The sequence below is a fragment of the Python bivittatus genome, unplaced genomic scaffold (genome assembly GCF_059951505.1).
Source record: "Python bivittatus isolate LINGU-HERP-01145 unplaced genomic scaffold, Pbiv_v1 ctg000610_np1212, whole genome shotgun sequence".
In the NCBI taxonomy this organism is placed as follows: domain Eukaryota; kingdom Metazoa; phylum Chordata; class Lepidosauria; order Squamata; family Pythonidae; genus Python; species Python bivittatus.
In genome coordinates, this window is record NW_028277088.1 from 24,654,331 (window position 1) to 24,726,419 (window position 72,089).

Here is a 72,089-nt window from a genome sequence, read left to right on the forward strand (position 1 = left end):
TTGCATCACATACTAAGCTACGCAAAACCCAGCATGAACCTAAGTTTAACATGAACTAAGCTTAGTATATGGTGCAAGTGCATCTGCTAAATCCATATCTGATCTGGTTAAACATTTAATATGAACACAGCTGGTATAAGGGTTGGTTCCTACATTTTATGGATATGTCATCTCAGAAATTCAGATGGATTTTCTTCTTCCAGTGGCAGCTGGTTATAACACTGAGCCTGGAAACACAGAGAGGCAGGATGAACACAGATCTTCCCTGGGCCCACGTTTCCATAAGTTCTCCACAAGGAAGAGGGACAAACCATATATTGCAAAGATATGTGACTACTCTTCCACTATGTGTTGTCATCCATGAAACAAAGCAGCATGGGGGAAACTCTTTCAGCAAATAATATCATGTATTTTATTCAATGTACCATAGCAATGTACTTTTAGCCGTCCAGGGCTAATTATTACAGAGCGGATGGGGAATGTAGGGATTATGTTCCCTTTCTGCTATGAAGCTTACTGGGTGGTCTTGGGAAAATCATTTTTCTCTGCCTGACCTACTATAAAGTGAGAGGTGGGGCAAAATCTGAGCTGCAATGTCATTTTAGACCAGCCGACCTCAACATTCTCCAGATGTGCTGGAGAACAGTTCCCAACATTCCTAGGCAGCATGGGCCAATTAACTTCTGCCAAGGGATGGGAGCTGGGGTCCCCCATGTCTGGGGGACACCAGTCTGAGGGAGGTGGCACAGTTGATTGAAAAGTACAGGAGAAATACTCCAGAATCAAAATTGTCCTAAGATGTTTGTACTTCTCTTTTGCCATAAAGTCATGATGCCATAATGATGCATCTTCACCTTCTAATTTAGAGAAGCACGATGGGCAGGATTTGATTTCCTGGGACAAATGCTCAAAGCACTCATATTTTTGTTACCCAGGTGCCAAAAGCATGGCTAGACCTTCCAGCCTGAAGCCAAGGAAGGAAGAAGTTCTTGGCCTTTAGGAAACGTGTTCCTAAAGATCTGGATTCAGAAGCTTAGCCTGAACATCCTCTTCTTCAGTGGTGATGTTCAAGCTATTTTTGTACTTTTCAGCATGGTTTTACTTTGACTCTCCTGAGGTTATATGGGCGGTTACAATACTGGCAGAGTTACACAAATACTGTGTTCACAGCTCAGCAATCTTTGGATCCACATTTGGAGTTCAAGGTGGGTGGCATGTCAGTAAATGCCAATAGAGAGGCTACAGCAAGGTTGCTGCAGAGACTTGGTGACTCACTACAGACCCTATGCAAACTCTCAATTAAAGGGCCAGAAGTCTTTTCTAATTACTAAAAAGTGATGGGCAAATCTTAGTTCAAAGCAATTACACTAAATGACTATTTTTATCTACTACTCATCATCCACAATATTCAGAAATAAAGGGTAACCAAAGATGCCCTGTGCAGAAAGGATTTTCTTTAAAGTATTTTATTTCTTGTAAAACTGCAGAACTGCAGCTGCACATAATATAAAGATTTATATGATCTGAAGAAAAGCCAGAGTATAAATGGAAGAAGGGAATCCATGAGCAGAACAGAACAGATGGAATGAACTGTCACTTGTTAACAAATATCCTTTCTAGCCTTAAGAACTAGAAAAGGGGGACAAATCCGTAAGCCATACGTGGCTCCCCAGTAACTCAAAATTTTACTGTGGAAAATTGGTGGCAAAGTGGCTGTTTTCAGACTGGAGTTTCCCCATCTTTTCCCTCAAATAAGGGTGAGAATAGAGATTCTGGAAGGCAAGCCATTCCCATTTCCTTCCTTGAATGCTCCCCCCACCCCAGGTCCCAAATTGCACTGCTAAAACTCAGCCCAGTCTGCTGAGAAATTCTGAAGGCATGATTTCAGGATGTTTTTCAGGATTTTAGGAGGTCTGAATGGTGGAAATGGGAGCAGTTTTCATTTCAGAGGTCTCTGACTCCCATTCTGTTCCCATCCTTTAAACACCCACAAAATAGAGGTAGTAGCAGTGGGATAACGAAACACAGACAGCTGCCTTTTATTGAGTTGATTGCTTTATCTGGCTCAGTGTTATCTATACACATTGGCAGCAATTTTGGGGGGTTTCAGACAGGAACTTTTCCCAGACTTATTTGTTTCAGGGAGTGAAACTGGGAACTTTCACACACAGAATATATCATCTACCACTAAGTTTTTTTCTAACTTGGGAGATGGCGACTGGCTGGTATATGCAGAGCTTGGTTTGCTTTTGTTTTTAACCCGCCTTGATCCCATCTCTGCCCATTGTTGGTCCTCACATCTGTTTGCTGCCAGTGGATAACTCTAGCAAGTTACTCAAAGGGAATAAAATCTATAATATAAAAAAGGGGTCCCACTGTCAGTCTCCATTTAAGGTTCTTCCAGATGTGTAGGACTTCAATTCTCACATCCCCCAACCTATCTGATCTGCAGTCATGCTGGTTTATAGATTATGGGAGTTGTATTCCGACGCATCTGAAGGGTCCCAGGTTGGCAGCTATTATATAACTTATGGCACAGGTAGAGCAGAGACAAAGGTTTTTAGACATTGTCAAACAATGCAGAGGAGCATTTAGGAAGTTTCCAAGCAGAAGGCTGAAATAAGATTGGGGAGACTCAGCTTCAAACCCCAGCCTCAGCCATGAAAGTTTAATGGACAACTTTGGGCCAGTGACTATCTCCCCATCTAAACATCTCATAGGGTTGTTATTGAGGTAGAACTGGAATGCTGCGTACACAGCCAGGAGTGTCCACAGAAGGGTTAAAAACGGCAAGATGATGGCCACAACCATGCAGTTGAAGCCCTGCTCTTTTTTTTAGTGCATTGCAATGGATGCAAAAAAGGAATCAGGCTTTGATGTGTGGTTGTGGCCATTTTTTGAGCCCCCCCGCCCCCCTTATCTATCTATCTATCTATCTATCTATCTATCTATCTATCTATCTATCTATCTATCTATCTATCTATCTATCTATCTAGAATTAGCAACCTGAATTTTGACCTTCATTCAATGATATTATTCCCATATATGTATATTTTCTGATTGTTACATTAAAAGAAAGACATAAAAGATTATGACTTGTTAGACAACTTTTTGAAAGCAAAAAACTGAACTTTTCCGACTCCTTTTTGCCATAAATCTGGTTGCCAAAACTGAAGCAGCCACACAGAGAGGTAAGGAAAACATAAAAAATTTAGAAATGGGGGGAAAAGTAAACAAAATAATAGTACAGTGTCTTTACTGAGAGCAGCAATCCTGCCAAAGCAGCCCCATAACTTGCAGTTAACCATCTCTCACGGAATGTGCGTTTAATTAAAATAAGAAACTGGGCAATGAGCTTTCTTTTAATTTTGTTAAATGTATGTTACTGTTGAGTTTAATTTCCTATTGAAGTTAACATAAAGTCAGCCTTCTAGCCTAAAACGATGGCGGTAACTTTAAGTAATCAAAACTTCCACTGTATGAGTACTTCACCTGGGAGTTAATCCTGATGTATACAGAGGGGCTTCGTTTCTGAATAAAAATGAATAAGGCAGCCTTTCCTAACCTAGTGGATCCCCATATGTCCTACAACTGCTTTCAATGATAATACTACCTAGGAATAATGGGAGCTGTAGTCCAACTCCTCTGGCCTGGTGCCAGGTTGAGAAAGACTGGCAGAGATTTCCCCATCCAAAGCAAGCAGAGATGGATTAAATGAAGTGAGAGGGCTTGGATTTTGCTGTTGAGATACTGTCACTTTAAGGAGGATAAAAGAAAATAGATGGGCATTGAAGAGAAAGACACACTTGAGGGCAAGCATAATTTCTTCAGATTATATTGCTTATTGCGTTTTGCTGCAAAGAGAAAGGAAAATGCAACATTAAAAATGAGTGGGAACAGCAAAAGAATGTTGCACTGTGTCTTTCCTTTTTAGAATTCAACTCTCCCATTTCATTCCTACTCCACAACTGTCAGTCAAGATTCTATGCTTGTTGAAGATGCTTAATCCTAACTAAGCTATTGGGGAAATGTTCTCTCCAAAGAGTTATTCATTATCCTGAATGATTATTTAAGCTTACAGTAAATAAGCCATCAACTTCACATTTCCTGGTTTTGATGAACGAAACTGTTTTCAGTACATTTCCCAAACTGAGTTCAGTACTAACATATAACAGAGGACATCCAAGAAATTTGTTGCCAGAGATCGAATAGCAAATGTGTACCCACCTAAAAATGCACAGCGTTCCTAAATATGAACAGCATTAGCTTTAAAGAAACTTCTACTTTTAGATTAGTAGACAGAGCAACCCAGTCTACCAAACCATGCTAGCCCTCCAGTCTTCTCTATTCATAGGATGGAAGAGACAACATTCCAAAAACAACAACAACAAAAACTGATTGAAGAGCAGAAATAAATAGTTGCTAAGATAAAATATATCACAGGTATATACTTTAAAATATATCACAGGTGAACAAGGCTCTCAAGATATTACAGGACAACTCCCAGAAATCCTGAACATTGGCCATGCTTTTGGGCTAGTGTGAATGGTAGTACAGCAACATTTAGCGGGCTACATCCCTTCATTATAGGTTTCTGCATAGTTTGTCCATTATGAGATTCTTCTGTCTGTCCATCCATCCATCCATCTGCATTTACAGTGGAACCTCGGTTTACGAACTTAATTCGTTCCGTGACTCTGGCCGCAACCCGAATTGGTCGCAACCCGAAGGAAATTTCCCCATAAGGTTCAATGTAATTACCGTTAATCCGTTCTGGCCTGGAGGACAGGGAGGCGGCTATTGCTTGGAGGGAGAGTCCCCCTCCCTACGACCACGTGTCAGGGGCGGAAAAATGGCCGCGGTCCACGCGTCAGGGGCGGAAAATGGCCGCGGACCACGTGTCAGGGGCGGAAAATGGCCGCGGACCATGTGTCAGGGGTGGAAAAATGGCCGCGGACCACGTCAGGGGTGGAAAATGGCCGCGGACCACGTGTCAGGGGTGGAAAAATGGCCGTGGACCACGTGTCAGGGGCGGAAAATGGCCGCGGACCACGTGTCAGGGGTGGAAAAATGGCCACGGACGTGTCAGGGGTGGAAAATGGCCGCGGACCACGTGTCAGGGGTGGAAAATGGCCACGGACCACGTGTCAGGGGCAGAAAAATGGCCACGGACCGTGTCACGGGAGGGAAAATGGCCGCATATCCTGCTCGTACCCTGAGGCGGAGTTCGCAAATCGAGGTAAATTTTTGCGGCCGGAGCTGGTCGTAACCCGAAAAGTTCGTTAGCAGAGGCGTTCATAACCCAAGGTACCACTGTACTTGGAAAAAAGAAACAAAAAACCTTATGGGTCCTTAAAGACTAAATAACAACACCTTATAGACTATGATTGACAAAGCTTATGTAATAATGAACTGATTACCCATCAAGGTTTCTTGTTGTTTTTGCTGTTAAAGACTACCATGCTACCTCTCTGAAAACAGTACTGTAAGGAGCTGTTTCTTGTACAGCTTAATCCTATCTAGTAGGAAGAATTTGAGGAATAATTGAAGACACTTCACTTTGCCTGGTGGCTCTTACTTCAATATTTCCCAAGGAATATTGGGGACTTGTATCCCAAGAGTGTGCCAGAACATTGCATGTATCTTCTAGATGTGGGATAGGCCCACAGTGAGTTGATTTGCAAAATAGTTTCTGGATTAGCTTGCACTGAATAGCATGATTGTGCTTGGGATAAAACTGGGGTTTGGTTATACTTCTGGCACATTGACCAAAATGACCCAAACTGTCCAGTACTATCTCTACCATTAGCAGGGAATACTGAATGTGGCACGGGTACAACTAAGATTGGTAATCTAATTTACATTGCCTCTTTCTCACAAAAAAGGCTTACATGAATTCCTTGATTGACCAGTCATGATTGATAGTGGAACTGTGGGACCATCTGGTGAGAGCCATGATAAATGGAAGATTGCACCTTGGAATATAAGAGGAATAAATAAAAATATAATAATATGTAATAAATCTGAATTAAGGTGGTGAGTGTGAAGTGAGTAAATATATACAGGGATGTAAAAGTGTATGAATAAAAGTGCTGAAACATATATCAGAAAGTATGAATTGGGGTCATATAGGTTGTTGTGGGTGTGCCTGAAATAAGGAATCTATAGGTAAGTAAGGTATGTTACACAGTGCTCTGGTGAATGGTGATAATGGAAAAAACAGAGATGAGTTTTGGAGAAAACTGCAACATTCTGAATGAATGGAAACCAGAGAAAAATTAGTTAGGTGTCCAGTATGGTTAGCGAAAGATAGTAAAGGATAGAAATGTGATAAGACAGACCATTATTTGGTAGTATCAAGAGTGGATCTTAGGGAAAAAATGGTATTGGAAGAAAAGGGAAAGATATGAAAAAAACTAGAATGAAAGTAGAATGACTACAGAAAAAGTATTAGTAGATAGATAAATTGCCCAATAGAATAACTGGTAAGTGGACATAAGGAAAAACAATATGAAAACAGCTTAGAATTAAGTGAAGAAAATGTTACAGGGTGCCCGTGTGTGGAGTTACACTAATAGAAAATGTGAAAAAGGATAATTAATGGAATGATGAAGTGAAAGAGGCTGTGGATGAAAAAAACTACACGTAAGATCAACATTTGGTGATCCAAAAAGCAGAACCTGCACGAGGGAGAAACATTAGAAAGGGAAGAAAAGGGGCATTTTGGTAGCAATAAATATTATTTTGAAAGTGGGTGAAAAAGGCTAAACAAGAAGCCTCCATTAATGGGGAATTCTGGGAGTTGAAGTCCACACATCTTAAAATTCCCAAGGTTGAGAAACACTGCTCTAGAGCACCAGCAATGCTAGCCAAGTCTAGAAATCCTGGGGCCATACCCAAGGCAGGGTGCCTTCCTACCACCAGGATAGCCAAATGGGAAGGCAGAGAATCTCTCTGCTGTGGGAAGCCAACTCTGAGTGTAGGTCTCACTAGCCCCTCCTTCTACTGTTCAACTTGATTTGCTTCTTACCTGCTCAGGAACCAATTGTTGCTTAATTTAGATAGCACCTCTGCACGAAGGCAATATTGATATTGCCAATTCTGCTGGATGAATGGCCAGTGATGGCTTTATTGCTTTCCATTTCAAAACATGGCTTGTCTCCTATATGGGAATTTCAGAATCTAACTTATCTTTGACTCGTTTTCTTTGCAGGTTTGATCAGCATGGCCAATCAAGCTATTAGCTGGATGGATTGCTGACAAGGGGAGAAATACTTTATGGTTTTCATGTTAAGAACTGGTTTCTGAATCCAACCAGCCACGGACAGTGAAATGTCTCTTCAGGCTCACTACAAGGCATTTAGATAAGCAATGGTCTTCTCCTCATTGCTGAAGTTCAAGAGATGCTCTGTAGATTCTTGCAATGCCATGGACAAAATATGAAGAACGGCCCTGTGTAACATTTTCTTCAAAACATGGGGAGGGGTATAGCCTAGCTCAGTGATGCATTGTATGCTTTGGATGCAGAAGATTTCTGGTTCAATTCCAGGCATTGGCAAATAAAGCTGGGGAAATTCCTGCTTGAAACGTTGAGAAGCCTCTGCTAGTCATGGCACAATATTCTGCTAGATGGTCTGATTTGGAAGAAGGCAGCTTCTTATGTTCCAATATTGCTTGTTTATGTATACATAAGCACCATCTGTTTGTGAATAACTTGAATTATCTGCCAGTAAGGGAGAAATGTACTGTATCTGATTCAAACAAAAACCTTCAGGAAAACAAACCAGTTACTTGCACTTTGAACTTTGCTTGACATTATGTGTCTTTGGCAGTAACAGGATTCAGATTCACAACTGTAAACGTCTTTCAGAGGAAAAGGTAAATTTCCAACAGCCTCTGGAAATGAAGTGCTTCTTTTTCCTTTCAAATATATCTATGTAATTGACCAAATACAGAAACTTAAAACACTTTTTCAATCATCCTAAAACTGTATTGAAGAGAAATAGGCAGTACAGTAATACCTCGGTTCACGAATGCTTCTGTTCATGAAAAATTTGGTTTGTGAACAGCAGCATTCGCAAATTTTTGCTTCCGTTCACGAACTCTGCATCGGGTGACGAACATAACCTGCGGCCATCTTCCCTGCTCTGACACGTGGTCGTTGCTTCCTCTAGGTGAGATTGCGGTCACAGACAGACACTTGCTGTGAAGCTTTTTGGTGTCGCCTCAAGCAAGGTTAGTGTTCTCTCTCTTCATACTGTACTGTACTGTACTTTGTTTCATATTTTTGTGGTTAAAAAAAAAAAATGGTTCAGAACGGATTAACCTTATTTACATTGAACCTTATGGGAAAATTTGATTCAGTTGGTGATCAATTCGGTCGGCGACCACATTCGTAGGGGTCAGAACAGATTAACCTTATTTACATTGAACCTTATGGAGAAATTGATTCAGTTTGCAACCAATTCGGTTCACGACCAGAATCGTGGAACAAATTGAGTTCGTGAACCGAGGTACCACTGTACTTGGTTGGCATCATGCAGAGGTGCGCTCTGTGCTGCAACTTTGTATGACACATCCCACTTGAGATAGTGTTCCATACTGACAGAAACAAATATTGCATTGCCCCTTAAGAATGTTAATGTCAAGTTCTCCCTACATTCATCCACCATTACTTTATTACTTGCAAAGAGACATGAAACGCTCTTTTGTGTCAAAGTAATAGTGTGTCCACTAAAGTGCATAATGGAATGCATAGCAAAAGCCTTCTTTTCTTGAAAATAGTCTCTAAATGTTTGCTTATTTTTGTTTTGTCTTTGAGATTCATCCTTACCCCATCTATATTATCCCATGATAGGACATTGCTCAGTTGGCTTTGGATGGATCTCACGGCTGATCTTGCAAGATAAACAGACAACCTGTACATCAGTGATTCCCAAACTGTCATCCATGGACCACCAGTGTCTGCAGAAGTCCATTAGGTGATTAACCATAGCCCCCTGCATAAAGATTTCTACTGAAGAACATTCTTGACCAGCAAGTTTGTGCTAAAAGTTTTTCTTATGATGGCACGGGTTATACAAAATTATTTGAATGGTAAATCAATACAATTTTGGATTATTTTTTGATGCAAAATTTAGTTTAAAATACCTTTAAAATAGAGGGGATGGGAAGTGTCACATAAAATGCAAAAATAACCTCCAGAATAACTTTGCAGCTGTCCCAAGGCTATACCGATTCCATAATAAAACAAGGAAACTGCAACCTGCACAATACTTATACAAGTTATCCTATTCCAAATATCACTGGATCTTCTCTTCAATGCCCTTCCCTCTGCAATCATGGATGATAGATAAAATAAGACACCCTTTTCACACAGAAGACGCCCCTGCACCTCCAATGAAATTGAAACCTTAGCAGATGTCCTCCTGAGGTGCAGATTTTACAAGGAATTGCACTCCCAACCAATTCAATTCTTAATAGTCTTCCTGGCCATTCAGACCAAAGTTACTTGGAATTTTTACTAAAAGATAAGCATCTTGCAGTTACTTACACAATAGCTAAATTTTGTGCTCAAGCCATAAGGTTTTGCTGTGTTCAGACCAGACTACTGAAATAGGCGATTTACTTAATTAATGATATTTTATTGTACAATATTCTCAAATTGTGTTTTATGATTTGGTCTTGGACAGTAATAAAATGTTCATTTGTGCAACTATAACCATTATTTTATTCACCAAAAAATGTGAACTTGCATGCTACTAAAAATAAAAAATGTAGAAAGACTCCATTTGTTTAATTGAGTGGTCTCCACATTTTCCGAACATTTATTTAGTGGTCCACAATTGCAGAACATTTGAAAAACTTTCTTACATACTAAGTTTATAATGGCTAAACTTTTGTGGAGTATATTTCATCACATGCATGAAAGCCAAAGCCAGAACAAATTCCTTAAGCTTTTAACAAACTGAATTTCAGCACTGGCCCAACCTAACAGTATGCTAGTATCACTCATTGAGTTATACTAAGAGGCAGGTAGTTGCTCTAACCTGAATTAATGCAAGAAGAGAGAAAGTGCCCATCCAAAATACTTGGCCATTTGTGGAGGAACATGGTCTTCCAACTGTTACCTTATTCTTTCTGATATGTTGGTCTTTTTTTTTTTAATACAAAACCAAGGTACACCCAAGGGAGTCTTTTTTTTTTTTTTGGTTCACGCAGGTCCTTGCACAATAAAGAAAACTAAAACTAAAACTAAAAAATAAAGAAAAAAGCGGAACCTCAACACTCTTGCTAAATAGTGTGGCTGAACATGAAAAGGGGAAACCCAGCTTTCTCTTGTAATCTACTATGTCTTAGCTCAATCATTATTTTTTTTTTTTACTGAACTATTGTATGGGCAAAGTAGGAAAGGACCCACATCCACCACCCCAAACACTTGAAATGTTGTGGCTGTGAGCAGCTCATTAAAACATAGACACAGCAGAGCAGATAACACCGCTTTAACTTGTCTCCTTTGGTGGCAATCCCATCTGCATGTATTGACTTGGGCTCATCAGAAAAATCCTGCTCTGTGTGTATGACACTGGGCTGAGACAGCTATCAGGGAGATCATATTACAATGATTCCTCACAAAGATGTAGGATCCTACAAGGTTTCTGAAAGATGTGCCCTGATCCTGAATGGAGATGAAGGCCAGCCCAAGGCATTTGGTGCTTGAGCCCAAAGACAAGATAAATTCCATTTACAGAAGCCAACTGAACTGTCCATTGAATCTTGCTTCACCATTACACTGGAATGAGGGCTCCTCTAATTAGTAAATTAGGATTGCAAGAGAATCCATGTGACACAATTCTGTCCGAGAGAGGAACTGCTAATTGGTGTTACCTTCCAGCACTTGCCATTTGAAGTGTTGCCTTAGTCTCCAGTAACAATCAATTCTGGCATTACTCAAAAATCTGCTAATAAAGTGCCCACCTCAAAACCCATGGTTCCTCCACATACGGCAGTTTTGCTGATCGGGGATTGGTACTGAGCTTGAGTATTCTCACAGCATTAGTGTTCGCCTACAGCCAAGCAGCTTAAATTCAAGCATTAGGTTATAGTTTTGCAATATTAATGCTAGAGCTGCAATATGGCTGTTTCTCATCAGTGAGAAATCTAATTTCATCCCCCCTCCCTGCTGTGAAGTCAGGCACTTCAATATTTCACCATGCTTTTTAAAAATTAAGTGGCTCTCCTAATCTTGCTTTTTAAATTAAATGGCCCCTTTGTTTCTCCTTCCTTCCAAAAACAAAAACAAAGCCAAAACAGCACCACAAAGGTTTGATAAATATGGAACTGGGACTCTGCTACACGCTGATTTTGGCACTCTTTTGTTGGTCAACTGGAAGGACTGCTGGTTGGTTCATGGGAAGGAATGAGCATTGCAAAGAACGCATTAATGAAGACAGATGTTTCAGAGAGTTGGACTTCAGAGAGTCTGGATGCCTCTGTGGAAGCACCCCATATCCAACATGGCTTAGAAACAATTTTTGGCACAGGATAACAAATTATGTAAACCTAGGATTCATTTCTGGGAAAGTGTGTTATCTATGCCTTCTTGAGCTCCTGGAGGAAAGGTGGAATGTAAGCCTACAAAACAAACACACAAATAAATAAATCAACTACCGTAAATAACAAAGTATGCACTGAGGAAAACTGAACGTTAAGCATGCTGACTTCTCAAAATATGAGTGAGGTGCACTGTTAAAGCAATGACTCAAAATGTATTTAAAGCCACAGAGGTCAAGTCAGGGCTATATATGGGAGGTGAGCAGAAACCCAGAGCTCTATAGCAGCAATGTGGTGATCAAAAATAGGCCAAGTCCAGCTTTCCACCTATCCCAAAAAGTAAATAAACAAAACGTAAATACAGAGGTGTCAGCTGTATGGAAATGCAGTGCCAGCATTCTATAATGTTCCCCAGCATCATAACAGAAGCACTGTTCTTAATCCTGGGAGTACAGAAATTTCCCTAACAGTGACTTCTGAAATTTTCTACAATGTACAGTATAGATTTTTTTTGTAGCAGCTGCACAAGAGGAAACAGAGAGTGAGTGAGATAATTGTTTCATAAAATCAAGTATTGTTAAAAACAGTAGAATGGCTCTTAAAATGTTCTTTGTTTAGCTTTGGCAAGGCTGGGAGAAGGCATTCTCCTGCCCCCAAGTGGCTGCACTATACAATCCACTGTTGCCACAAGCTCTCATGTGTTTCATGCTTAATTCTGGGACTCAAATAGATAGATAGATAGTATTTATTTTAGTCAGTGAAACAGAACGAATATAAACTAGCTGCAGCAAAGAAAAAAATAAACAAGCCAACTATCCACATAACCATAAAACGTGGAAAGGGGGAATATTTGTATGAATATACTCTGAATGTGCTCTGAGTTCTAGTAGTCCAAAGTATTAAAGTAATTATTAAATAAGGTATTAGAATAATGGGAGTCAGCATTTCATTCCTAAGACTCAAATGGATATTTGCTTCAAGAGAGGAACCTAACCCATTGAAAAGGCGATGCCAGGTTACAACCTTTAATGTTTACCCTTTGGTTGCACATAAATTACTGTATTTGTACTAAACACACCAACCTTGTATGTTAGTGCCAAACATTATCTCAATAGCCAGCCTGTAATTAAAAAATTCATGTTAAGAGTCAATGGTGTAAAGCAAACCATTTATATATTGGGCACATCATGTATTTCCAGTGTTTTACTCCATTACTATTAAGCCTATACAGTGCACCCAACTTATTCGCCTGCTTCCATTTTCCCAAACAGATCACCATCTCTTATTTGATTTAGCTTTTATCCAACTCAATTTGTGCAGTCAATCAATCAGAAGTGAAACAGGTAAAAGTCCTTTTTCTCCTTCTCCTCCGGCCCTCCCCAGCTTCAATTCAGAGAAGAATACTGCTGTGCTGGAGTGACAGGAAACACAAAGAATTCAAAGAATGTAAAAAATCACACTTTTTTAAAGGAGGAAGGAAAGGCAGACAGCTACGATTTATGAAATGATGGGGTCAGGTAATTTTAGATCGTGGACAGGAGGGCTCTTATCTTCTCCTAGCCATACCTTGACAGGTGAATAAGCACAATTTGCTGCAGACAAGAATAATACAAAGTCAAAACTAAAACATGAGCATTATATGACCCCAGATTATAAAATGCTTTTAAAACAAATAGTATTGTGACAAGCATTTGGAGCCTGTCTTGATCAGCCTCTTATTGACATCAGACCTGTTTGCCCCCAGAGGTTAGTTTCTAGGTGAGTATTTGCCCCCCTCCTTCTCTGTGGGGCCTGGATCTTTGGCCACAGGTCCTGCCCCACTCAGTGGGGGTTGGGATGCAGGCAGAGGGATGTTCCTACGGACAATCAACATGGGGCTGGGGGGGCTGTCCACTGTCTTTAACATGGAGTTTAACTTTTTCACGGAGTTACCATCTCTCTCTTTTGGGAGCTTAACAGAGCCTGCAAGCCCGAGCTACCAACCCCGCGTGTAGGAGCGCGTGACGCCCTGGCACGCGTTGGATTTCGCAAGGCCTTGCGAGGGCAGCTGCCGGAAGACGCGGACCCCGGCCAAGAGAGGGCGGGCCGGCCCTTGGCCTCCTGTGACGCCCGGGCGCACAAGGGAACGCGCGCCTCCCCCCCTGCAGCTCCTTCAAAGGGACGAACCGCCAAGTCCGAGCAACGGCTGCGCCCATCCCTTTCGGTTTTCCCAGGCTCCGAGCTCCAAAGGGAGGGGGGAGCGGAGTCCGCTCGGACCAGCCTGGGGCGGGGCGCGGCGAGGTCCGGCCTTCCGGTGCTCCCGGCTGAACCCGCCGACGCCCGGCGCTCCGCGGTTTGTCGCCCGGCGGCGGCCGTCCCCGCCGCCCCCGCTCCGCTCTCCTCCGTTCTGGGCAGCCCCTTTCAGCCGGCGGACACTAGGGAGCGCTCTGGGGCTCGCTCGGCGTCTTCCTGGTCTCACCGTCAGGTAGCCGAGCAGCGCGGCTCTCGTTCTGTAGCGTCCCCTCGCTCCTTTCCGCCTGGGCAGCGAAGGGTGAACCTCGCCGGGCAGACTTCCGTGGGGCCCACGACGCCTTGGACGTGCGTTCTGGATTGGCGGGGTTTGGAGCAGATCGTTGGAAAAACTGACACGGGTCAGATTGCCCTTGCCCCTGCATCTCTTGCCCAAGATAGATATGTATGCATGTATGTCTGTGTGTGTGTGTGTGTATGTATGAACATATATGTGTGTATATGTGTGTGTATGCGTGTGTGTGTATAATTGATTATGTGCCATCAAGTCGTTTTCAACTCCTAGTGACCACATAGATTTTCTCTATAGTGATGTGTCCCTAACCTGTTCTTTCAGCTCTTCCAACAGTACACTCACTGCCACTGTAACTGAGTCCATCCACCTTGCTGCTGGTCATTCTCTTCTCTTTCCTTCCACCTTTCCCAGCATTAGAGCCTTTTCCAGAGAGCTGGATCTTCACGTTATATGTCCAAAGTAGGATAATTTGAGTTTGATCATTTGTGCATTGCGTGAGAACTCTGGATTGATTTGTTTGATGATCCATTTAGTTGTTTTCCTGGCTGTCCAGAGTATTCTCAGGACTCTTCTCCAACAACATTTATGTATATGTGTATATAGATAGATGGATGGATGGTTTGGGTGTGTAGTCACGACCCCAAGTGCTCCTACCACCACTGGGACCACTTTGGCCTTTACTTTCCACATCCTCTCTATTTCTTCCTTCAGGCCCTGGTACTTCTCCAGCTTCTCATGCTCCTTCTTCCTGATGTAGCTGTCACTTGGCACTGCTACATCTATCACTACCTCTGTCTTCTGGTATTTGTCTACTACCACGATGTTTGGTTGATTGGCCAGTACCCGCCTGTCTGTCTGGATCTGGAAGTCCCACAGGATCTTAGCCCTGTTATTCTCCACAACCTTCTGTGGAATCTCCCATTCTGACTTGGGGGGGGGTCTAGCCCATACACTGTGCAGATGTTCCTGTACACAATGCCAGCTACTTGGTTGTGCCGTTCAGTATATGCTGTTCCTGCCTGCATCTTATACCTTGCCACTATGTGTTGGACTGTCTCTGAGGCCTCTTTGCACAATCTGCACCTTGGGTCCTGTCTAGTGTGGTAGACCCCTGCTTCTATGGATCTGGTGCATAGTGCCTGTTCTTGTGCTGCTATGATCAGTGCCTCAGTGCTGTCTTTTAGTCCAGCCCTTTCCAGCCACGGGTAGGATTTCCCAATGTCAGCCACCTCAGCTATCTGTCGATGGTACATCCCATGCAGGGGCTTGTCTTGCCATGGTATTTCCCCCACTTGAACTTCCTCCCATGTCTGCTGCTGCCTGCGGCATTCTCTCAGCAGCTCATCTTTGGGTGCCATCTTACTGATGTACTCCTAGATGCTCCGGGTTTTGTCCAGGGCAGTGGCTTTGACAGTGGCTTCCTCTTTGTGGTTGGTGTACAGTCCCTGGATGTTGGATTTGGGGTGGAAACCTCCGTACATTTTGAGGAGCTTCCAGGTCTTCACATTGGCAGCCTCCATGTCTTCCTTTGGCCAGCTCATTATACCGGCAGGGTATCTGATGACTGGCAGGGCGTACATGTTGATGGCATGGATCTTGTTCTTCCCATTGAGCTGGCTCTTCAGGACCTGTCTTATCCTTTGGTGGTACTTGGATGTTGCTGTCTTCCTTGCCTCCTCATCATGGTTCCCATGTGACTGTGGGACACCAAGGTATTTATAGCTGGTCTCTGTGTCTGCTATGTGGCCCACTGGTAGTTCCGCTCCATTGGTCTTAACTACCTTCCCTCTCTTTACTATCATCCTGCCACACTTCTCCAGTCCAAATGACATCCCAATGTCCTAGCTGTAGATCCGTGTCAGGTGGATCAGTGAGTCGATGTCTCGTTCACTCTTAGCATACAGCTTGATGTCAGGAAGTGATTCCACACCAGGAAGTGATTCCACTTTTGAACTTGTACACATATCCAGTCCTTGTGATTATCTGGCTGAGGGGGCTTAAGCCTATGCAGAACAGCAGTGGGGATAGTGCATCACCTTGGTATATGCCGCACTTGATGGCCACTTGTGTGAGCTGTCTTGAGTTGACTTCCAGTGTTGTCATCCACAGTCCCATTGAGTTGTTGAGGAAGGTCCTTAGTGTCCTGTTGACTTTGTATAGCGCCAGGCATTCACAGATCCATGCATGTGGCATTGAGTCATAGGCTTTCCTGTAGTCAATCCAGGCTGTGCTCAGATTGGTCTGCCTAAAACTTGAGTCTTGGGCGACTGCTCTATCAATGAGCAACTGGTGTTTTGAGCATCTGGTGTTGTTCCCAATGCCCTTCTGAGCTGTGCTCATGTACTGGCCCATATGGTCTTGTAGCTTGGCAGCTAGGATGCCTGATAGGACTTTCCACATTGTGGGGAGGCAGGTTATTGGCCGGTAGTTGGATGGTGCTGTTCCCTTGTGAGGGTCTTTCATGAACAGCACTGTCCTTCCTTGTGTTAGCCAGTCTGGGTGGGACCCAGCTGTTACCTTTGTTGTAAAGGTTGTAAAAGTTTGTCTTTAAAACATTTATAGTTGGAGACTGGCAACCCATTTGGAGCAGATATCTTTCCTGTTTTAGTCTTTTTGATAGCTTCACACAGCTCCCTTATTGTTATAGGTTCATTCAAAATTTGTTTCTGATCTGTAATCTTTGGTAAATTCTGTTTATGCAAGTATTCATTCACTTTTTCCGAGGAAATTTCTTGACCTTTGTATAAAGTAGTATAATACTGATAAAACACTTTTCGCATATTCACATTATCTGTTATTACATTATTTCCTTCTTGTAACTTTATTATCACTTTCTTTTCTTTTTCTTTTTGCAACTTGTATGCCAACCATCTCCCTGGTTTATTTGCTTATTCAAACTTTCTTTGTTTTGCATAGTTCATTTTTATTTCCATCTCTCTCACTGGTAACATAGATAGTTGCCTCTGTAAAAGCTTGATTTGGTGAGTTATAGTTATCATCCCTGGAGATTTTTAAAATTCTTCTTCCTTTTTTTTAATCTCATCCAAGATCATTTGCATTTTCTCTTGCCTTTTCTTTTTAAATTCATTATTGGGTTGTATAAAATATCCTCTTACAAAAGTTTTACTTGCATCACAAACCATCCTTACTTCTGTAACTTTATTAAGATTATTCTAAAAAAAAATCCTTTAACTTCTTTGTATAGTCCTCCGCCACCATTTCTTTTTGTAATAACATCTCATTCAATCTCCATTTAAAAGATCCATTTTTCCTTTTAAAAGTTAAAGTCACTGGATTATGATCTGAAAATGTCTTTGGTAATATCTCCATTTTATAGATAGTATTAGCCAAAGTCTTAGAAATCCAAATCATATCTATTCGTGAAAAAGATCTATGTCTTTCAGAAAAATAAGTATATTCTTTTGGATCTCCATTTTTGTGTCTCTATGCATCAACAAGCTCCAAGTTATTCATTAAATCAAAAAAAGTCTTTGGTAATTTACCCTGTGTTACTTTAATATTTTTCTCAGAAGTTCTATCTTTGTGGGGAAACCACTCCATTCCAATCCCCCAGGAGACACCAATTTTCATATGTAAAATCCAAAAGTTTGTCCGTAAGTCCTTTGTAAAATGTGGTTTTATCTTCATTTGGGACATACATTCGCAATATCAAAGTCTTAGCCCCCTGTAGAGTGATTTCCACCCCAACATATCTGCCATAATCATTAATCAATATAAGTTTTGGATATAGTTGGGGCTTTATATACAAAACAACTCCATTTTTTTTAATCCTGGTGAAATAAATTCCTCTCCCAAATTTTTGTGACTTAAATATTTTATATCTTTTTTCCTAATATGTGTTTCTTGTAGACAAATCACATCTTGCTTTAAATACTGAATTTTTTTTGCCCTTTTGAGGGGCATTTTCCCCATTTATATTCCATGTTAAGCATTTATTATTCATAATTAATCCAAGATTTTGGAAAAGTCAATACCTGTAGAGCCCAACATGGGATCTTCTTCAGTGTCTTGAATTTGTTGTGGCATTCGTTTAGTCACTTCCCTTTGTGTCTCCTCCAATTCTTCTTTAATTTTTTTCAGAAAATCCTTGCTTTCTGCACAGAATTCAACCTAAGTCTCTGTTGCTTAAAAGTAAAAATCACCCCTTCCAACTTGTCCCATGTAAATGGAATTTTCTTCTGTTTAAGTTTGTCAGAAAAAGTACTCTTTTCTCTTGTGTAGTATTTTATTTGGGATTTCCTTAAGTACAATTACATCTGTATTATCAATCTTTAGTCTAGTATTAAAATGCTGCTGTAGAACTTGGTCTCTTGTCTTCTTCCTGACAAAGTGCACAAGGACATCCCTCAGAACATTTCTTAATTTTGCAAAATGTGTATTGATTCTATAGGCCTTATTGATCTCTCTATCTGTATCATCTTCCTCCCAATCCATAAAATCAGACTGAGATTTAACAATCTTTTCTCTGATATCTTTTCCATGTTTTTTGGAATTGCTCTAATCTTAAGCAGAATTCTTTTTCATTCAGTTCCAATAATGCCAAGTTGTCCAAATCTTTTTCCATCTCTATTTATGACTTCTGTCTTACTCCCCAAAACTTCCACTTTGTCAGTAATTTGTTTTAAGTCTGCAGCCAATTGTCCTACAGATTCTTCAATTTTCTTAACTACTTCTTTCATATCTTTTTTCATCCTCACAAATCCTTCTTCCGTTTCCTTTTTAACTGTTGCAGTCATCTTTTTGCCAAATTCTTCAAACATTTTCTGCAATAAATCTAATGAAATACCCTTATCTGTAATTTGTTCTAATGAACCCCTGCATTCTTGCCCCAATTTGGCAGCTTTCCTTGTGGTTGCCATGGTGAGAAAGTGAAAATATGTCAATTACTATGGCAAAAGTAAAAAGCAAGCTGCTGCTTCTTCTTTTTTCCCTGTTTTGCTTCTCTCTGTCTTTAAAGCTTTAGTCCCAACTGGCACTCTGTAGTCACGGTCATACAGTCTGGCTCATATTACTCTTATCTTCTTGTTTTACAAAATCCACCAATTATTACTGTCCTTAAAAATAAACAAACAGCATTCCCATGAAGGTCTGGTCTAATTAATTTTACTGTTTTCAAACGCACTTTCATCAGAAAAATTATTTCTTCTATTTTTTAAAATCACTGTCCTCTTTGTCCGTTTGAAACTTTCTTATATCACAATCTTATTAAGCTTTTTGCTTTTAAATTAAAATCCTTTAAGATAGCATTTTTTTTTCTTTTCTTAATTTCAGAAAGAAGGCACTCACCAAGAGATTTTGATCTTTACTGCCATTGGAATATCTCTCTTAGGTTGTAAAGCAATTACATCGTAAAGTGATTAAGAAGGTGAGGCTTTTGCCAGTCCAATATCCATAAATGCTGCACAGCAATTTAGGGCAAGTTGTAAATCCTTGGCTCCCAAGCCTCTCAACCCATGACCGATCACAAGAAACTACATTCCTGCAGTTTTCTCATGAGGAGCAGCTCTACCAGAGTACAAATGGTTGATCTCCCAATTTCTCCTTCCTCCTCTGTCAGCCAGAACTGTCTCCTGGCTGGAAATTCCACTGCTTACTGCCTCTGCTTGGAGAGACGTCTAACTGGCCATAACACCTCACCTGGAAGCCCATAAAAGACAAACTTTTATTATAATTTAATCAGTTCCATAAATTATTGCATATAGTTGTATGGCTAACTCTGGATACTGTTAAGGATAATGTAGGATCTTATATGTTCAGCCATGCTGTCAGGTCTGAAGGGCTTTGGCAAAGTACCTTGAGCCTCTTACTCTTCCTGTCAACATCACCACTTCCTCCTCCTCCTCCTCTCCTTTCACCAATATGATGTTCTGGTTGAGCAGTGAGATGCTTTCTTAACATTTGGGCTCACTGGGGACTCCTATAGCCAGTCTCCACCCCAGATTTGAGCCCCATAGATAAGACCTAATAGTGGCATGGGGTACACAGTCTTATATTTTACTAGGTGGCACCCAGTAAAACTAAAGTACTATTTTACATGTTGGATTATTACACAAATAGGCTGTTCACACCAAAACTTAGCTGTTTTAAACATCAGTAATATAATAGTATCTATAACAATGCAGACTACAGACAGAATGTTCTCTCATTTGAAAATGACGACTGTGAACATGCAGTATGTTAACGAAAGATTAACCATGAAGCACTGAACCACATTCACCCCAATTCCATGAGATTGGCCAATTTATTAAGCCACAACTCGTGAATGATAACTTAGCTGATGTCTCACCCTACTGTCATCTGATTCCACTTCTTCTCTGGTGCTCTAGGGTTCCAATTTAGATATCTTGAATATTCCTAGAACTGCATGAACACGACCTGAGTTCTCAACAGATATTTCATTTCTAGAATGGAAGGTATCAGACTTCAAGTGAAACTTGTATCACCACAGCACAGTAGACATAAGCCTTCATTTGTTTATGTTCAGATCAACTTTGTGTAGGATTTCTATCATGCTGACTGAAAATTCCCAACAAAATCTTGATGCATCTAGAAGGCATCAGCTTGGAAAACACTTCTGTATCTTTCTAATGCTGCATTTTAGATCAATATGTCATATTTAAGAAATTGCCTCTTCAATGTTGACATTGAGCAAAATTTGAGAAGTACAGTGCAACTTTATGCCAGGCAGGGAGTTTACAGATTAGACTTTGGTCTTAGCGGGTTACTGAGAAATATATGAATGTGAGAAGGGAAGTTTGGTGGTTTAGAGAATGCATATGATGAAGTGCATAGGCTTGAGTGATTTAATGTTTTGTATGAATATGAAGTACAGCAGAAGGATGGTTTCTAAATATGGTAAGAGTGATATATGATGAAAGTAAAGCATGCATGAGAATAAATGGAATGCTAAGTGAATGGTTCAACAGGGACTAGAACAACAACATATAATGTTCCAAGTATTATTTAATGTATTTATGATAAAAATATGAGGAATGTTTGTGGTGAAGTTAGAAGAGTGTTCATTACATGAATGTATGTATACTTTTATATGCAGACAATGCTCTATTGACTAGATTTGCAACAAATGTTTGATGCAGTGAGGCATATGGATCTGGAAATTAATGTATCAAAAATAAAGGTAGTTATCTTTGACAAAAAAAATAGAGTGAATGGGGTAAAGTGTATGGTGTTGTTATTAACTACATTTCCTTTCCTTTTCCTTATGTCTGTAATTTCTTTTGCTTATTATTTGTATGTGTTTAAATAGGGATAATTTGATTATTCCACATGTGTATAATAATCTGTTTCCATCACATGAAGAATTACAGTTTAGTAGCAATTTTCTAACAGCTGTGGAGGCCGGACTCAAAATTTTCTGAGGGTGAATGTGGTACTGTTTTTCTGCATCTTCCATTCTTTTTGTCTACATCGGTTACAGAGATTGGCTTTGGTGTTGAAAGCATCCTCAGAGTCCCATACATACCCTCCCAGCTGCATCTATTTTATACCCATCACAAGCACTGTAGTGGCATTTTATTAAGTGATTATATCACTTCTGCTGTCTGACACACTTATTTTTAAATTGTTTCCCTAGAACAAATACTGAACTTTCTCAAACATTATGTCGGGCAATATAAGCCATCATGTGTTCCGAGTAAGGACTCTGTACAAAAAGATCCTTCAGCTTCACCGTGTGTTGCCACCGGAACTGAAAGCCCTGGGAGATCAATATGTGAAAGATGAATTCAGGCGGCACAAATCAATCAGTCTTCAGGAGGCCCAGAACTTCCTACAGGAATGGGAGGCAAGTGACTTCTTCTATACTTGGAGTTACCTTGCTTTAATTTTGTGCTTTGGATTGGTGCTAGGTACAGAGTATCAAAGGCCACATGATTCCCCCAGGCACCCCCTGAACTCCATAAAAAGTTGCTATTGAATTGAAATGCTTAATATGACAAAAGTAGAAAATAGTTAAACTCATGGCATGCAATCATGCTACTTGTATTTAATAATTAAAATAATTTTAATTAAGTTTAAAATAAAAGAAATCAAATGATGTAGTTTTTTTCCTGGGTTCACCAACTTAATTATTTTGGATATTTTGGACCTTTAGTGCAGCTCTTGGTATATCACTTAAGGTCAAATGTGGCCCTTTGTCCAAAAAAGTTTGTACATCCCTTATCCATCTCACTATGCAGTCTTTCTGGTACTCCTAAATTAAAATAATGTCAAATGATTTTTGTTTGTTCTATAAGTAATGTGTGTTGCAGGGCACAAGTTTGGTTTGTTTTTATTTTGTAATTAGGACAAGGTTTGACAAAGGTCAATTGTCATAAACAAGTAAGTACTAAATAGGGTTTGGCTTTGGATATCTGCAGGGGTAGAGAATCTTATAGGATTCTTGAATGCTATGTGGAATTTACTGATGATTCTTTTGAAACCCTGATTGATATGGCATGGGGAAATCACAGGGGGTGGGGGCAGACATGACTACTTTTAAACAATTGCTGTTAATCATAAGGAGCCAGTTCTTTGATTCTCCTTGAAAGGTTAGGACAGTGAAATGCCTTGGCAGACAATTGGATCATGGAGAGAAAACAGAGCTCAACCTGACTGAACAGGTTGGATCTCTTTATTGTACAATTGTACTATTTTAGATGGATATGCAGCTCTTACATGAATTTGCTTCATTCTCAGTGTATACCTGTTCTTTCAGTACCTACACTGATCTGATCATTGTAATACAGTAAGCATTTTTGATTCTTAGGTAATGGGGAAGTTTCTTTTAATGCTCTGTAGAGAAAACAATGCTCGATACTTAATATTATCTACAAGTAGTGGGTTGCATTGAATTGAGTCTTTTTGTCTGCATGGCATAATCTTTGCTTAATCATAGTTTAAATAACCACAATTGGCTAGGCTTATGTCGTATCAGCCATAAACTTAATTTATTCTTATTTACCATTGAATAATGGTAAAAACAAGTTGTGGAACCAAGGGAAATAGTGAGTTAGATGTATTCAAGCAGAGGCTAGACAAACAATCTGTCAGGGGTGCTTTAATTAGATTCTAATATTAAATAGGAGGCTGGACTCAGAGGTCTAAATGACTTTTTGAAATCTATGTTTCTATGATAGTTCAAACAAGTTACATATTGGCTGAGTTCAGACAGGTTGCATAATGGCATAATGGAATAGGTGAACCCAACCTGGATAGAGGCCATAGATTATTTCAACAAAGAACACTAATTACAGTGTATGCCCTCTCTCTGTCATCCATCTGGCTTCCTTTCTGTATGATTTATGGAAGTAGTTTCTGTGCTAGTTTCTAAAAGCTTCTTTCTATGTGTCAGATTAATAGTTCCTGTCATGAAAACCATAGGTGAATGTTCATGCTGGAGGATAATGTACAATAAAACATGTTTTGTTTTGGAGAAACAGCTCTTCAGCTAGATCTAATCTGCTTTATCAATGATCAATATATCCTTTTCCAAGTTTAATAAATCTTTATGAATTAAATTAGAATAATTGGTACTCCTTATAAAAAGGTTTATCAGTGGTTTGCTCTGATATTACTTAGGAACTTTACTGATTTAATCATTTAATCCAGCCATTAAAAAGACAATAATGACTGAGCATTGTAGAAATAAATAATAATGATTAAGTATTATGCTGGAGTTTCTGTGTCTTGAATGAGCATAGCATACTTTTGGTAACAGTACAGAATAGAGCAAAATTCTCTGTTAGTGAAAATGGAATTTCATAAATCATTAGGGAGTCAGTGCAATTGTACTTGGTTGGGCATGTAAACATGTAAACATATATAAGATGTATTAAAATCTGACCTATTGAATTCTTCCATTAATTAAGAATGGGCAATTTTATGGTGGCCGAGGGTTGCATGTTAACATTTGGGGAAGAGCTGGAGGGCGGAGCTGGCGTCGCGGCGATACGGCGGGCGATCCTGGGCTCCCAGGATGGCAGCCGATATCTCCTCTCCCAGACGGTCCCGATGGACCTAAGCCGTCCCGTAGAGATGGCGAACGCAAAGGGCACGTCCCGCGGATCTCAGGGACGCCGCAAGTCCCAGATCGATCCGGGGAGAAGCTCTTGAAGCCGGCGGAGGAGAGGCAGCCAAAAATGGCTGCGAAAGCCGGGACAGCTCCAAAGGAAGATGGAAGAGAAGGGTGTCAACTGGGTGAGATGGACTTTTACTATTCAACTATTCTTAGAGAACACCTTAAGTAACTTAAAGAGATTTTTAAAAGTGAAGAAAAGTGGATTAAGCGGCGAGATTGAACCCTATTAAAAAAAAGAAGGGGGAGAAAATTTTTCTTTTCAACTTTCCCTTTTTAGTGGAATTGACAAGATGTTTTTCTTTTAAAAAAAATATATTTTTAACTGGATTGGCTTTCTCTTTTTAATACTCAATAACTCTTTATTTTAAGCCTTTTTTTTTACTAAGATTTCTTTATTGTTATAAGAAATTTATATCTTTTTGACTTTGAAATGGGGAAAGTGGAGTTAAGAGAAAGTAAATGAAAGAAAGTTGCACTGCCATTTAGAGGCGCGACTTAGTGCTTTTTTTTTTTTCATTGTGACGCATGCTCAAAGACCCTGTGCTTTCTAAAAAGATAGTGGGATGTGCATGTTTATACAGGTGCCATCCGTAACTATAAACAAGAAAGTGGAGTTGAAAGCGACTTTGAAAATATTAAGATGGAAAGTTTGAGCCAGTCACAAGAGCCTTGATTAGTGGCAGTAGCTCTTTTTTCTGCTAGAAGCTCTGCTTTGCTCTTTATTCCCCCCCCCCCAGATGGATTTTTTTTTAAAGAGGCTTAGCCTTTTCCTTCTTTTCCTTTTCTTTTTATTTTTCCTTCTTTTTTTTTTATCTCCTTTTGCTTATTTTTTTATATTATTTTTTGAAAGAAAAAAGATAAAGAATCCTTTGACTCAATGAAGGTTTATCAAGATAATAGACTATACGAGAAACACAATGCAGAAAAAGATCTTTAAACTATTGAGGATGACTATAAAAAATTGGAAGAAGAGCTGCAGAAATTCTCAAAAAAAAAAAAAAAGAAAAAGAAAAAGAAAAAAGATATTAAAGCTAAAATGGACTTAATTAAACATAAAACGGGATCATTGGAAAAGGAAGAAATAGTACAAGAAATCAGAAACATTAAACGGAATTATTGTGAGGCCTATAAACTGAGAATTAAAAGGATTAATCAACTGATAAATGAAGAGAGACAGATCTGTTCTTGGCACTGAGGGTGAGAAAAAGATTATACAAGATTATAATGGAAAATCGTACTAAGAGAATGTACAAAAAGAAGAAGTAAAACAATATTGAAAGAAACTATTGCAGATGTTTAAAGAGAAAATCAGGGGAATACAACAATGACGGAACTGACAGAAGCTTCCAAAAGCAGAATGTTCAAAAGGACACTTATTATTGCTTTCTCTTATCCAATAATATAGAAAAAAGGAATGAACAGCTAGATATTTTGGGATATTGAATGAAAAGGGTGAACTCAAAATTATGCAAGCGCTGGAATAAAGTATAAATCTGAGATATATAGTTAAAAATTGTATAATATGTAGTGAAATCTGGTTAGAACTGTAACTTGGTTAGAATTGTAATTGATACTGTAACTGATATTGGTTAGAATTGTAATTCTTAAGAATTGGAAAAATTAAAAAGTACTTATGCAGGAGGAAGTTATTCAAAATTATGGAATGTGCAGAGATGAGTTAAATTGAGATTTGAAATTAGAGTAAGAAGATAAGCAATTTTATATGACACGGGATTTGTTTTTATTAATGATTAGATGAGAAAATATAGTAATGTAATAGATTAGGAAATTTTATAATAGAAATTTGATATTAATTATCATATATATACACATATAATAGATAGATGGAGATGTATTACTAATCCTATTGAAAGTTAAAATTTTTTGCAATATATGATTTTATAGATTAGCTATGAATGATTAATAATTGTTAATTGATAAGTATACAAGTATATTTTGAATAGATGATATGAGAATTTAAGATTATGAAAGGGGCACCAACGAGTTTAACTGGTTGACACACGGTATAAAATGGAAGATGCTTTTTTATGCCTTTTTATGTTTTTGTTTGTTCATGTTTGTTTTGTGTTTGTTGTAAAAATAAAAAAAACATTATAAAAAAAAAAACATTTGGGGAAGAGCTGAGGAGTGGTTTGAGGTGGAATTTGGAGGCTTTTCTTCATTTTTTAAAGGGATAATATGCTTATTTTAAGGCTTATACTGTAGCTTCCATCCGTTTCTTACCTTAAAATGATGGGAAACTTTGCCATCATTTTTAGCAATTGTGGTTGCAACCTTTTTTGGACCACACGATGCCCTGGGGTTGCAAGTTACCTAACCCTATTCCACACCAAGGGAGGGAAACTTTTATTTGCTGAGGGCCACATCCCCACACATGTACTCTGTTGAGGGCTGTATATCGTTGACACTAGAGCCAAAAGTAGATGGAGAAATAACATCTGTCTCTCTGAAATCTCTTTTTCTTCTTGTCTGTCTCCCAAACAGCAGGCTGTATGAAGGAAATTGCAGATATATCTTAACAGAGGCCAGGACTGACCTTTTGAAAGAGCTTTTGAAATTTAGACTAAGAGCTGTATGAAAGTAGACTGAAGGTTGCAAGACACACATCCATCTTACAGCTCTTCATGTTACAGAAATCATTTTTAAAGATATGTAAGCTTACCCTCTCCTAGATGTAATCAAGAAGCAGTTCTCTCAAAGAGAGTTGCTTAGATCAATCAGTGAGCCTGACCTGGAAGTTTTTATGGGATCACAGAATATTATTGGTGTCCCTTTGATCTTGATGATATAGAGATGGCTTATTAAGCCAAGATATACGAACCTTTTGCCAGTATATCAGTCACCTCTCTCTTTCTTTGATGTGAATTGTAACTGAACTAGGAAATTTTCAATTAGCCCACATTTCTTATTTTGTCTAAATTAGGAAACTGAGGTTATATGCTTTAGAACTATGATTTGAGGTAATGTTCTTGCTTATTCTGAAGCTTATAACTGGAGCTTTCCTGTCTAAAAGAAATGGGAAAATACAGTTAATTAGAAGCTTACCAGTTTAATTACAGCTTGTTTATCTACATAAATAATTGAAGTGCTCCTGGATATTTTGGCTTCATTAAAAAGTTATGATTGTCAATACCAGATCATTATGTTGGTTTGGTGGATCTTCTTTGTACTTCCCTTTTTTGCCCAAAGCTGGCTGCTTTCATCCAGTCCATACTGGTCAGCCCTTAAGCTCAAGTTTCAGGATATATTGTGGGTCTGGCTCCTGAGATATATATAATTCCATGTTCAAGATTACCATAGTTTCACTATAGTATACTGTGTAATGAACTGGCATGAATTTAGATATAATTACCTATAACTACAATTACAGAAACCTTTCCCCCATGCTCAAAGTAACCTTCTGTAATTACTAGGTAAAGAGGTCAGTAGTGCATTTGTTCAGAAAAAGGAAACACAAAATAGTAATAAATGTCTGTTGTACTGTTACTGTGGGATATATCTTGCTGGAGATTTCAGCCTTCCCAACCCAATGCTCTCCAGATGCCTTGTACTATAAGACATTAAAATACAATACAAAGCAATAAAGACATTAACACTGAAATATAATTAAAACAGATTTTAAGGTGAGAAGTCCAGAAATTATTTTATCTGCAGAAATGTGCTGAAAGAAAGAAACTGAGATAAGTTATAAAGTTCTCTTATTCATAGCATTTCTTCTTGTTTCTCAAAAATCATTATATTTACATTTAAAACAATAGATGCTGGAAACTTTTTTTCAGGCTTGTGATGCTATCCTGACTGAGAGTTCTAGACAAAGACAAATAAGTTATCTCAGCACTGTTCTTAAGCAATGGAAGGAGTTCCACAACCTGATACATTTCAGATCTGTTGAGACTGTCATTCCCAGAATTCCCACCTAGCAACCATACTGAGAGAAATCTGGGAGTTACAGTCTCATCACATCTGGAAGATGCCAGTTGAGACAGGTTTGGTTAGGCTAAGATAAAGCAAAGTCACCTTCAGGTTGAGTTGGACTCCTAGTAACTTCATGGACACATCCACATAATTTTATTTGCAACAATGCAGAAAGGTTTGCTATTTCTTCTTCAGGGTTTTTTTTTTTTTTTTTAATTATTTGCCAATCTAGCCTGTAGCCTTGGGATTTTGCGGTGGACTTTAAGTCCTACCTATATCCAACCCAGCTTAGCTTTTATAAATCAACTGACTTTATTTAGTGCTACCACCTAGTTGGGTTCAGGCTAAGATAATAACAATTAAACCCTCCCTGATCTGTTAAGGATACTTGTCCTTTTCCTGCAGCTCTTGGCATCTTCTAAGCAGTGAGGTTTGAGGCTATGGAAATTTCTCTCTGGGAGCCTCCTCAGGGTTGTTGTTCTTTTTTAATCATCTGTGATCTGTGATCTAATGGTTGGAATCAACTGGTAGAGACAGCTTGCTGGGAATCAGGGGTAAAATGTATACTCTGGGGCAATGGATCCACATGGGATTGATTAAGAAGTGGATGTGTCTCTTTCTCAAGGCTATGACTATATGAAGATGAGGTGTTCAACAATTTCTGGTTGGGAGTTATGCTCTAGATTTCTTGTGCATATTTATCTAGTAGGATAACAAGTTCGGTCATAACCATTCAATCAGGATTTCAGCTTATGTTACTTCAGAATTATTAAGTATCTGGAATATCCCATCTATGACAAGTTAACAGGTGGCCAAGAGAGGGTCCTGAAGTGAGGCATTACATTAGAGTGTTTCTCCACCTCCACAAATTAAAGATGTGTGAATTTCAAATCCCAGAATTCCGCAGCCAGCATGAGGTTGAGAAAAACTGTATTAGAGGATAGAGTATCCACTCAGGAGAAACAATGATGCACGCTAAGGCTATCAGTCATCATGCTTTATTGTAGCAGCTGCCAGTCTTTTTACACCTAGGAGTCACATTTAATTGAAATGTATATTTTGGCACTTACTTTTTAACTTTTCACTGAATATTTCTATAATAGCGGAACTGTTCTTGCAAGCCACCCTAGATCAGGCTTCAACCCAGGTGTATCAGTTGGCAGGTTAGAAGAAACACAGCTGGATACACTATACTGTATACGCAGAAATGTACACAGACATACAGCCAGCATTGATCAGTTGATCCATTTCCCAGTGACCAGCTGATTTGTATAAATATACCTTTGTGGCCAAAGGCTAATATGTATTGCAGATTGCCCACAGCTATATTAATGGTAACAGAATAATGGAAAGACAGCAGCTTTTCAGCTGGTCCCCGTGGAACCTCTTTTTATCTCCAGAAGGTTGGTAGGTCTTCTAAGGCTCCAAATGATTGAAGGAAGGACCTTGAATCAGCTAGGGGGAATATAGGACCTGGCATTTCAAACTCTGGATCTAGGAACTCGCAACTCCAGAACAATAGGGGAATGGATTTTTACTTCCAGTCAGAATATTCATGCCACAAACAGCTAACTGATCAGTTTGTCAGTTCATGTTGGATCTGCTTGTTGCAGAAGTGAAACTTGGCATTCCATGGCAACACTGCAGTTTTATTGCCTCTTTATATAAGGTTGCATTTCTGAAACTTCCCACATGATGGCACCAAATACCTACTTCAGGGCATCGTTAAAAAACATTAATTAGTTGCTGTGCTGGCACATAAGTGGTCAAGGGGGTCACGGTAGCAGCTGCATTGGCCTGGCATCATGAACTGTTTCATTACAAAATTGTTGACTGCTGTAGTGGTACAAAGGCCAGACATCACCTCGTAGTTTAAAGACTTCCATGAATATAAGCAGGAAGAAAGCGTAAGGGGATTGGACTGGAAAAAAAATCTTAAATATTATCAACCTAGGACACTGCCTAATAGCAGGTCAGTGGCTCTCTAAGATGCTAGGTAGTGAATCTTTTCCATTACCTTATCCTTTCAAATGGAAAGGATTTCCACTAATTGAATCTGGGATCTCTGACATAAAGACACAAAGGCTTAGCCACTCTATTCACATTTATTAGGAATTTTAAATTTTGTTTATTAATTCAGTGTAAAGTCTGCCTTATTGAAACAATTCATAAATAGTGTATGACAGAGAATGGACCTGAAATTTTTTAAAAGACCACGTTTTCTACCTGGGTAGATCATTATGTCCTTTTATGTGAGAATACATAAGTGACTGGTAAGATGATGATTTTGGCTCTTTCTTGGGCATCTGTTGAATTATATTTTTAAAGGCTCTGGACTCCTTTGAGAATTATAGTTCAAACACATTAGGGGACACCGAGTTAAGGAAAGGTACTCTAGCGATCCAGGTGCCGTGCCTTTTAGTGATAGACAAGCTGGGTTCTCCGGCCATTCTTGATTTAACTGAACACAAGAGCATATTGGCTGTGTTCACACATTGGACTGAGGCACTAAGTGATAATGTGAGTTATTTGGTCAATAAGTAGTCCCAGCCATTGTGTTTATATATACACTGCTACATCTAGCAGTATTGAATCTGTTCTTTAATTGTGTACAGCATGAATAAGAATTTCCTTTCCTCTGAGTTGAATCTGCCATTGTACAGCTTCATTAAATAACAATTCTAGCAAGTTTTATCCCTATTTATCCCCCATTTATTCATCTTCTTGTAAGTTCCACATCCTTTCCAGCATCATATTCTAATGGTATTCAGAAACACATATTAGGAATTTGACACTATTGATTATGAAGAGTGTTCAGTTCAGGCTTCACACAAATGGTATCCAAAACAATTTTATGTGAAGTGAGAGAGATAAAACAAGCTCCCCCCCCCCCCCCGGATGGGGAATATACAAGCAGAATGAAGCAGCTATAAGAGAATGGGACTCCCATTCTAGAATGATTTCCCTCAACTTGGAAATTGTGATGGGTGTTCTATAGAGAAGAGAAGAGGTTAATAGTTTGCATATACACACTTTCCTTGCTTTTTCATTCGAATATCAGTGATGATTTCTTAAGAAAAATTATTTCTATTTCTGGTATGTTAACTGTAAGATTGGAATGTTTAAAAGACCGTACATATTGAGATTGATAATATGTTTTGTATATTGCTTTTAATGAGTTGGACCTCTGAAAAGTTTGACAAGGAAATATGTACATTGAAATCAGTGGTTATATTTGAAATGAGTGTGTAAAATAAGATTGGATGCTATACTGCTATGCTATAATTTAAAGGTCTTTAAATAAAGTAATTAAATGAGGTGAAAAGGCCTATGCGAATACACACATACATACATACATACGTACGTATGTATGTATGTAATAGCAATTCATATTAAATCATTAGTAATTTTTCTTTACAAAATGTGTAAATCTCTCCTGTTTTTAAATCTTGATATCAATTTTAATTACTTTATACAGCCGAAGAAAATGTATTTTTGATTTAGTCTCTTTACAGTGTTTCAGATCACACTTATTTGGTTAATGGAATAGATTTCAGAAGTATTGTTTTCCATTAGGGACAAGACAAGTTAAATATTGTTTTCTTTGTTTCATGGTGAAAAAGAAAAAAAAACCCTCTTTCCATGATCCAAGTAAAGAATGTACTATAAATAAATGAGGAGGCTAATCAACATAAGGCCCATAATTTATAGCAGTGTTTCTCAACCTTGGCAACTTGAAGATGGGTGGACTTTAAATCCTATTCTGGGAGTTGAAGTCCACCCGCCTTCAAGTTGTCAAGGTTGAGAAACACTGGTTTATAGTATAGCCTTCCAAGTTCATGCCCTCTAGATGGGGTACTACAGCTTCAGGTTCAAAATATCTGGAAGGCATGAGATTGAGGATGACTAGCTGTTAGCTAGCAAATATATATTACAACAATAAGTCAGTTTGGTGTGCTTAATGATGTGAAACTAGGAGAATGGTATGTCAAATATATGTAAATTCTGGTGAATTGTGTTAAGATTCAAAGAGCAAACAATAAAATAATAATCTTGCTGGTACCATTCACCTCCCACATATTTATGATAATATTTTTGCTCTTGAGTTTGTCCTAAGTTCCTTCAACATGCACTTGCCAATGAAAAGTGAGCTTTCTGCTTCAATAGCAAGCACTATACTAAAATTAGATTTTTTATACCCAGTGATACAACTGGCCTTCAGTTATTATTATATAAGAGTTCAGTTGTTTTTACCCTGTTTTGTGAGACGTTCTATTCTGTTCTTTCCTGCCTCATGCAGTCATATTCTCAGGAGCTTTCACATTTATGTAGCTACCTCTAAATGCGAGAGTGCTTTCTGTGGAATCTGACTGCAAGTCTAAATGCTTTTCTGAACTACTTTTGACAGTGTCAGGCTGCTTCTTCCCTGTTAAGGCAGTAGTTTGAAGAGTCATTACATTAGCAAAAGATCTCCATGCAGGGCAGTCTTAGTATTACACAATGAATAACTCTGGTCGGTTCCATAAAGACAAGAAACATAAAGAACTGTGATTCATTTTTTAACTTTCAAGGGAATTCAGGTGTTCTACAGAGCACTGGAAATATTCTCAGTCAGCATCAGTGACAAGTCAGTTTAATGGCAGAACAATTTATGTATGAATAATAACAGCTAGGCAACCTGATGGCCCCCCAAATGTTTCAGACTACAACTTCCAGTTCCTTGCTATTAGCCATTCTAGCTGGAGTTAATGGGTTGAAGTCCAGAACATCAAGAGAATATCAGGTTTTAAATTATAGTAAGTCATTTTGATTGCAGTAGATTTTAGCCCACAGCTACCTCAAATTGAAATCCTACAATATATCATGTGGGTTGAGATTATGGTTTGTTAAATGAGGCTCCAACTAGTCTTGTGATGGTTTCAGACTGTCCTTAGGATTACTGAGATGAAGGAACAAACATGCTTGATTTTTTTCATATAAACTTCAGTGTTACTTGAATGTGCTTCCATCCATCAGTAAGGCTTGCAAGTTCCTTGACAGAAAGAACTTGGAAAACAAAAATACAAAGAAACCAGATAATTTTTGTATTAATTAATTAATTAATTAATTATTTCGACCGCCCATTTCCCCCCAATACAATTATCTGGAGATAAATAAATGCTTTACTGAGTTAAAAAAAGAGATGAAGATAGCATCTTCTTCAAGTCAAACTGAACTGTTGACTTCATAGACATGTCTATGTAGCTTTCATGGCAGCAATATGGAAATGGTTTGCTAGTGCCTTCTTTTGATTTTTTTTTTTTACTTTCCAGTCAAGCATACAGTTGAGATGGAAGGATGCTTGGCAGTGAGAATACCTGCTTCCCTCTTTCCTCCTTTATGTTTTTGTAGATCCCCACCCTGAAGGATCAGTGGCTACTCCAGGAAGTAGTTACGTTGTAGGAGAAGAAAAGAAAGAAAAGCTGAAATTCCATGAAGACAATGGGGAGGCATCAGGGGCAAAATGGAGTGTCACCAGTGATGACAGAGCAGCAGCAGAAGCAGGCAGAGAGTGGAGGTGATGCAGAGTGCTGGCAATTGCTGAACAAGGCCTACAGCTCTGACATTACTAACCCAAGAGGGCTGCACTGATACCTGTATCTTTTGAGGAAGCCCCAAAATGCTGGCAGCAGTTCCATGGACGTTCAGGGAGATGGCAGCAACTGGAAAATGAGCTGTGGATTTAGCACAAGGCCTGAAGCAACAGCCCAAGAAACAGGACTGTCAGAACCCCCATATCCCATCTACCAGCAAGCCTAATCTCCAGCTCCAAACAGAAATCAAAGTTGCAATCAGCAACTGGGCAGGCAATCACCATCAGTTGGGCAGGCAAATGACTTTTGGCCAGGACTGAACTGGGAAGGGGGTGGGGCAATATGGACATAGTGTTAAGTGTAGAGAAGTGAAGATAAAGCTAGGATAGAACCTAGGACAGGCTAAATTAAAAGAATATACAGGAAGATGTAGGATAGGATAGGATAGGATAGGATAGGATAGGATAGGATAGGATAGGATAGGATAGGATAGGATAGGATAAAGTACGGAATAAAGGTAAAGCATAGTTTGCTAGACATAGATAGGTATAGGACATACATACTTGAACAAAAGAGGCTTAGATCCTCAGTTTTATGTAAATGGCTTTATTTTTGTCAATAACAGACCACTGAATACAGAAGTTTGTCTCACCTCCTGCTTGAGTCTATCACCATCCCCAACTGAGCATATAACTCACAGCCTCAATATTCATTAGAGGTCTTCCATCCAAATACTAAACAGGTAGACCCTGCTTAGTTCTGAACCCAGATAAGGCTGACTAGATGGGAAACTAAAAAGGAAGGTTCAGTAGCAGGAGCTGAGCTGGCACCAAATTGGATACTTTCACCACTTGTCCAGGAGCCATCTTCCCAAGCTTGTCCAGGGAGATTTTTATAGATGTTTGTTTATAGAACCCATTAACTCAATTAATAACTAAAAAGAACCACCTGTGAACCTAATGAGCAAGCCAGTGGAAAGGCAATAACATGTCATAGGTTTAATTGCAGTGTGATTAAGTGCTTAGTACTTATTCTTTGTTTTGCTTTATTCTTTTGTACCATTAAATGTCAGATTCTGCAGTGTTGCTGGAATTGGATATAACACTGTCCTAATGTGGTAATTAAAGTCTTCCATAGAATAGAATGTATTACTATGGCTTCCAGCATCCATAAATTCTTGGTGTCTTCATGTAGATTCCAGTGGAGAGATCCAGGCTTAATCATGCTTCAGACAAGCCTTCCAGGGCCTGATGCTCTCCATGGTGTTTTGACTACAACTCTTAGAATTGCTAGCCAGCATGTTGGCTCATACTGGGGAAGGTTGCAGTAGTCCCACCAAAGTCAATGGGAATGTAAGCGGTCCTAATTAACATAAATATTCTTTTCAGTTGGTCTACTCTAAATATATGTAGGTCTGTATCATACATGTTTCTGGTCCATATTTCTGCTTAGATAGTGGTAACCCAAGACCTGTCCCTTGAAAAACTGAAAGCAGAGTTAATTTGAAAGCAACAGTGATAATAATTTCCTTAGGAAAAGGAAAACCATATTTAAAGTAAAATACTAATTGATGACACTTTTTGTAATAGTGCTAGAAAACGATGTAGTCATCTTATGGCTTTATGCACTTCTGTTTATTTCAGTAGAGTAAATCACTGACACAACAAGTGTGTCTTTTTACATTCTTCTTCCCCCCCCCCGTTTCATAACAAAATAAAATAAAATAAAATATAGCCAGTTAGTAGAAGTCAGAGCCATCCAAATCTTTGAAAGGATTCTTCACTTCCATGAAGGTTCAAGCAAAAGACTCTTGTGAAGTCGCTGCATGAAGCGATAGGACTGCCTTGCTTTCATGAATCAGTTCCTTTGCTCTGCTCTGCTTCACAGCCCCTCCTCGGCATAGCTTCTCTGGCAGCCCTCGCCAGGCTGTGGGGAGGAGGGCTGCTGAAAACAGAGTTCAGTCTCTGGCAACGCTCAGCAAAATATTTAGGGAGAGCTGCTAGGGAATGCTCTGTACAGCCTCCTCCCACAGCCCTTACCACAGGGTTGGAAGGACTGCTGGAAAATGGGTCCCTCTCCACTGGCAGTGCTGCCTCACCCTTGCCCAGGGAGATTTTTGTATTCTAGTTATAAAGTCCATTACTTCAATTAATAACCAAAAACTGTTGAGAGCTGCCAGAGAAATTGAGCAGCATGTCTCCAGCAGCAGCAGCAGCAGCAGCAGCAGCAGCAGCAGCAGCAGCAGCAGGGGACAGCAAGTGACAGGGAGAAGGTTTAAGGAAACACGAAATGCGTGGTTGAAATAAACTGCATTGCCTCTTGGCTCCATTGAAGAGAATCGTGTTGGCTCCGTGGCATAAATCTCTTCATCAGGGAAATCTTAATTCACCTTGCACAGACCTAATACAGTAGAAGGTATCCAGCTGGCCTAGTCTTGCAGCCATCTGAGGTCTTTCAGATTATTTTTCAGTGAAAAAACAAAACACAGTTTTGAAAAACAGTTATGTGACTATTATTTTAACTATATACTTGAAGAGAAGTAGGTCTCTAATAGCCGGATATTATATTTATTTTACTCTCAGTTCAGGGTGCTATGCCTCAATTATGAGGCAGAGTGAAGCAATGAATTCTGTTTTATCAATGCACATTCCAAATACATTGGGCTGAATAAATAGCACTTTGGGGTATTTCTTTTCATTATTTTATCAATCTCCTTCCCCAATACTCAGCTTTTGAGACTCCCATCAGTTTTAAATATAATTTACAGTGGCCCTGTTCTTATCTGAACTAACTCCTCCCTCTAATCAGCCAATTTCCCTTGTGCTGTATGAACTGCTTGGGGGCGAATTAACTGTCTCAACCAGTGTTTATCACTGAAAGAAAGTCCTAGAAAGGTCCTGTAGAAATGAAGCTTTTCCGGGCATTCCAAAAGTTTGATCATTTTGGGGTTCACCCTTAGATGGCCACATGGGAGGGTTAACATGGGCAGTGGCTCCCAGAACAAAAATAACAACATGCACACAGTGATCTCATCACTCAAATGCTACTATTACATACTGACAAAAGTACTAAGTTGCATCATCTGTGTGATGACATCACACATGGGCCATAATTTGCCCTCTCTTGCTCCTCCATGGGTGCCCATAAATATGGGGCAGGTGGTGGCATGTACGCCTCCCCCCTTCCAGTGATTACTTCACTGTGAATATTATCTACTTTTCTCCCTTTAGAGGGAAAAAGCAGATAAAAATTGAAAGAAGTGAGAAAGAAGTTGACAGGCTCCCAGCTTTCTTTACAGTGGTTGGGAGGATTAAAAACTGAATGAATTGGGTGGAAGACAGGATAGTTGGTGATTCTCTGGCAGTAACAGGAAGAGAGTCGCTCTTTATTAATTTATTTCAGTAATTCCATTTTTATATCATCCAGTAGCCAAAACTCTCTAAGCAATCCACAGAACAAAGCTTAACACCATAAAATAAGGCTTAGTAAAAGATACTGTAAGAACCTAAGAAAGTAGAATCAGCTATAGAAGGCAATAATAATAAAACTCAGAGCAGTGGAAAGGTCTATGAAAAAGTGACACAGGTCTTAGAAGTGAAGAACTAAAAGGATATAACAGTCTTTACCAGCCCTGGGAAAAAAAAAGGGAGGGCAAGTTAAGCAATGTAGCTTCTCTGGGAGAGTGTTTTAGACCTAGGGCATCACCCATGAAGAGACCCTATCTTTAGCAGCTATCCATTTCATTTCATAGTCACCTGGCTGGAGCTTTTGAAGCTGAAAGTAGGCTGTGACAGGTATATATGGGAAGGATCATTCTTACCCACTAGGCTGTTTAGGACTTCAAAAGCGAATAGGTACAATTTGAACTGGGCCCAGAAACAACCTGGAAGCCATTGCAGATCATACAGCACCTTGTGTTATGATTATATCATCCATTTTTGTTAACCAGGGCTCAGTAACAGTATCTATATGTGCAAGGGTGTCTGTTGCTTCCATAACTGGCATGGCTAGTCCTTCAAAACTGATTTAAAAAGAATAATTTAAAAGACAGAAATACTGTGAGAAAGCCAAAACCTTAGGATGAAGTTGACAAAATCTCTGGAAATTTGTCTTACAAGAATTTGGGCAAAGTACTTTGGGTGTGGGTAGAAGATGCACTTAGGCCATTACTGAACCTAGTAGCAGAGACAGCTCAGAATATAAAGCATTGCCATTATCTAAACAAGAGGTTACTGGTTTAAGGAGAGCTACTTTGCCTTTAGATAAAGCAAACATGTTTGACTGAGAGATGCAGGTTTTTGCTACACACAACTAGCTGCATAATTCTTTGGAAACATCAGCTGTATCCATTTGTATTTCTTTCCAGAAAATAACCAAATGGTTCATGTTTCCATCCTAATGAAAAAGTTAAGCACTACTTAACTTTTCCTAATTCAAGGCTACAAAGGTAGGGAGCATGTTATTGTTATGGGATGGAAACGTTGCCATGGCAACAGAAACAGAAAAGAAAGTGCTTGAGATTCCAGATTTATTTCTAAAATGGTGTATTCATTTTAAGCCGTCCTTTATTTGTGACTACCAGAGCAGCATAGTTTTTAAGACAACAGAGCTGGCACATTGTTTGGCCTCTGTGAGGAGCTTAAAGAGAGTTTCAAAGCTTTCCTATCAAAAGAGAAGGAAAAAAATGGTTTAACCCTACAACTTTGTATTGAAATCTAGGTATGGTGAATGGCATTCTGAATATAAATGAACCACAATTTACATAAAAATTTACCTCTGTGTTTCGACTACTCCTTGAAAGTCATTATTATGGGAATTATATATATATATATTCTATTTGTTTGAAATGAGAGACATCAGTATTTAATAGCACAGTCCCTTAACTAATCTAGTAATAGGTATCAGGTGAAATGAGGTACGCAGTGTCTCCTGAAAATTATGCACAGGACAATGACTTTAGAAGAATGCTTGCTTTCCAAATAGAGATGGTTTATCCCTCCATAAATTTCAGCAGTACTACAAATTTCTGTAGTATTTGAATGGGTACCTAGATGCCAACGCGTTATGCAGAAACAAGATGTATGTTTATTCCTTCCATTTTTCTTTAAGATGCCACAACACTCTTTCATTATGCTTGGTGCGATACTGTATCCTCTGGAAATTGTTATGTCTGTTCAACTTTACTAAGGAAACTCTGAAGAACTGCCATGTCCTTTATCTGGAGGCAGATGAAGGGTGCTTGGCAAAATCTTATTTAAAGATAAAAACTATCAGAAGATGTATTCCTTTCCTCTTTAAATAACAGTAATTATTCTTCAGCTAGCCATATAAATCAGGTACCCTTTATTACTATTATTTTTTAACAGAGCTTTAGTAATCAGCCTAGCAATGAAACTCAGATGGCTATGTATACATGGCCTAAAAGAGGACAGTGATCAGCATCTGCTGAAGGGGTTCATGTGACGAACCCTCTGGGAAATTTAGAGTTATATATTATGTCTGGATTGCAATACAACAGCAATCATCAATATACATGTCTAGGACAAGCTGAAAAACGGAAAGCAAAACTCCAAACCAAACTGCTCAAGCTAAACCCCAGAAGCAAAGAGGTACCTGAATCCAAATGGGTAGTCAACATGTCCAGCCGCCCACTATCCACTGCAGAACACAATATCCTCCAGAAAGGCCTCAACTATAACATAGATAGTGCTAATCAGTTAGAATTCTTTGCAGACTTAGAAGCAATATTTAAGAGACCCAAGAAAACAAGGCAGACAATTATACCACAGATCAGAAGAACACAGAATCAGAACCAACCCAAAGCAGAGGACAGAGCAGCCCTCAAAAACCTAAAGAAGGATCAAACCATCACCATCCTCCCAGCAGGCAAAGGTGGAACTACAGTTATAATTAACAGAACAAAATATATACAAAAAGCCAAAGAATTACTGGAAGACAAAGAAACCTACAACCCAGGAAACACCAACCCAATACAGAAACTAGACAACCTGATCAAGAGAACCCTTAATGACCTAACCAAGAAAAGTCACATCACAAAAGAACAGTGGTGGATGAAAAGCAGTGGACCCATCCTCCCATGTTTCTATGGACACCCAAAAATATGCAAGCCCAACATACCTCTTTGTCCAATTGTATCGTTACCACAGATCCCAACATACAAAATAGCCAAAGAACTTACAAAAAAGCTTGGACATCTCACAGAGGGGAGCAGATATTCTATCAACTCCCCACTCAGTGCCTCAAGAAAATCAAAGACCTAAAAATAGAAGAAGATATAATTATGTTTTCATTCAGTATTACTGTACTCTTTATATCCATAGATCTAGCACTCTAGAATCCATGGCAGCAGTACTACACAACACACCCAACCTAACCAAATACACCAAGATTGAAATACCCAGACTCATGGACCTCATCAACCTCTGCCTCAATACCTACTTTCAGTTTTGATGGACAAATATACCAGCGAATCAGAGGAATACCCACGGGATCACCACTCTCAGGACTCATAGCAGAGACTGTAATGCAGTGTCTAGAGACTATAGCACTCCCACACACATAACCAAAAGTATGGATCCGATATATAGACGACACCTTTGTCATAATAAAGAAGGAGCAACTAGAGAAGACACATGAAACAATCAACCACATCTTCAAAGGAATTAAATTCACAAGGGAAGAAGAAAACAACAACACATTCCCCTTCTTGGATATCCTCGTCAACAGAGGAAATGATGGCAAATTAGAAATGCAAGTCTATCAAAAAACAACCCACACTAACCAAGTAGTCCATTACCAAAGTAACAACCCAACCTCCCACAAGAGGAGCTGCGTAAGAACATTATTCAGATGGGTACAAATGCGTTGCAGCAACCCAGACCACCAGAAAAAGGAAACAGGCCACCTATGCAACATCTTCCAACAAATGGATACGCACGCAACTTCATCAAAAAGTGCCTGACCATTCAGTCCACTACAGCACAACCAACACAAGCTATGAAAAGGATAACACTGCCATACATCAAAAGCATCTCAGAAACAACCAACAGAGACTTCCAGGGGAAGATGGCAGACTGAAGACAGCTCCATGGAAAGCAGAGCTGACATTTGTGGACTTTGTTAAGGAGCTGATTAGTAGATCGGTTCCTACGATCCTCTCTGGATAAAAGAGGGAGATGTGAGATTGCCCAAGCTGTTTCTCCATATGGTTTCCCCTCAGGAAGAGACTGCAAGACAGCGGTTTCTTGTGAGGGGGGGGAGAATTGGGAGATGGGGGAATTCTCCATAATTGCTCTAGCCACAAACGGAGCCTTTTCAAAGGACATTAAGTTCATTCACTTCCCTTGCTAACTACCTTTGGAAATTGCCTATTAACTGCTTCAAAGATGTTAGACGTCTGCAAAGTGACAAGGCTGAAAATACTGGGTGAGTGCCTTCAATTCTTAAATAAGAATATGAAGATCTATTTTTACAATTCTTAAAAACTTAAACAGCAAAAAGCAAGACAAGGTTTTGGCTACAGAAAGTTTTAAATGGGTTAAGGGCTCAGAAAACATTGAAACAATGGATTTTGAATTATTTTTAAAGAATAAATGCATGCTTGTGGGAAACAAAAATTGTTTTTGAGATTGGAGACATAACAAGTAATTTAAGATGGAGTTCAGAGGCATCTTTGAGGAACTGCACTGGGATCTGCGCCAGGAATTTGATTCAATTATGTCAGCTATGTTTTGTCTTTTGGGAACAATTTGTTCTCAGAAGAAGTCATAGAACAAGATATGCAGCAAAATTTACCTGAGAAATATATGAACAAGACCCTGAATAAGAACTTGTTATCAGATATAAAGAGAAAACTGGTTGAGGTTTTAAAAACTAAGGAGATAAAAATGATAATCCCAGAGAGCAATTAGAATAATTTCTTTTTGTTGGATTCACAAAAGAGACTGTTTAAAATACTGAAGAAATTTGTAACAAGGATCAACAACCATCTGAATGGATTACAGGGAAAGATTGTTCTGTATAGAAGAAAAAAGGAATATAAAGTTAGATTATTTGATCAGGGATAAAATGGGCCATGTTGTTATTTTGGGTGGCTCTTTTTGGATTTACTGATATCTTAATTGGAAAATGTGGTATACTGGATTTGCTTATATTCTATAAGGTGTTATAATTTTTACCTTATAGTTACTTTATGTATTAACTTTATAGTACTTAAACTGGCTTTGCATTAACTGTCTTTTTATTCAAAGTAAAGAAGTTTGGTGAACTTTTTCTATAAAGGGGAAATTATTTCTCTTTGTTATGTTAAATTTTAATCTTGTTTGTAGTAGGATACTGGAACTATTTTATATTTGTGAAATGTGGATTTGTTTTAGTTTATAGTTAAGATATAGTATGTTTACTTGAATGGGATAAGTTATTTGGGGTGGAATGGGAAAAGTGTTGTGTATTGGAGTTTGTCTTTTGTAAAGAAGAAATGGTCTCTTTTTGTTATGTTAACCCTTGGGGTTTTAAAAATTTTGTTTACATTAAAATGTGAGGACCATTTTATGCTTTTTAAATGGAACTTTGTTACAGCTAAGAGGTGAGATGTGGAATGTTGAGTTTTATACATGTTAATTAATGTTAATATTTTAGAGCTCTGTTTGGGTGTCTTGGTGATAAATGGATTGGAGGTGACATTACTTATTTGATTTGCCTATTGTTAAGAGATGGCTTATGGGATGAAGAGTTGTATATTTGTTAACTAAGAGAAGGTGAAGAGATTATGGAAATGTTTATACTTGCCATGATGAGGGTGGGAAGTAATTTTCTTGGGGGGGGCTTCTTTTTGCTTTCTTGCACCTTTTTTTCTTTTTCTTTTATATTTATATATTTCAAATATTTCAAATGTCAAATTTAGCTTGTATTATCGCTATTTTTAAAACTTTTAATAAAATTATGTGAAAAAGAAACAACCAACCAATAGTCAACAAACTATTAGAACCACACTGCATCACTGTAGCACACAAACCAACTAAAGCCCTCCAAAACATCTTAAGTAAACCAAAAGATCCAGTAGCCAAAGAAGAAAAAACAGGAGTCATCTATAACATACAGTATAAGGACTCTAACAGTCACTGTGTAGGACAGACAGGGAAAAGACTAGTAGAGCGCATCCATGAACCCAACTAGCAGTCAGAAGACACGATGAAAACTCCTTAATCTCACAACACATGGATAGACTCAGCCATAGTTTCAACTGGGAAACTGTGAGCATCCTAGACCAAGCTAAATCCAAAACACTAGGGAATTCCTGGAAGCTTGGCATTCAGACAAATCAGCCATCGATAGACACAGAGATAAACCACATTTACCCACCATTCAAAAGAGACAATAAAAAAGCTAAGAATGAAACAAAAAGACCAGATGTGTCCTCTCCAGCAACCAACACCTAGATAAGCAGGGATTAACACCAGACAAACAATCAAACAGAAAAGAATACCCTAATCAAGGAACTACCAAGGAGAAAACCACACACCCCCTAACACTAGCAGGGCAAGCTGCTGGCAGGGCAAGCTACTAAACAGGGAGCAAACCCCACACTCATTAGCACTAATGATTACTTAATCAGGCAAGGAAATGTCAGCAAGGAAACAACTAAGCTCAGAGAGCACCAAGGACTCTACAGTTCAACTCTGAGCTACATGTATACTCTTCTATTGGAATCATCAATATGCCCTGATATAACAACTGGCTGCATAAAGACCTGAACTCAGAGACAGAAATTGCCGTTATTGTAGATGATATTTCAATATTTGATTTTTTTCAAACAAGTATTAGCTACCATTTAGACTTGTTGCTTTGAAAAATGTCCTGGTTTTACATATTGTGAGAATAAATGGAGCACTCTGTGTTTCTGTAGGCAGAGGATTTTATTATTTTCATACGGTATCTTTAACAAAATGTCAGTTTTGCCATTGGATTAGCTGTCCTTGCTGTTATAATTTTTCATGCATTTGATGTTTCTTTCCCTCCCTGCAGTGAATCTTTATGACATAAAGCATAACAGGATCAAATCCTTTAGGGAAATAAAGATTTTAGAGATACTGACTATAGTGTCAAATAAATGCATGACTTGAAAGTGTTGCCTAGAATTAGTAATGTATGTATTTTGTGTTGTGCAACTGGGAAGCTATTATAATGTTGGATGAGAAATAGCATTTTCGTTGTACATTTAAAAACATACCAGAACAGATACACATATACCTGATTCCTGTGCCAGCTGTGTTTGCACCTAGCAATATACTTTTGAAGCTGCTTCCTCTGCCTTCACAGTGCCAGTAAATAAATCTTCAATGTTCTTCCTACCTGAGTTAAGTATATACAAGTAGTATCAAATTAATTGGGTCTTCAGAGACTCTGTTCTGGGAGTTGGGCAGGGGGCAGCTTTCAGAAGTGATTCTCACTGATACCCCAGTTATAAACTACCTTTTTATAGAAAAATCTCAGGATGCCAATGTTTGGCACCTATGTAAATGAAAATAGTTCTTGTCCTGGTACAGAAACTTGAATGCCATCGTCATGTAGTGATTTGAGCTATTCTCCAACATGAAACCCTCCAGCTGTGTTGGATTTCAGTTCCCATAATAACAGTGATCACCTTGGATTATTTATTCCTCCTCATTCTAATCTATCTGATAAAACTGCTTTCGGTCCTCTTCTGTCATTGAAGTCATTTATAAAATCGTAAACACTTTCAAAGGACTTTATCCTTCATTTTGATCATGAAACAATGCTTGTATGTATGAATCCATTAGACTGAACATGCAAAAGCCCTTGCTTCTGAGCTACATTTTTAAAAACAAACAAACAGGAATGAATTAGCTTTGCACTACATGCGTTAAAAAAAGGACTAGGAACCCCTAGTCTTTTTTTAACGCATGCAGTGCAAAGCTAATTTGGTGAAGCTTTAAAAAATTGAAAGATCTCTACAGTGTGGGCCTTTGAAAAGCATCCTTTCCACAGTGTAGATATTCCAATGAAATCTACATGCAAGTGCCAGGCCCAAAGGGAATTGATGATACAAGTTTCCAAATAGACATAAAATCCAATGTGTTTGTCCAACAAAATAAACAGCAGTATAAATCAAAATTAGAGCATCTGCATTGTACAGACGCACATTCAACAATAGGAACTGAAATGGGGAAATTTTATACAAAAAACCCAAAGTAGCTTAACTTTGGATCTCCAGGCTGCTTAAACATTGAACATAGCATTTTCAAGAGACAAGAATCAGGATAATGACCTCAAATGTGAAGATCACATTTCATTGATAGGGCTTGTCTTGCTGCTGCCTTAGTTCATCTGAAGCAACAAGGACTGGCATCTGGTATGGTGGGATTTCTTTGCTTGCCTGCGAAGGCTGATCCCTGCCTTAAACTGCTTCTGTTGAGCAGTTGGATTGATGAGACTCACTTATCACTTTCATTAGTTCTTATTAGACCTACATTTCTTCAAGTCTGAAGTAGGCAATTGCTAAGGGGGACATAAGTGCTCTCAGATTGCTTTCATATATGTTTTAGTACAGTGTGATTGAACCAGAGATGGTATGCCGCAGTTTACCCCTTCTTATTATGCATCAACATCAATCTTTGCAAGTAACTATATGAACTTTATCATCTGCATAGTTTACATATGGTATGGATTAATGGTTCTCAAGAGCAGTGGATCAGTACAGAACAGAATTTGCATTACAGCTAAAAGCCAACCATAGTAACTGGTTGGCCTTTGATTGTAATATTAATCATATTAACAAAATAAAATTCCTTACCGCTGTCTTCTTACACTCTGAAAAAAAAAAGAGATTCCATTAACATGCACTATATATCACTCCTTGAGTAGCTGTTATCTCCTCTCTGACATTAGAAGCTATTACACAAAATGTTGCCACATTGTGATAACATGCTTATCCTTATCTGATAAATGTACAAAAAAATAAAAATAAAACAGATCTGAATGGCCTGGGAATTTCAACAAAAATAGGAGTAATGTACTATCTCTGTAAAGAACAATTTCTGTAAAAATATAATATAAAAACACGTGGATAATATTTTCAGTTACTTCTGATCCAGAAGGGCAGAGATGCTCTTTATATAGAATGCCTATATCTATCTTGTAGAAATGCTGATAGTAACATACCAAATCTTGTTTTTATAAATAAATTGTTTTGGAGATAACAGAGACGATATGAAGTAGATTTCCTTCTATGGTGAATGACCTAGTCTCTGATTCCACTATTTTTAAGGAGATGGTATCTTGCTGAAGATCAGTATTCTCAGATTGTTGCCTCACAGTCTGCCTGAATTGCTACTTGCTTGTAATCCAAAGAGAAGAAGCTCTTTGAGGGATCAATCTACTGCATGCAGCTTTAACACTATGGTTTACTTCCACTTGGACAGAAGCAGTAGGTCAGCAGTAACAAGTGCTGTTCAATTCCTTTGAAAGGTGATTTTGAACACATGGAAGCACATATGAAGCACCTCTTTTTGAATAATTAAAGCAACTGTCTCTCTTCTCTTTCTCATGTGAGTGCATCAGAACTGCTTCAGCTGATTCTACATGCATGGTGGACGCACAACCACTTCATACTGTCTCTCTCCCAGCCTAAAATGAAGGCTGAATATTCACTTGTGCGCAGAAACAGCTGCAAGAGCTTGAAAAAGGACACTGCTACTTTAATAATCCCAAAGGAGGTGTTCTTGCATGGACTCCCTCTAAATCACTTCTTTTAAAGGATTTGCCTAGCCTTATTGGTGATGGTTTGATAAACCAAATAATAAGTGGTTTGAGCACAGTCATTTTTTACTTCAGTTCAGTAGAAATAAAATCACTGAAAAGCACAGAGAAGAGAGGGGATGTTTAACACATGTATTTCACTCACAAATGCAGCCTGAAATAACCCAGTGATTCATTTCTGCAGAGGAGAGTGTCCAAGAGTTCAAACTGAAATGTGAAATACTGTCAGTGTCTATTAGCTTTCTTAATTCTATAAACTGATTTTCTTAACTTTTTCACTTAATATTTTGAGAATCATTTAAATTGGTGATTGTGTGGAAGTTCCTATGAAGCTGAAGTTGATGCAGAAGTGAAAACAAAATAGGCTAGCAAATGAGACAGTGAAGCTGCCAGTGCTCCTGAGTGCGAATGATCTCCAAATTTGATTAACTCTCAAACCAAATTAGGCTGAAATTTGCCAATCAAGCTACTGAATGTGTAAATAATTGCTTCAGAAGTTCCTGTTACATATTACAGGATTAAAGTAATAGATTTTGACCTTAAGATAAAAAGGGTAGAATAACAAATAATACCAGAGCTTCTACCAGCCCTGGTCCACAAGAGAGAAACAGATTTGTAATTGTAACACAACGGCCATCCAACAATATTGAATTTGAAGGCTGGGGGCTTTTGAAAAAGTATCTCCACACAGCAGGGATCTTGAATGCTTACAGTGGTTACAAACTAGGATGATATAGAACCTTGCATTTCCAGCACTAGCTTAAAAAAACAGATTTGAATTTCTGGACCAGGTTACAAGAAAGGAAAGTACTCAAACACTGGTCTTTCTGGTGCAGAATTTGGTGCAATCATCCTGGTATTGGTTGGCACACAGAGGCTTATATTCAATTGTCGACCTGATGTCCTTGGGCATGTTGGTTAAATAAAAAGTTTAGGGATGCTTTAGAAATTATCTCCATTCTTCTTTAAGGCATGACTATCTTATGGTTTTAAACAAAAAGAAAAACAAAAGAAATGAAGGCTGTATACCTTTGGATTGATTTTACATTAAAATAAAAAAAATGAAATATTCTAAATACCAAAGTACTTTTTTAAAAAAATTATCCATGTGATGAGGTCATCCCCTGATCCCTGCAGTCCCCAGCCATTGAAAAAGTACGGCCCCCCCAAAATGGTTTATGCCATCAATTTTATTCATTTGTTTTTTTCCCCTCTTCTTAGAACTACGCAATGATGTTGTGGCAGCAAGCTAATCAACATGCGCAGAACGCCACTAATCAGCCTCACTTTGGAGCACATCTCTCAGAGGAGAAACTTAATGCCCTTCGAGACGAGCAACTTGGACAGCTGCAAGAACTAATGCAAGAGGCCACCAAACCCAAGAGACAGTTCGACATTTTAGACGATGGAGACCACAGACATTAACACATTTCTTTGAATTTCATTTTTATGGTCTTTCTTTTTTTGTACTTCTTTGCAAAATGGTTTCACCCTAAAGAATAAAGGAAGATGGTATAATTTTATACTATTTTCTTTGATCCTGTAAGGATATGCATGATGAATAATCAGAAGTAGGTACAGTCATCTTTGTATTATGTACGGCCTACACTAAGTGTGTAGAATAGTTTAATATTTTGGAACATTTTGGCTGTGCTAAATTTATCACATGCAGGAGGTAGGATTAAAATGGCTTTGTACTAAGAGTGTATTTTGTGGATAGTCAGAACATCAGAGAGGGAAGAAATTTGAATTGCATTGTGATGCAAGTTCAAATTTTAATAGTCATTTTGCATTTTTTGAAATAGAATGCAGCTGTATGTATTTATCATAATTTATTGTTTGATCCAGGTGTCTTGAAGATCATAGCAAATTCTGCCTTTGAACCTTCTTTTAAATAATACTCTGCCAAAATTTGCCTTCCTTTTTCCCAACATTTTTCTCTTGCAAAAGAAACTTCTGCTTTTCTATTTCATTCTCAGGTGTTAAAGTAGCAGAGGGTATTGTGACTTTTTCTGAGATGCATCTTTCCATCATTCTTCAGCCTCCCTTGCTGTACTTGCTTCCTGTTCTGAAAAAAGTTCCCTTGTGATGTCTTCCCTTTAGATTTAATTGGAATATAGCAAGTCAAACAGGCTCCAGACCACTGGGGAGATGATTGTTCAGTGAGAGACAAATATCTGCATACACAGTTCAGCTGCTTCTTAACTAAGGAAAGTGAAGAAATTCTGCATCCTACAGTTTTGAGAAGAGAAGTTGATCTGAATAGATGGACCTTCCTATTGTTTAATACGCACAAGTCACCAGAACCTAATAAAAGTCTCATTGTTTAAAAGTAGTCATTCTCTGTGTATTTTTAACATAGTGCCACTTTTTAAAAATTCAAATATGAATTCAGAGTTGGTGAGACAGTCAGGTTTTGTAGGTGGCAACTGGAAGTAAAAAGAAATTGGTCTGTGTATATTAATAATGCTGGACATAATTTTAGATGGGGATGTCTGTTAGGGTTTGATAAGAGCTAGTGTGGTTATAGTGTTGGCTTAGACACAGAAGATTTAGATTCAAGTCCATCCTCAGCTGTGGAAGGTGACTGAAAGAGTCAGACCAAAGTACCTGTCATGATGAAGTATAATAATTACAAATAGGCAGAGAAAAGAACAATTCTTATTTTGAACATAGTTTGCCCAAGATTTAACTCTTCATTCCTTATTTGCATTCCAACTAAAAACATCTCCTCCATCAGGGTTCCTCAACCTTGGCAACTTTAAGACGGGTGGACTTCAACTCCCAGAATTCCCCAGCCAAGGCTAAAATAAGGGCCTAATGCAAGGATTGATGTACCAATTTGCTCCTTAAATTCCCACCATCACCTCAAAAGGTGAGCCCCACCTATTAAAGCCACAAAACCTGCAGCCATCAGTGAAATTTAAAATGAAAGCAGGGCCCTCAGATACAAAAAGGCTACCCATCCTATCCTAGAAGAAACAGGCAATTCAATATATAGCTTGTATGATCAAATTCTAAACTAAATGCACAAACTGATTCTTTTTGTTGTATATTCCAGTAATGTTTTTGATGCCGCAAAGAATGTAGTGTTCTTGCCCTGTATGTATACGCTGAGGAAAAAGAGGCTGGCTGGGGAATTCTGGGAGTTGAAGTCCACCCGTCTTAAAGTTGCCAAGGTTGAGGAACCCTGTCCTACATGACTAAACATGGCCTGAAGCTTTAGGAAAAGTTTCCACTGATACTAAAGGGATTTTTTATTTTCTTTTTTAAAAAAGCTCTAAGCCAGATATAGGAGACAAATTTTCCTTAAAATATGAATGAGGATCAAGAAAGTAAACACTCCTTTGCTACATGTAAGTAAAATAAGAATCTCCTATCTTGTAATTAATTATTGATACCAATGAAGAAAAGATAGCTAAATTTGACTATATGACAAGCATATAATGCATATTTTGGCTCTCAGACACAAGCATGGTTCTGATTTATATGAGCCGGGTTTAAGAGTGCAGTAATAATTAGTGTCTTCAGTACAGTGGTACCTCGGTTCACGAACTTAATCCGTTCCACGATTCTGGTTGCCAACCGAATTGGTCGCCAACCGAATCAAATTTCCCCATAAGGTTCGATGTAAATAAGGTTAATCCGTTCTGAACCATATGTATTTTTTTTTTAACCACAAAAATATGAAACAAAGTACAGTATAGTATGAAGAGAGAGAACACTAACCTTGCTTGAGGCAACACCAAAAAGCTTCACAGCAAGTGTCTGTCTGTGACCGTGATCTCACCTAGAGGAAGCCACGACCACGTGTCAGAGCAGGGAAGATGGCTGCGGGTCGTGTTCGTCACCCAATGCGGAGTTCGTGAACGGAAGCAAAAATTTGCAAACGCTGTTCGTGAACCGAATTGTTCGAGAACAGAAGCGTTCGTGAACCAAGGTATTACTGTACCACCATTTTGCATCTAATTCCACATCCAGACCCATGAAGACTGCTCACAGATTTCAGGAGATTGTTCGTTTGTGAGTGTGTTCACTGTTTAGAGGGATGTTATCATGGGGAATGGTAGCAATATTTCCCTGTGTGCCTTAGGATCTGCCTTGACATTCACTGAATGTGTTTCTTGTCCAAGACATTATACAGATCATGGAAAAAAAGAAATGAAAACTCATTTGCCTGATCTGAGCCCTGTATCATCCAACATTATTAAAAACTTCTCAACAGCTGTAAATGGAAATAAGGTTTTTTTCCCAGCTTAAAAAAAAAAAATCATGTCTTCCCCTAACATATTATTTTGACCTTTCTCAAAAAAAATAAATATATATATATATATCCACTTTGAATTCCTAGTTAAAAAGAATGATTTGGTGTGGAATTAACTTCATTGCAAGATTAAAATAGAAATGACAGTGATTAAAATAGTTGAGTATAATATAAGTTTCCATTAAAATGTCAAAAAGTACAAGTCTCTTGAAAATTAGTCTAAGTAATTTGTTCAGTTTTCTATTTTCTTTTAACTTTGAGTGTTAACTAAATAAGTCCTTCTTGCCTAAGACAATTTTAGATATTTGTTATTTTTAGAGGGATTTCATTGGTCCTTACCAAGTGGATGGGCAGGATCCAAATACTCTTTTTCCTCAGCGTATATATACAGGGCAAGAACACTACATTCTTTGCGGCATCAAAAACATTACTGGAATATCCAACAAAAAGAATCAGTTTGTGCATTTAGTTTAAAATTTGATCATACAAGTTATATATTGAATTGCCTATGTTTCTTCTAGGATAGGATGGGTAGCCTTTTTGTATCTGAGGGCCCTGCTTTCATTTTAAATTTCACTGATGGCTGCAGGTTTTGTGGCTTTAATAGGTGGGGCTCACCTTATGAGGTGATGGTGGGAATTTAAGGAGCAAATTGGTACATCAATCCTTGCATTAAGCCCTTATTTTAGCAAAATATAAAGCAAAAACAGAAACTCAGCCGACCACAGGACATTATCAAGAGAGCTATTAATGGCAACTAGACCACAACTTTATTGATCTCAATCCACAGGTAGGTTACTGGAATGAAAAGCAAAGCTCACTATGATTTAAACAGTTTTTTTTAAAAATAGTTTTTTAATTCTTTCTGGCCGAAGAACCAATGATCAAACTCATAAGAACACAGTGTGACCATTGATGTACCACCAGTGAAGAGGAAATGCAAAGGAGACACTGGTATATGTTAAATAATGAATAATGTGACAGTCCACTTATTGATAGACTTGGACCAATATTCACATGCATCTTTGATTTGGACAAATGTGTTGGCCTCCTATTTGTTTTCAGCCCCAATGTAAAGGTGGTTTGTTGTCGTTTGCTTTTAAGGTTCTAAACAGTTTGTATCCTGCTTATCTCAGTACCCTCCTCCCCATTACTTTGAGACCCTCAGGTTTTGCTCCTGCAGAATCCCTGCTTTACGAGGAAGCTTAGTGGCAGAGCAGGGTGAGGTCCCAATCTTCCATTGACCTCCCTGCGGCTCCTGATCTATTGCTGGATTTATTTAATAAGCTCCATATTCAGTATATTAAAAGGAAAATTCATTGATCACAGAAGTGTTTGTAATTTTGTTTAAGGGCAGTAAAGTCTTTCAGATACAGGGTTTAGTGGAGTGGGGGAGTACTTTTGAAATAACTTACAAGGAAGCCTGGAAAAGACAATAATAAAAATATAGTTCTATTGTAATTAAGTAAGGTACCTAATTAAGGAAATGAGTGGGACTTTGAAATGTCACAACAGTCATAAGGAATTCTTAGAAAGGCTGCCCAAACTTTTCATCTATATCCAGGGATAACTGTTGCCAGTTAGAAAAACATATTCAGGGGACAAAGTAGAGCTTTCTCAGGCTTCATTATGAATCTGATTACCTAAACAAATTTGGAATGAATAGTGATCTGATCCCTATTTGTTTCTTTTAAACTCTTGAGCTCTTCCAGATTTCAGATCTCATTGCCTTCCCTATAATGTGTTTCCTATTTTCTGCTCCCACTATCTGTTAGCTCTACAAGGTAGACCAGATCAGGAAACCAACTTGACAGGAAGACTAGAACCATCCTTTATTGAGATAGGTTACAGTACAGAAAGTCCTTGCTTAGCGATGGCCTCGTTTAGCGACCATTTGCAGTTACGACTGTGATGAAAAAGTAACTTTACAACCAATCCTCGCATTTACAATCTTCATAGGTCTGTAAAGCAAAGGAATGCTGAAGTAAGATCTCAAGAACACTTGCAGTTTCACTTAGCGACCACTTTGCTTAACAACTGAGTTGTCAGTCCCAATTGTGGTCACTCTTGCAAATCTGCCTGTGTTTTCCCTTCCTCTCTCTTATACTTCACGGTGTCAGGGGGTGCCAGCCAATACTTTCCTGCCTCCCTGGGCCTAACACATGCTTCAGCTCCTGTTGTCCTGATGGCTTTCGGAGGTCTTCTCCAAGGACCTCTCCGTGGCTCCCTACACTAACCATCTGACTGATTTTTCACAAATTGTTAACTGCCTGATTGTCCTCCCAAGCTTGTGTTCGGATGGTGGTTCAGCTCCTTTGGTTTGGGGTATATTTTATCTTTTGTGTTATGGGCCAGTGTTATAGTCAGTTGTATTCTCTTTCTTTGATATATGTTGTTTCTTTTAAATTCTCTTTTAACTGTAAGCTGACCAGAGTTGTGGATTTGGGCAGCCTCAGAATTGAAATAATACATTAAATTAAATTCTCTCATCATTTGTAAACATTTTCTGTGACAGTGCAGCACTCCTAGAAAGTGTTTTCCTGGGACTTTTGAATTAACAGTAAAATAAAAGTGGAAATTCCCCCAGATCTTTGTGTTTTGAAACTGCTAAACAGCTTCCTGAAATAATCTGGAATGGATTAATGTTCTAATTAATTAACAAGAGTCAGTTTGGTGTAGTATTTAAGTTGCTGGCCTGGAAACCAGGAGACTCTGAGTTGTAGGCCATCTTTAGGCATGAAAGCTGGCTGGGTGACTTTGGGCCAGTCTCTCTCTCTCTCAGCCCACCTCACCCCACAGGGTTGTTGTTGTGGGGAAAATAGGAGGCAGGAGTATCTTTGCCACCTTGAGTTGACATATATATTATTATTTTATAAATAATAATAATAATAATAATAATAATAATAATAATAATAATAATAATCTGAGTGCCTGGATTCCTAGGCATTATAGTTCCCATATCTCCAACACCACTGCTCTAGAATTATTATTATATTATTATAAAATGGTGGCCATAGAAGATAGCTGTCACTATCATTCCTGATGGATAAATTTAAGTCAGAAAGGGAACAGGGTGGTAATGGCAATGTGGAAGGCTGGTGCTGGGGTCAGGGCATGCTAAAGAGCTCAGCCTTAGCTTGGAATTAGCCAAGTTCTGAATTAAGTGATTCTCAATTCTCAGTGATGCTTCCACCACGACTATCACCACTGTAACTGAGCAAAAGAACAAAATACTAATTTCATGCAAGTTAATTTTAAATTTATTGTGAAAAAGCAAAAGAGTTCCTCAGAACAGTTCAGGTTAATACGAATGCTGAAATATGGTAAGCATGTACATATTTTTAAAGCTTTGCAAAATATTTTGAGGTCAAAAAGTCTTAACCTTGAGCCATCCTGTTCCAAGCTTCGTTCTTTTGAGGATGTTTTGGGGCTGAGACATTTTGACCTTGAAATGCTTAGCACATCTTTACATATTTTCAACATCCAAAGTGAAGGAGCAAGGAAACCTATAGACTTGGCAGATATTTTTTTGTGACAAGCCAAGGCAATCTGAGCATACATAATGGCAATGTAAAGGACAAGCAAGAGTAGCATTGCCTTCTCAGAAAGGATATGTGAGGCCTTTGACACCAAGTCGATCTCCAACGTTCTGCAGATGTGTGCTCGTTTTGAACATTTAACATTTCTCCATCTGGTTGCTGAGCAACCACAAACTGTTATCAAGTAGGAGGTAAGATTTCCCATGAGTCTTGTCACTCGCTTTTACTTCAGTATAATAGCCATTTCCAGTGGAAATATCAGGGGAATAGAGTTATTCATAGAAATGTCATGCAGAAATCTGGATTTTTTTGCTTCTGCACTTATTTCAATGGTAGAAGTATACTGTTAAAGAAAAGAACACTGCCTTGTTTATTTTTTATACATATATTTGTTTAATTTTAACGTAATTTCAGCCAACTAATGCTACCTAAAGAGGATGATCTGGGACTCCATATTTCCATTTCTCTGCCTGGCAATATTATTCATAGTGCAGTGGGCTAATCCAAAATGAGATACCCCAGAGGTAGACATGAGATGGGCTTAGCTATCCAGTTCCTTTTAGCTTCTCTCACTTTGGGCCAATCTATGCATTGCATTAATCACATATTTTGTCTTCATTCTTAAATTGCCCATCTGGAATTCTAGATATAGACTTGCATTCTAGCATGGAAGCAGCAGGTGGGCTAAAGCTCATGGTAATGGAAAGATGTCTTTAAGACACTGAATTGGTCACTCAGTATTATGAAAATAGCTACACCCAAATTCTGGAATTTGGAAAACTATTTGATGAGTTAAGATAGCTGAAATTTCATAACATGGAAGGCAATGTTAATTTTGACCTTTGCCTAACAACAAAACTGATTGTCTCCATTGCTTATTAAATCAATATTTGTGCAAATTACTTTCACACACTATTGCATGATGTTGTGCCCTTTCTGGATGATACAACATTTTAACTGATTACATTCAGTTCACATTCAGTTCAACTAGTCCTTCTGTCTATTAAATTTGTAATGAAGTTTAGTACGTTAAATACTAGATATAGCAAAGTCAGGATTCTTTGTTGAGACATTCTGCACTTCTGGGTATGACAATTTAAACAAATAAATAATTTTTAAATAAATAAATATACAATTTAGGAATAGGTTGCAAAAAAATTAGGCTAGCCATGCTTCTTAGATGCTGATATATGTTCCTCTGTGCCCCCTAACTGATATATGATAAGCTGCAGTCCAAATGTGCTCTTTGGATGGGTGCAAGGTCTCTTCTCTGAACATAGGAACTTGGTTAAACAGGGATCCATCACTTTGAAGAATTCCTAAGACTCCTTCACTCTGATGCTAATCCTGTGACAACCAGATTGTGACAAATCGTTGCTTAGAGATGGGGTTATTCTGCTCATTCTCATAGCCACTTTACACGTTCAGTATATAGGGATTTTGAATAGCAACATAGGGCTAGAGTTTCAGCTAAAAGATGGCACACGCTTTAATGCTTTGTTTGAGGACTTATCCAATGACCTGAGGCTGAAAATTCATGATGCATATGCATATCAGAGCTTTTACATATTCAGTGTCATTCTTTTGTTACAGACAATGTGTCTTTTCCAAGGTCATTCATCTGTCATATGTGGGGAGTGTTTCATCTCAGAGAATCATATTTTATAATCTGAAAAACGCGATGTTTTCCCAGATAGTGCATCAATATATTCCATAAAAGTCCTTTGTGCCCAGAACAGATAACTAATTTCACTTACAGAATATTTATACATGAATCATTCTTTCAGGCGTTCTTTGCATTTCTAAAATTAGAGGAGATGGGAACATAATATTACTTTTTCATGAGTTCTTAGTGAGTTCACTGGCATCACACACTAACCGATCAGGAGTTCTTGTTGACATTTTTAAAGCTGACAAATGAAACAATATGAACTCTCTCGATGTTCTGAAAAAACAAACCAAACAAAATAAATTAAATCAGATACGGGTTGGTGTGCTTTTTGTCATGATGGTAACTTTGCAGTGAGATTTTTTGGGGTCCCTAATTTGTATTCCTTTTCCCAGTTTCTTTACTTCCCATGTAGCGTTTCTGTGAGCCTATGATGCAGAGCGCACATTATCTTTCATATGTAGCAAGTGACTATATCAGTGTTTTTCTTTGTCTTATTCAAAAGTAAGCCCTGGAGAAGTGACCTCCTTGGGCCAAGGCTCAGGGGCCTGTGGCTCTCCAGAAGTTACTAAAAGGACTATGAGCAAATAGAAGATATGGCCAACAGTGATGGATGCTAGAAGTTCAGCATAACCTTGAATTTTACAACTTTGCCACAAGTGCCATGGGCAAAAAGATTCCATTGAAGCAAATAGGAATTAGTCCCCTCGATGCAAATTCAGGAATTTATTTATTTAATTCAGTTTAGGTGCAAACTAACTCTGGGCAGCTCTCAATCAGCAGAAAACAAGTACAAAGTATTTAAACAAGGGGATTCGTCCACTCAATATAAAAACATACACTGTACAGAAACGCATCCAACAAGGGACTCCATCCACACTAACACAAAGCCTCGGAGAACAACCAGGTCTTCAAGGCTTCCCAAAATGCCATCACACAGATCTCATGAGGGATCTAATTTCAGAGGACAGGTGCCATGACAAAGAAGCCATGCTTCATAGATCCTGATAGACGGCACTGTTTAATCAAAGGGATCAGGAGTGTGCTGACTCTGTTTGCTCATACCAGCTGGGCTGAAACCATGGGAGATAGACAATCTTTCAAATAAGCTGGCCCTATGCCATGTAGAGATTTATAGGTGACAATCGGCATCTTGAATCACACCTAGAAGAATACTTCTGTGGTCTTCAAGGACAACCCCATGTAAAGCACATTGCAGTAGTCAAGCCATGATGTAACTAGGGCATGAGTGACTGTCTGAAGAGCCTCCTGGTCCAGGAAGGGATGCAACTGGCAACTTCAAGCAGGAACTGTGCGTCCAAGAAGACCCCTAGATTGCACACCACTCTTGAATGGGTGTGTGCTACCTTATCCAAGATTAAAGATAGAAAATCCCCCAGTCTATGGGACCCTAACATCCACAGCCATTCAGTCTCGATAGGATTAAGTCAGAGTCGGTTCCTCCCCATCCAGCCCTGCATTGCCTCTAGGCACTGGGACAGGACCTTGACAGTCTCACATGGCCAACCTGAATTCAAAAGATATAATTGGGTATCAGAAGCATATTAGGGCTTCCTGATCTGTGAGGCGATGTATTAAAGGTTTAGTATCTCATACTAATGTAATGTAACGATTTAGGTTGGGTCTCCCACACTGACTGTTAATTTTAAATACTAGTGTAGCTGCATGTTATATATTTAATTAACATGTAGTTTAATCCTGTGTCAGTCACAGCCTTCATGCCATGTCTTCAGTATTTATAGTATTGGTAGTTCATATGAAAAATATACAATATCCCTAAGCCACCCCTAAGCCATCTATAAACATAACAGCCACATGCTTCCAAAGAGAGAGATATTTTCAAGGTTTTTTTTTTAGCATGGACACAATTAATATCAATGCAGTAATTATTACCCCTCAATGTTTTAAACATTCCTGCACCAGTAGGCAAGAATAGCTCGATCTCACGTAGGCATGGATGCAATAATTATGTTGACTTATGCTGTACCATATTATTAAATTATTATGCTTCTCCAGTATAATGTATGATCAATATTTTAGTTGTTCATTTACTAACATTGTAACTAACTCAAAAGACTGGAAAAAATTAATTCCACTGACTGAAACACAACATTATTTTGTGGTTCCTTAGCGTCACAAAATATACTCCGCCCCAAAAAACGTTTGAGCCAAAATAATTGTCAAGTCCTCCATTTATCTTTCAAAGCAAGTTAATAGCATATATATCAAACTACTATGCTACACATTAAATTTTGTTTGATGGTTTGGTTGTGTTAATGCATTTTTAAAGAAAAAGGAAGGAAAATTAATTATTGCTGTGAAACTGTTTTTATAGCCAACCCAAAAGATTTCTGGGAATGCATGGACATTTCATTGCAGAACAAATGAAAGATAACATTGCATTTTGTTCTACATCAGCCCTTAGATGGAGTCGATTTATAGCAGTTGCACTGCAATACCATCATAATGCCAAACTGCCTGACCTCAGCTAGATTGTTAAATGCTATCTGCTCAGAAGCCATTCAGGCAGAGCTCCTGCCCTCTGACACTGCCCCGCTTTAAATGGATTTGCCACAACAGGCATTCATCGGCCACTCAGAACTTCTCCCCAAATGGTCGCCTATTAACAGCCATTCCATTTGACTGTTACAGAGACAAAGGTAGGGTGCAGAGTCTACTCCGTTGACTCAGTTATGTCCAGACTCCTCATTTTTCTCTGTACTGTTTTCTGCTAGTCTTCCTTAGCATGGGTGGGACAGTGCAACCCTCTACTTTAGCTCAGCAAAGAGACCAGCTGCATTTCAGTTTTTTACAAACTTCACTAACATGTTCTCAAGTTTACCAGTTTCATTAGCTATACATACAGAATGAGATAAATCCAATTTTAAATGACCCCTCAAGTTAGTCTGGTGTCTAAGCTCAACATTTGATTACAGCAAGAATGCACTTTGCAGCCCATCCTCACCAATTGGTGATCCCTGAGCACTCCAGCACATGCTTTGGAAACTCAGTAGGAAAATGACAGATTTTCATTCATCACCCTATCCCAATGGCAGGCCTAATCTGCCTTACTAACAGCAGCCCCTGTAGAAGAGAGGTGGCAGAGATTAGCCAATATGGCACACTACTATTTGACCGTATTGTGATAGACTATGCTTTCTGGTCTCTAGCTTCCATGCTGCCAGATCCGGGTGAGGGATCAGCAGCAACTACTTCCATTTCCTCTCCTCCCTGATCCTTTTGCTATCTTAATCTTGAAGAACACTTCACGAATCCTTGGCTGTCTCTCCATAGAAGAATGGCTAGAAGACCTGTTGGATTTGGCACTGAAACAAAAGAGAATCTTTTGGTTTCAGGAAGCTACAGGAAAATATATAAGTATTGGAGTCCCACCTTTAAAATGTTGAAAAAGCACCACCTAAATTTTGATTAAGACAGTAACAGAATAGACTTCGGGTTTTTTTGAATGATAGTAGCTAAGAAAGTAACCAGAAAGCCATATTGCTGCTTATTTGAGCAATAGCTTTGTGTCATTGAAAGTGAAACGATAGGTATGGAATAGTTGTTTCAAGTTTTTGCATTTGCATTAGTGAGTGTATTCGGAAATGCTAAGGTTCCCCTTATACTTACACTTCCTTTCTTGTTTTGAACTGCATTGCTTGACTAACTGAGCTACTTGATATCCACCAATATTTTTCGAGAGAGAGGGAGACAATCAGTCTTGGGCTTTTCATTAATTTCTATACATTTCTGGGTTTTCATACTAAATTATAAATAGTTGATTTGTATTTTCTTTTCAGTAATCTAAAATAAATAATTAAAAAAGGAGGCCAGCTGTCATTTAAATCCTCTCTTCCCTGTAATTGTCAATCATTAAAAAAGCATTATATAATTTTAAGAACAGATAGCTGAGATACATGTTATTATCTTTCCTTCACCCATTTTTTTCTCTTTGTATTACATTTATTAGAGTATATGGTTACAGGCAAGGATTCTCCTGCTTTTAATCTCTGTTCAGCCCTTAAAAATGTTAGGCCCTATATAAATGATGAAAAATAATTGTTATTTCAGGGGTTATATTTGATTGAGTTCTGGGTCAGGTTGTCCTGTTTTACCAGTGTATTATGCAAAAGCATCCTTCTGGGCTATATATACACACTGATTAGTCCATTAATCTAATAGATGATAAACTGAGTACAGTAAGATTAAATAAGGTTCACTAATTTATAAATTGCCTCCATTAAAATGTGGCTGTTTTACATCAGTTGTTACAATGACTAAGAATAACTTCAAAAATTCTTAACATTGCTCTGTGCTCGGTGACCCCGGTCATCTCCTATCTAGCATATGCAGAAGATAGTATCCAATATTTATTTGTCTGCTTGCTACGTTTGTACCCCACCTTTCCTTCAGAAGCTCAGGACAATATACTATACATAGCACACAATAACAGATGGGTTGGGCTGGGAAAGAGTGACCAATCCCAAATCATCCCATAAGCTTTCCTGGCTAAGCAAAGACTTGATCCTAGGTCATCCTGGTTCTAGTCTGGCACTGAACAATTACTCACACTGGCTATCTCAAACCATAGCAAAATTCCCAACACCATCTATGGCTTCCATGGACTTCTAAAAATTATTTTAGATGACATTATCTAAAATGATTTCCAATATTCTTGATGCACAAACAGACCAGTTTCTCTTCACTTCCCTTTCCCACCTAGAGAGCTTGATTGTTTTAATAGCAGTAGAATCATTCTTGTCCAATTCTTCTTGGGTTCTTGTCCAAAGCCATCCTGGCAAATGAAAGACAAACAACAAAAACAAAGGTTAAAAGCCCACCTGTACTTTCTCCAATCATGAAAGCCTGCTTCATCGGTGGCAAATAGGAAAACAAGCCAACATCCAATATGTTGATGAGGCCTTCCCAGAAGAGTGGAGGTAAGCGAGGATTGGTATTTATTGCAAGTTTTCCCTCTTTCCATTTTTGCTTTTAACACTGATCCAAATGTTGCAGCCCCACTAATAGGTTGTGAGGCTTTTCTCACAACTTTTAGAAGTACTTGGAAACTCACTGAAGGGTCCCACAGATCTGACTGGACAAGACATTAAGGCAGGGTTGGGGAATGGGGAGGTTGAATGCCTGCAAACATTTCATCAGAATGTTCCTCCAATGTTTTTCCAATGAAAACAGTAATTTCCTCCCTCTAAAATGGATGAAGGAAGGATAAAATTGAGACAGAACTCAAACTGTCAATAGTTCAATCTAGCTCAAGCTATATAATCACAAAATAACCTAGGTATATGTTACATATTACTATGCTCCTAGGTTTATTTGCTTGAACTGAATACAGACTTTCTGTGTCTACCTAAAACACTTCCAGTGGTAAATGGCCCACTTAAAAAATAACATCTTCCATAGAAGTGACAGGTACAGTTAATAAGTGACAATAAGGAAGCTGTAAGAAAAACATAAGGCTACTTTCAGAAATGGAGTGTTTTGCCAAAATGTTAAATAAATACATTAATACAAACTTACAATAAAGAAATGCAAATAAATAATGTGGAAAAAGATTTTGAAGAGTATATCTTGAATAATGTTGAGAATCATCATCACCATCATAATCCTTAATATATTAGAAGCAGTAAGCCAGCTAGGGAAATAGTTGGAGCATTGATGACATGGAAACTAAAACAAACCAATGGATGATAAAGAGTATGCAAAAAATGAAATGAGATCACTGTATTTTTCTTCAGGGAAGATATAAGGCAGCTATTAGTTTTGGTGGCTGCATATTATGTTCTGATCAAATGATACATGCCTTAAATGCCAGTTGCTCTGGATCAACAGAGGTCTACAGCTCTCGTGGTTTGCTTATGACCTTCCAGTCTGGCTCTTTTTATTTATTTCGTGTGCTTTGTACGCCGCCTCAGTCTACTGGCTCTAGGCAGTTTACACTACAGTGCGATACAAGAACAATCCATTATTCAAACAAAATAATAATATAGCATCAGATTGACAATTCCCATATAACCACTAGCTAATTCAGCCACAGCATGATATAATATTATTAGGGGAATCCTCTAAATGAGAACAATATTTTAATTGCCCTTTGGAATTTTATTTATTTATTTGTTTACAATATTTTCACACTACCATATTTCCCAAAGGCCCATGGCAGTGCAGAGTTAAAATGAAAACACTTCACAGTTCAATAATCAACAAAATAAATCAAGCAAAAAATCATTTAAAAAATGACAGTAGAATTAAAACTAATATAAATGGGCATCCAATGACAAAATGTCAACCCTTAAATGCCCTTCTGAATAGCTTCTTGAAGCTTAGGAGAGAAGGCATCATCCAGATCTCCAACAGGAGACTGTCCCCAAAGGGGTGGTGTTGTCACAGAAAAAATACTCATTTCTCACTTTCACCCAGTTCTTCATAAAGGAAGAACCCACAGCATCTTCAGTCAGGATGAATGCACTAGACAGCTAGGATTAAGTTGTAGTAGATAGTTCTGCAGGTACTAGGTGCCAAGCCATATAGGACTTCGTAGGACAATACCTGCACTTTAAATTGTTACATGGAAACCTACTGGCAACCAATGCAGTGCCTTCAACACAGATATATGTGAGTAGCAACTCTCACTTGTTGCCTGCCAACTATAGTTTCTAGATAATCTTCAAAGTCTGCCTTGTGTGGAGCCCATTGCAGCAAACGAACCAGGAGGTGACAAAGATAGGTGTTGCTGCAGCCAAGGCTTCCATTCCCAGGAAGAACCACAACTGGTGTACCATACCAGCCAAAGCTGGGCAAAGGTTCTCCTAGCCATGGTTTCCACCTGCCTATCAAGCAGGACCCGTTAATCTAGTAGAAAGCTTAAGGACTTCTCCTTCAGGGGCAGCACTATCCCATCCAGAATAATTACTACCTTGAGATCCACAGGATGGAATGAATCACAGATCTCATTGCAAGACTCTACCACTACCATTTCAATAGCTCCTGTCCATGTGGAGTCACGACCTGATCAAATTTGAACCATAATTTTATCATAATTTGTTGCCCAAACTTTTCGCAGCAGCCTGTGGGCAGATCTTGTGGAGTCTCAAGATCGAGACTCCAAGACTGTTGGAGCACAGTCTGCTGACACGATAAGGGAGGAGATTCCAGCCACTCCTCCCTTCCTTGGTTGGACAAACAAGGATTCATCCCCCATGTAACAGACCTCATATCCATCAGTTTGATTGGAATCCTCAGGCTCAAATGAGTCTCATGCTATTGTGAGATATCACTCCTGTCAACTCAGTAGCATCTAACCCAGAGCTGGCGTGAATGATTTTATCCACCAAATGTCTGACAAAATGTTCACAAAGGTTTGCCATGAAAGTTCCTCAAACCCATCCTTCCCCAAAAGGATGTGGGTTATTTAAATAATCGTATAAATACAATGGAGAAGAACCAATGCTTTGGAATTCTTACTGCTACAGTACAGGCCCAAACTTGGGCTCATACAGTATGCATGTTTTTTTTTTAGATTTTTTTATCCCATCTTTCTTATTTTTTTAAATAACTCAAGGTGGCAAACATACCTAATACTCCTTCTTCTTCCTATTTTCCCCACAACAACAACCCTGTGAGGTGAGTTGAGCTGTGAGAGAGAGAGAGCCCAAAGTCACCCAGCCGGCTTTCAAGCCTAAGGCGGGACTAGAACTCAGAGTCTCCTGCTTTCTAGCCTGGAGCCTTAACCACTAGACCAAACTGGCTCTTATGTTTGATAGTATTCATTATATGGTTTCATAACCTCTAAGCCAGTATTGCAAACTTGACTCCAATTGGTTGGTCTTGAGATTTCTACTAAAATAGAAGACTATGTCCAACTTGCACATTAAATACTGAGAACATTAATTTGCTTTCATAAAATTAGTTAACCGCTGTTTTCTTCCTCTTTAGTTATTCTTTCATATGATTGAATTCCTATTAAATGCCTCATATATTATTTAATGTTTTATTTTCTTCCTTTTCTTTCTACAAGTCTCCATAGCATAAATATTTCAATAGGCACCCTCATTCTTAAACATTTTCTTCTACACACTGCAGGAACTGTTGTCCCCCCCCCCCCCAAATATAAGCTCTTGTAAATGTGTAAAGTAAAGTTTTATTGAAGCAATTTTGCAATTTCTAACATTGCCACAATAGTCTGAGGAGAAGCAAGGTGGCAGACAAATTTCAGTAGAAATGCCTTTTTCTGCCATTGTAATTAGCTATTTTTGAGCCATTTCCTTTGAGAAATCAATCTTCTCAGAATATGTTTTTGGACTGGTAGAACTTTTCAGTGAATACCACTGGACATTAAAAAGAGTTTTTAAAAATAATAGAAATCAGATCAAGGAATATTATTGTTAGCTTTTAAAATGAAACATGCACAAGAACTGTAGAGTTGTTTTTATTCTGTAGAGAAGAGGACAGATGTCTGGTTCACACATGACTCCTGGGAATGTCACAGTATTTGTTCAGTGCAAACACAATTGTTTTTGATACCTAGTATTCACAGAACAAGCCACAGCACATTTTCTTTCGTTCTGCAGTCCAATTCCACTGCCATCTCCTTCCCCTAACCAAATTCATACTTCGTTACCGAAAGAAAAAAAAAAAAACCCAGACCCAATTCAGAATAAATGATAGTGATGATCTTGGAAGGGTAAAGCATTGCTTGCACATCCAGGAGTCACAGTTTTAAAAAGTTTTTATATGATCTCTAGAGGGAAGGAAAATTTGATGAGCTGTCTAGCCCTAGCATAATTTAAAGATCAAAACCAAAAACAAAAAAATCATAAAAAAGGGTCAACTGAGTAGGTTGGCAGAAGGGCATCTGCAACCATGTTAACGGACTTCAAAATGGCAATCATGATCAGTTAACTAAAGCCCCACCTCGTATTAACATTGGCCATTACCCTGCACAGATGTGAAAAAGGGGAGATCTTTGATTGCCCCTATACAGTAGACTAACCAGACCAAAGTCGCCTAGTCCTATCCAGAGATAAACAAGAAGGCTGGGAGCTAGAAGTTCAGAATACCAGTCGCACCAAATGCAGTTACAGTTTTCCCACTGGGAACAACTACAATAACTAACCTAACCCTTATTAAACATTCATAGAAGCCACTTATTCATCAGTAAGAAAGGAAGGGGGGAAATACATCCCATGAAAATAAAGGATACAAATTTGCATAAAGTGGGATGTGCTGATTTATATGAATAGAGGGCATATTTGACAGTATTTAAAGAAAAATATGATTCATCTCAATATATTGGAAAAGAGTGGGACCAGGCGACCTATGTGCCTGTTTAAGTCTGCTTTCGGTTCTGAGGCACTTAGTCATCCATTTTGTGAAGAGAGACTGAAGAAATTGGGAATGCTGTTTTGCCTTCAGAAGAGAAGACTATGGGGTGATACGGTGCCACATTTAGAAAGACCGTCACACAGAAGAAGGTCATGACATATTCTCTATTGTTACAGAGTGTGGGACATGGAATAATGGATTTAAGGTACAAGAAGTCAGATTTTAGCTGAATGTCGGGAGGGAGGGAGGGAGGGAGAAACCCTTCTAAAGAGTGAGAGCAATTTGACAGTAGAACTGATTATCCAGAGAAATGAAAGATTCTTCTTTTATAGAAGTGTTAACTGCAGACTAAACAGCCATTTTTTGCAGAATATTATTCTGATAGTCCAAGAATTCATGTAAAGAAATGGGCTTATATTTGGTTATTCATTCAAAGTACAACATGAACTGGACGTTACGTCTACCTAAATATTTTTTAGGACCAAAATCAGCAATTCAAATTTTAAAAAGCATTTTTTGAAAAATCAAGGGATTTCTTTCCCTAGATCTTCGTCCATTAATTTTAATGGAGGAAGGAACCCACTGTTTTGATGGCAGCCTGCAAATTAAGTAACTGTTCTGAAGCAGTAGTTTCCCATTTTTTCATTCTACAGGAAACAAATATTCACAAATGCATGCTTTCAGTGTAACCTTTATCAGACACCCCTTTCCCCCAGACAAAGTATGTTTCTATTTATTGCAGCAGTTTAATGAGAAAAAGAAATGCAAGCCATATTTCCTTGGTCCAGATAGTATTCACAAAGTAAGTGCTAATGAAATTATGTAAACCGATTAACATCACAACTCCCCACATGCAAAACTCATATCTCTTCCTTTTCTGCCACCGTTTGCTGTCATTCTGTTTTTACAACTGTCTGGGATTTTGAAGAAATGTTCTCCCTCTCTCTTTCCTAAGTTGTTATTTGGTTATTTTGTAGGATTCCTAGACATGATCTGAAATATTATAGTTCTTCTATTATATTCAGCATGCACTCCCCATGTGCAGTTCAACTCTACTGAAAATAGTTCAGTTAAAGCTAGCTGATTTTGCTTTCTTATAAACTATATTGACACTGTTATAAAGAACAGTTTTATGCCAAGGTCTCTTTCGTTTATCCTTTTTTGAGCGTACACTTGTCTTGCTACATTTTTTCAACACACATATGGAAAGATCAGGACAGGACTAACAGTCCTGGAATTATGCACAATTAGGACTGCGATTGGCTACCTGTCTAAATTAATAGATAATACCTATTAACTGAAGAAGGATTTAATTAATCTCAACTTTTTCAGTAATTAATTTATTAAACTGAAATAGTGAATATATGTGCCAATGTTGCTGTGTTGAAATAAGCACAACTTAAGACCATTCAACATTTGATAAAGCCAAACTAATACCAATCCTAGATGGGAATATTCTGCATTCTTTATTGGAGCAACATACCACAAGTAAAAAATCCTCAAAAATCAGCTTTAATTTTCTAATTTCCCCATATCACTAATCAAAGTTGATTTCCGCAAATAAATCTGATAAAGCTGGCAAATACTTGCAGTCCCCATAAATACCTTATATGGTTTTAACTGGAAGATACTTTTATTCCTCAGCTACCTATCCAAGTTGCAGGATCTGTTTGGTGAGGGGCACCCAAGGGGTAACTGGCTATACTGTGATTAGAGCTGAATAATTTAACAGAAGCATTAGGGAAAGCATTGCCTTATGTCAGATAGTCTATATCAACATTTCTCAACTTTGGCAACTTTAAGATAGGTGTTGAACTTGAACTCCCAGCTGTGCTGGCTGGGGAATTCTGGGAGTTGAAGTTCACCTATCTTAAAGTTGCCAAGGTTGAGAAACTCTGGTCTATATCTTTAGAACAGGAATGAGAACCCTATGGCTCTCCTGACATTGCCCATTGTGGAAGTACTATTCCCATTAGCCCTAACCAATCTGGCCGATGGTAAGAAATTCTGAGTTATAATTCAGCCACAGTGGGAGCTGTGGCTTTCCTACCCATTTGAGGACTTTCTATCATATTGTCCTATCAATAGAAATAAAAGGGGCAATTCAGAAAAGGATTTGTAGTTACTACAGCATTTGGCTAAAATTTCTATGCAGAACCTTAAGAGGAAGTAAATGGATCAGGAAGGATTACTAATCACATATCTCCTCCTTTATAAACCTAAATACTAGGTTTGGGGTTTTTTGCTCTTTTGTTTTTTTGTTGATGATTATGATGATGATGAATAATCATGATGATGATTATTATATTACTGTATTTTCATTGAATTTATTATAGCTGGCCACTCCAACAGATTCTGGATGGCTTACAAAATCTAATGCAAAGTTAAAACAATTAGAAACATAGACAAAACAAAACAGCATGGACTAAAAACAGCCACTAAAACACAGCATGACATCCCAACACATTAACCCCAGGCCTGGGATCAAAGCCAGGTTTAAGGGCTTTTCAGAACCTAGGAAAACGGGCACCATCCATATCTCTGGGCAAATGCTGCTCCAGACTTTGAGCAGTGAGTTTCCTTGTGAGGTCTTCCAACTATCTTTCACCAGTCAGTACTCCAGCCTCCTGTATAACAAATGAGTCAACAAATGAACAATGTCGCCTTGCATAATGCAGAACAGAGGAGAAGCATGGGATGTCAGGTGGCCGCATCATGTATGCATCATACATAAAAGAGCATGTTCCATCATAAAGAGGGCACAGAGCTTCAATGCTTCAAACTTTAAAAAATAAAAGTATAGTAAATAGAATTTATCTTGCTATAGAAGGGAAGATGGCAACCATGAGTTGTTTTTCTGCTTAGTCTGCTCTCCAGGCACAAGCTATTGATAGGTAAGTCCATGGATCTTTGGAGGAATGACTACTTCCCTACTCCAATTCTTTACTGAGTAGTGGATCTGGGATTCTGATTTTCCAGGTCTTCCAATGGTGTCCCCATCACCACTGTAACTGAGCCCATCCACCTTGCTGCCGATTGTCCTCTTCTTCTTTTTCTTTCTACCTTTCCCAGCATTAGAACCTTCTCCAGAGATTGAACGACATACTGAATTGAAAATTAGTCAGCCGTATTTTAGCCTTGCCTGTTGTGCAGATTCAGCCCATGTGGTTGTTTATAATTCAAAGTTTCATGTGAACCCAGAAAATGGGATTGAGTAAGCAAAATATCATGCAAACACACCCATTGTGAAAGCATTGAGTGTCTGAAACTCTTGCTAATCTATACCGGGAATCATTTAGAGATCTACCAGTAGATTCCAATCAACTTTCTCTCTGCACCTGATCTACATTAACTGGCATATGGGTCTATGCCAGTTAATGTGTAAGAAGTCTTCCACATCCTCCATTGCTTAATTCTTTTAAAAGAAGACTTCAGCATAAAAACAACCATATCTTTGAAGTGGAGCTTTTTATACATATCCTAGGGCTAAAAAGCATTGTTTTCAAGCAAGTCATCAGCAAAGATGACTTGATTTTACCAGAGGGATCCTTTGAATCAAGCTTCCTTATGAAAGTGAGAGTTTGTAATGTTCCTAATTCCTTGTATAGAAGCTCAAGGAAGGAGGAGGTGGAATGCATATTTAAGGAAACTCTGGTTCTTTTTTCAAAATGTGAATTGGATTCCAAAAATGCACACATGCTATTTCCAGAGCTTAATTTCTGAATACAACTGAAATATGAATATTGTTCACTGTCTCTACTAGAATGAATAAATTCAGCATTTATGTGACATACTTATAAAATGTCATGCTGTACTCATTTCAACTGTATCACCAGTGCAGGATTATACTGCATGAAATCTTTTCAAAGCTCTCACATCAAGGCAGTAATTATTTTATTACTCAATGTACATAGATGAAGATAGGTAATGACTATTCAGACTAATCTTATGGAAAGTCAGTTTATGCTCTGAGGCAGGTCATTTTGCTATTTTAAGGAGGAGTAACATGGAATTACTTGTTTCTTTTGAACAACCCTGTTCTCTGCTGTTACTGTACAATAATAGACAAGTTTCACTAGGTTTGATGTGAAAGACTAGAAAACTAGGAAACATGTTGGTGTTTTTTAATGTTAATCACTAGTTTTTCTGAGTTTATGTTTAAGACATATTTGTTGCTTAGAGAATGTGATACAAATGATGTAAAGATGTGCATATCTAATCAAATAAGTACTTTGGGATTTAGGATGAAGAGTTTTCATGTGTATCTGCACAGAAATGGATGGAAAGATCTGTCGCATTCAAACATGCTGGAGGTCATGTGGAAAAGTGCATGAGATAGTCTGTGTATATATAGTCCTAAAATTCAGAGGCTGATGTGTATAGAAAGCTCATTTTGCACGTGTTGTAGTAGCATAGTTAGAAAGAATCTAAATGACTTAGTTTTGCTCAGCCAGAACTGAGAGCTGCTGGCTGGGGAATCCTGGCAACTGAAGTCCATACGTCTTAAAGTTGCTGAGGTTGAGGAAGACTGATCTAAAGGATTTATTAATTTTATGGGTCTTCATCTTTCTTATTTGCTTTTAATGAATTCTTGCAGTAAATTCATTACTGGGGCCATAAAAACATGTAACAGAACCCCCTTCATTAGAATTCAGGCATGTCAAACTTTATTTAACTAGATTTGCAATAATGTCCATCTTCAGCTCAGATATGGATGAAATGTATGCAGCTGAACTAATTGAAGAAAGGCATCCTTATTAGAAAATGAAAGTTATTCAGCAAATGGTAGAGAAATGAGGCTATGCAAATCCTATTCTGAGTATCCTTACATGTTGCTAGAGAAAAGGTTGCAATTTCCCTTGTGGCTTTCAGACATATCAGTACTAAACAAGCTATATGATTAAACTATCAGCAACATGATAAGAGCAGAAGGTCATCTACGCCTCTTGTTAAAGCTGGATTGAAAATAAAAGCAGATTTAATAGATTTGAATCTCCATGAGAGGCTTGTGCACTGTAGAAATAGTATTGGATGAATCAATACTTCTGACACAGGATGTGTCCCCAAATTATTCTGGGCTTCAGACAAATAGCAACTTCAGATTTCTGTTGCACAGTAATATAATTTAGATGTACAACAGTAAAACCAAATTTGCTGTCATGGATGCCTTAGGCTACTCCTACTTGGAGGAAGCAGAAAAGGTATTGTAGGATGAAAACACTGAATCTATGTCTATCGTTTCTTGCCTAAAGAATGTCCACCATTTCTAACTGAAAATGTGCAGATCAGTATAAATCTGGTCCATTTTCCTGTCCATGTTAATAGATGGTATTCCACTCTACCTTTATTTAATTTTTTTTCCAGAAAACCCATTAAAAATCTGCATCAGTCTCCTCACATTTATCAAATTTTCAGAGGTACTTTTATGCAACTTTTGTTGATGAACATTTCCATTAACATAAATTCCCTCAGAAACCTTTCTTAAAATACTAAAATAAAAATTTCCCTGCTGTTGTTCTTTATTGCATAAAGAATAATGTAAATTTTGTAAGTATAAATTTCCTTGATGTAAGCTCTTGTTTACAAAGTAACCGCCTCTTGCCCTTATGTGCAACTTTCAGCAAAATAAGTTCTTTTCCATACCCAACACCCATAAGCTGGTATTTCTAAACAGATTTTTGAACAGAGACAAATATTCATTCACTACTGCTTGCAGCCCACTCCCATAGGTGTTCAGGAGACTGACCTGAAGATGGAATTTAGAGGTACATGGGGCAATTGAATATTCCTACAACAAATCCTGTGCTCTTTCCACAGCAAAAACATATTCACAAATCTTGTCCCAATTTAACATTCATCAGCCAGCTTTGCAATAACTCTGGCTCTTTCTTTAAAGTGGGACTAGAATGTAAAGCAGAAGCTAGAGTCCTAGAATCAAGGAAAGTAGGTGCATGTTAGAAGTTAATTTTACAGTTTTATCTACCAAAGGAAGGGATACATTTGCCTAAGCAGTAAGTCTAGGTGCAGCTTAGAGGCCACAATGTCCATTTGTGACCACTAAAAACCTCCGATGGGATAAACTACACTATATGGACTTCTGGCCATCTGGCCTTTCTCTTTAAAGCAGCACAAGTATGAATTCCAAAGGATGACAAGCAGCCAGTCTAGCTGCTGTGAATCAAGAAGGAAGCACATTGTAAGGAAAGGAACTTGCTAAAAACAAAGTTATGTCCATAACTTTGGCTGGGTCAAAACAGAGGTGTTTGATAAGCAATCAAATAGCAAAGTCCAGAGTTCAGATTTATGGCTAGGAGTTCACAGGGTGATCAGTCAGGATATGGAGTGAATGTCTGAGTTTTAAGCAACACTGGGAATGAGTAGTGAGCTTGCTTATATCTGCCAGGCTTGATGTCCCCGAGGTGCTGCTTCATTAATCAGCTAGGAGAGTCCTACTTCTGCCAGTTCTTACCCTCAACCACTCATTACATTTTAGTTCATGCAGCTTGTGCACTCTCTAGGACCAGGCGTGGGAGGCATGGATACTAACAGCTCTTCTCCATCTCTTTCTGCTTTAGGAGGAATGACAGGTCCCTGTGAATCCCTAATCAACCATGAGTTCTGGTCTTGAAGGGACAACTGGGAAAAAAAAGCAGTACCTGACTATTAGCCACCATGTCTGGTGTTCAGGAAGTGAATGATCTTGTCTCCTACTTAAGATGTCCTTAAGACTCAGGCATGCATGAACTCTAATGGTGGAAGGCAGGACATGAC

The 72,089-nt window shown here is 38.4% G+C and overlaps 1 protein-coding gene across 4 annotated transcripts; it reads left to right on the forward strand.

The window, feature by feature from the left end:
* Nucleotides 1-13,370: 13,370 nt before the first annotated feature.
* Nucleotides 13,371-48,823, forward strand: SDHAF3 (succinate dehydrogenase complex assembly factor 3). 4 transcript variants are annotated; one of them, XM_088150623.1, is made up of 4 exons: nucleotides 13,371-14,017; nucleotides 19,370-19,463; nucleotides 21,693-21,902; nucleotides 47,705-48,823. In XM_088150623.1, exons 3-4 carry the CDS (start codon nucleotides 21,720-21,722, stop codon nucleotides 47,906-47,908), a joined length of 387 nt encoding a protein of 128 aa, XP_088006749.1. In that variant the 5' UTR covers nucleotides 13,371-14,017; nucleotides 19,370-19,463; nucleotides 21,693-21,719; the 3' UTR covers nucleotides 47,909-48,823. The 4 variants fall into 4 exon arrangements, with proteins under 4 accessions (XP_088006749.1, XP_088006748.1, XP_088006746.1 ...); XM_088150621.1 differs by lacking the exon at nucleotides 13,371-14,017 and adding an exon at nucleotides 14,219-14,235; XM_088150622.1 differs by lacking the exon at nucleotides 19,370-19,463 and having other exon boundaries at nucleotides 13,372-14,017.
* Nucleotides 48,824-72,089: the final 23,266 nt, after the last annotated feature.

Coding starts and splice junctions, on each gene's coding strand:
- SDHAF3 (XM_088150623.1), top strand. CDS start 21,720: ATGTCGGGCAATATAAGCCATCATGTGTTCCGAGTAAGGACTCTGTAC. Junction 21,903..47,704: donor ACTTCCTACAGGAATGGGAG/GCAAGTGACTTC, acceptor CCCTCTTCTTAG/AACTACGCAATGATGTTGTG.